Source organism: Silurus meridionalis, chromosome 11, assembly GCF_014805685.1.
Source record: "Silurus meridionalis isolate SWU-2019-XX chromosome 11, ASM1480568v1, whole genome shotgun sequence".
Classification (NCBI taxonomy): domain Eukaryota; kingdom Metazoa; phylum Chordata; class Actinopteri; order Siluriformes; family Siluridae; genus Silurus; species Silurus meridionalis.
In genome coordinates, this window is record NC_060894.1 from 15,204,437 (window position 1) to 15,272,717 (window position 68,281).

The 68,281-nt window shown below is 36.5% G+C and overlaps 2 protein-coding genes and 1 long non-coding RNA gene across 7 annotated transcripts; 1 reads left to right on the plus strand and 2 right to left on the minus strand.

Moving 5' to 3' along the window:
* Positions 1-4,190: 4,190 nt before the first annotated feature.
* Positions 4,191-8,984, minus strand: LOC124393161. Its single transcript, XR_006927290.1, has 3 exons — positions 8,850-8,984; positions 5,505-5,671; positions 4,191-4,722 (listed from the first exon to the last, which is right to left on the minus strand). It is a non-coding gene; the product is annotated as an uncharacterized LOC124393161 (long non-coding RNA).
* Positions 8,872-51,887, plus strand: erg (ETS transcription factor ERG). Of its 5 annotated transcripts, XM_046860669.1 has the most exons (11): positions 8,872-9,006; positions 24,025-24,109; positions 39,276-39,529; positions 43,472-43,620; positions 46,159-46,362; positions 46,770-46,850; positions 47,869-47,940; positions 48,303-48,365; positions 48,562-48,618; positions 48,823-48,870; positions 49,844-51,887. In XM_046860669.1, exons 2-11 carry the CDS (start codon positions 24,062-24,064, stop codon positions 50,362-50,364), a joined length of 1,497 nt encoding a protein of 498 aa, XP_046716625.1. In that variant the 5' UTR covers positions 8,872-9,006; positions 24,025-24,061; the 3' UTR covers positions 50,365-51,887. The 5 variants fall into 5 exon arrangements, with proteins under 5 accessions (XP_046716625.1, XP_046716627.1, XP_046716630.1 ...); XM_046860671.1 differs by lacking the exon at positions 46,770-46,850; XM_046860674.1 differs by lacking the exons at positions 8,872-9,006; positions 24,025-24,109 and adding an exon at positions 26,016-26,181.
* Positions 51,888-52,816: 929 nt separating this feature from the next.
* Positions 52,817-55,226, minus strand: kcnj15 (potassium inwardly rectifying channel subfamily J member 15). Its single transcript, XM_046860676.1, has 2 exons — positions 55,096-55,226; positions 52,817-54,141 (listed from the first exon to the last, which is right to left on the minus strand). Exon 2 carries the CDS (start codon positions 54,099-54,101, stop codon positions 53,085-53,087), a length of 1,017 nt encoding a protein of 338 aa, XP_046716632.1. The 5' UTR covers positions 54,102-54,141; positions 55,096-55,226; the 3' UTR covers positions 52,817-53,084.
* Between the last annotated feature and the right edge of the window lie 13,055 nt (positions 55,227-68,281).

Genomic DNA, 68,281 nt, shown 5'->3' on the forward strand with positions numbered 1-68,281 from the left:
CCCTCTGCAGAACACAGCACTTTTCATATTATGGTTTTGTTTTTCCATTACATTGACTGTTGCTTAGCAACCCATGGCCTTCTGCTGTCCAATATGTGTGAGGGAAGTTAAAAAGTGCCTTAGTTCTCTCTCTCTCTCTCTCTCTCTCTCTCTCTCTCTCTCTCTCTCTCTCTCTCTCTCTCTCTCTCTCTCTCCAGACATACAAATACACCCACACACTCTATGTAGATGAACACACACACACACACACACACACACACACACACACACACACACACAAATTGTACATGCATACTCTCTGCAACCCCACTCACACTGCACAATACACACACACACACACACACACACACACACACACACACACACACACACAAACACACACACACAAACACACATATAAAAGTGCCATAAAAGGGGCTCATCTGGAATTGTGCAACAGAGTCAAATAACCAAAACAGAACAAACACAGTGCAATAAAAATAATAATAAAAAAATCCCACTCTCCCACACACTGCCTTTAATGCACTCACAAAACCATCACAAGCCAAAACCCATACGTATCAGATATCTTGCATGGCTTTCCATGTTAGTACTCATAATGCTGCTATTGATTCTGCGGCTGATTCTGGACGAGTCTCACTGTGAAACCCAGCAGAACAGATCAGGATTCACATCAAGTTCAATGATGACTTTAAGCCACAGAGACCCACAATCAAATCCATACACTAATCTGTGGTCAAGAGCACCAAACTGCACAGCTCTTTCTGGTCTATTTGATGTAATCACATTCTTTGGGGTGGAAAAAAATAATAAAAACAAATGATACTACATAACCCATGAAGTCTTTGCTTTTAGTCCAGCAGAAAAGCTGATCTCATTTACAATGTGCCTTGTTTTTCAGGCTGCATGATCATTTTGCAATACCGAGCCACAGGTGGATATGAGACTCGCTGCAAAATTATCGCTCTTCTTTGTACATGCTTTATGCTTATGTAATAGGCACAAGCTTATATGTACCAACATTTAATTAATTTTGTAATAAATAATTATTCACTACAGATATTGAGACATAGTTTCTTCAGACCAGTTCATATTGAATCCAAAGTATTGTATTTTATTTCAAACTCTTTTCAACTGATTTACAGAGTTACATCATTTCCTTGAACTACTTTTTTTTTTCTTATTTTATAAAGAAATTAACTGACAATAAATTGATGCTACCCAATCTCCTCATGAATCTCAGAATTGTTTCTGTAAGATTTAGTTTGATTAAATACCTTTTCTTTTTTTGAACTTTTCTCTTTTTCAGTCGACATGTGTGTGTTAATCTGAAAAACACTGATCTGCTGGGAAGCAGGATGGCTGAACTGTTGTTTATTTAATAATTTTGGGGATTTTTTTTCTCTCTCTTAAATTAGTGGAAATTTTATTTTCTAGAAGTGTGGCGCCACCCGCTGGCCGACTGTATGTACGTTCTTTTTATCTTATTCGAAGCAGTAGTAATAGTAGTAGTAATAGTAGTAGTGTGCTTGTTTTTCTGAACTTATTATTATTATTATTATTATTATTATTATTATTATTATTATTATTAATTATTAATGGTAGTAGTAGTAGAATTGTTCTCGTTTTTTCTGATATAATTATTATTGTTGTTGTTGTTTAAGTTCCTAAATGAATTACAATATCAATTTTACTATATTTTACAATATATTATACAATATGTATTTAATAATAGGTTTTCATAAAGATTGTCTATAGTGGTGTAGATACTATTAGTCATTTGTGCTGATAAAATTACAAGCTCAGCTGTAAGAAAATAAAAACTTCAACACCCACAAGACAGCTTATTTGGAGAAACGTTACCCACCCTGTTTTGGGAAAAAAGTGAAAATATAATGTGGCCATTTTTCATGTGTAATTAGGCAGTGAAATGTGATCCCTCACAAGAGAGAGGCCTCTTCAAGAACACACACACATACACACACATACACACACACACACACACACACACACACACACACACACAGCAACAGCAAAGAAAGTGCAATGACTTCCAGACTTCTCCTCAATCTTTTCTGTCTAGACTCTACGTTGCACCTTTTCTCCTGATCCCTCCTCTGCGCCATAACAGACAGACACGCACACACACACACACACACACACACACACACACACACACACACACACACACACACAATATCCTCCTCCCTGAATACTCTATACACTGGATGCCAGAAACCTGAGGATTTCTAAGTAGCTGAATCTTGAAGCTTGAGACACGTGTGACAGAATTTAGCAATTTAGCAGGCCAGATGTTGGACTGTGTGTGTGTGTGTGTGTGTGTGTGTGTGTGTGTGTGTGTGTGTGTGTGTGTGTGTGTGTGTATATGTGTGTGTGTGTGTGTGTGTGTGTGTGTGTGTGTGTGTGAATAATTGCATGCTGACAGCACTCTCATAGACAGGCGCCAGCCACGAAAGAAATGAAATGTAGAAAAATGACTTGTCGTATTTTCTATGCGGTACTACATTGTGCTCTTTTGCCTTGTTCGAGTGATGACAGGGTGTGCAGTTCAAAAACATATCACTGATTTCCAATAAAAAAAGAGTTTATGATAGGCCTCATGAAGTTGTATGATAATAATCCCTTTTAGACCTAACTAATACATTTCTGAAGCCCTTTCACTAAAAGTATCATTAATTCTGGAAAACCAGGAACTAACCATTCAAAGTGTGTCAATTCAGAGTGGCTCAAAGTAGCCTAGACATTTCAATAATAATGTCTATAGAGTTACAGCATAGTATTTACAGATATTATAGTATACAAGATTTACTACAGTAAATACTGTACTACAGTTCCTACAATAACCAGGACCGTATCTAGCTTTTTTGGCACCCTAGGTGAGATTCCTATTATCACCTCCAATTCTCTCACCAGATAGGTCCACCCCCACACCATACAAATCATTTGCAACCTTTTATATATATAAAAAAAAAAGGTTAACACGTTTAATAATCATTGCCAAATTGCCTGGATTGAAGTATGTAAATATACTGCTTCAGCAGAAAAACAGGTAAATTATTTGACAGTGGGTGATGGTGGCAGTGGGCCAGCAAGGCAGGGGTGATCAATGGCGCCCCCAGCTGGTTGTGCCCTAGGTGACCGCCTAGTATTCTTATGGCCAGGAATGGTTGACAGTATTGAATCTACTATATGGTAGGCAAATGACATAAAAATAAATTGCATGGTGTAGAATGACAGTGTGTTTGTGTGTGCATATGTGTGTGTGTGTGTGTGTGTGTGTGTGTGTGTGTGTGTGTGTGTGTGTGCATGTGTGTGTAGGTGTGAATGTTGGCAGAAATATTCTTTCTCAGTTACTACTCTCTGTCATATTTTTTTTTCTTTTTTCTTTTTTTGCACAGCACAACAGTATCATGTCCTAGGCACATAGCTGCAGCACAACTACTACTGCTGTTGTCTAGGTTCTCGGTTCAAGACCGTGTTGTACTGACCTGGGGCCTGCAGTAGGAATGATAGATAGATTAGAGATCCTCTCTAATATGTGGTGCATTTCGGGCTGTTATTCAAACGCTATCTCTCACTGCCATATGTGAACAATTGCTCAACTCACAATTACATAATGATGTTATACTATGTAATACTGTATGTGATAAATGAAGACAAAGAATGACTAAGGGCAGATCTCTATCTATCTATACTGTGTGAGCAAAAGTTTGTGGACACCTGACTATAAGATTTGTATGTGCTTTTTGAACATCCCATTCCACATTTACTTACACATTCACGTACTTTACAGCACATTGAAAGCCTTTATATGCATATCCCATTGTTAGCCATGGTATGACCCCTGAATCTTGCCTTGCTCAAGGGCCCCACAGTGGCAGCTTGGCAGGATAGAACTGCCAACCTTCTGATCAGTAACCCAGAGCATTAAATGTTGAGCTATCACATCCACAACCTATCCACAATCTATTAATCTAATTTTTTTTATTTACTATGTATAAAATAGTAGAATTTTTTTTTTTTTAAGTTAGATTTTAGCACAGTAGATAGTTTGAGCAGTTTGAGTAACTGTTGATGTCCTGGAATTTTAATGCACAACAGTCTCTATAGTACACTGGTTCACTATAGTTTATTGGTGCAAAAATAAAAAATGTCTAGTTAAACGGCAGTTCTGCAAAGAAAAGTTCATTGTTGACGGAGAGGTCAGCAGAGAACTGCCAGAGAGGTTTGAGCTGACAACAGTGTCAGTACCTCAGACCTCAGATAACCACTCTATACAATTGTGGTGATAGGAAAAGCATCTCAGAATGCACAACACAAAGCCTTGAGGTCAATTAGCAGAAGACCATGTCAAGTTCGACTTCTGTAAACCAAGAACAGAAAGCTGTCAAGCTCAGCCAAATTGGACAGCTGAAGATTGAAAAAATGTAATGTATAAGGAATGTTGATTTCTGCCGATGCACACAGATTGTAATTTGAGTCAGCAGTCCAGGTTGGTGTAGGTGGTGTAATGGTGGTAATTGGGAATGTTTTCTTGGCACACTTTAGGTCTGGTAATACCAGTCAATCATCGCTTGAATGCTGCAGCCAATTTGAGTATAGTTGGTGATCATGTGCTACTCTTAGTAAACACAGTTTACCATCTTTTAATTGCTTCATGTCTCAAAACTACAATTACCAGATTGGAATCCAATTGAATACCTTTGGGATGTAAAACATAAAGTTAGTAGCAGGAAAGCAAACCTTAATAATACAATTGTCAAGAAGGACCAGAATCTCAAAGATATATTTGAACATCTGGATGCTATATGTATTTAATACTTGCTGATTATTCATTAAATATGCAGAACATAATGTCTGGTAATGAAATAAACACTGGATGTGAGGTTGGAACACATACTGTAGAGACAATTAACTTTAGAAAATTCATCCACCAGCATGATTTGGGGAAGTTGGAGAACTCAAGATCCAGAGGAAACCTACACAGACAAAAGGAAAATGTATCTATCTATCTATCTATCTATCTATTTATCTATCTATCTATCTGTCTGTCTGTCTGTCTGTCTGTCTGTCTGTCTGTCTGTCTATCTATCTATCTATCTATCTATCTATCTATCTATCTATCTATCTATCTATCTATCTATCTATCTATCATCTATCTATCTATCTATCTATCTATCTATCTATCTGGGACCCTTTAGGCTACCCACTGGCTTGTTATTTCTTTAATGACTCACAAAAAGAGCCAAATAATTTTTTAAAATCTATCTTTAAGATAAAAACATGCGTTGACAGCTTCCTTTATTCATTCATCATAGCCTGCATAACTGTCACATTCAGTGATTCAATACCATTAAATAATTATTATTGAAAGTTTGATAGAGAAAGCTCCATTCTGAGAGGAACAGTACTTAGTACTCGCTGGAGAGCGAAGCTGAGATGTGTGAGTGTGAATGTGTGTATGTACAAGTGTGTATACTTACTGCTAGCTGGTTTGGGGCATACTATGGACTTTTGCTGACATCTCTCTCTTTCTCACACACTTTCTTCTCCCCTGTGTGCTTCTTTTATATTGTATCTTTCTGTCTCTGGCAGCCCAGAGGAATGTCTGATGCAGCAGGGCCCTGCGCTGCTCTCCTGCTGCTGTGCTCTGAAACCGAAAAAAAGGAGAGAAAGAGGGAAAGTTCGAGACTAGACCACAGAAATGTAAACACGTCTGGAGCTAAAATAACTCTCATAGAAAACACCCCTCAGTGACAGCGCTGAGAGCTACACCCTCAACCTAAGCTCAACACTAAGAGTGTGTGTCCCGTCCCACAACTTCACCATATTGTTCCCCTCTAGTCAAAAAGGCTAATTTTACACCCAATAGTCAGGCACCATCTAAAAAATGATGTGGCTTGTAGAAAGGAAAAAATCTTGGATTGGCCAAAGTAATTGTATACAGGAATGACAAAAATTAAATTTTTTGAACTGTCATTTTTAAAATAGCTCATTACAGACCATGATTTTGTTTTAAACCACATACAAAATACTGTAGCCAAAATTATTTGCCTCTAGAGGTTATGGATCACTTTTACTAAATTTCCAAGAAACAAATTTTTCCCTTCAAGATTGTTATTTTTTAACATTATTATTCATGATTTCATAATTACAAATTAGTTATTTAGTAAAGGAATATACTGTATGCTATACCATATATGTAGTTAAAATATACACCACAGTCTCATTTTTTTTGTCCCTTTGTTTAATAATGTTTTACATAAAAGTACAATATATAGTAGATATTTTAATTCTAGGCATTCTTTCATTCTTATCTTAAATTGATTTTTGGGATGTACAATTTTTTTTTACCAAAATAAATACTGTTTTCTTTTTCATATTCAAGAGAAAAAACAATAGAAATGCTGTATAGTGAAATAATTAAAACAGAAACATTTTTAAAAATAAGCTGAATGTACAGATCAAGTGGAATTTGTCCAACATACGTCTGCAGGTTTTGAGTGAAAAAAGTATTTGAAGCTATCTATGATGCCTTCTATCTTGATGAGAGAACCAGTCCTATCTAAAAAGAAGCAGGCCTATGGTATGATACTTCCACCACCATGCTTCACCTTGTGTTATTTGGGTGATAAACTGTCTAGGTTGAAGACACTAGCTTTGTTCTCATAAGACTATAACACATTTCTCCACCATGTTTTTTTTTCATGTAAAAGGGCTTCCATCTGGCCACTCTGGCCCTCAGCTCAGTCATTTGGAGAATATTTGAGACTGTTGTCACTTGAAGAGAGTGACGGATATCCCTGCAGCCCCTTCAACGTTCAAAGTCTCTTTTGAGCCTCTTTGATAAGATTTCATTTAGTTATTTGATCAATTTTGGAGGGATGTCCTGTTCTTATCAATGTCACTGTGGTGTCCTTTATTCTCCCCTTGTTGATTATGGACTTCTTATGTTCCTTGGTATTTAAAATCTTGAATTGAATTGTGAATTTCATTGTAACCATCTCTTGCTTGAAATCTTTTACCAATGATGCCACCAAGAAGATGTTAAGACGATTCTAGCGGAAGAGCTGATCTTTAATTGGGTTTACGCATAATTACTTCACTGATGTCAGGTGTTTAACAATTAATTTTGAATATGCCACTACATGTGACTGGCTAATTATGAGCACAGTCATCTGTGAACACAATAAAGGTTTATTTAGATTTATTGTATTTCCCCCTTTTTTTTATTTGTTGTCACTTGAATTTTTTTGGTTTTTGTTTCACATTAAAATAAAACAAAAGCTCTGACATATTGATCTTGGTTGAATTATTTAAAAACCTGCAATATTAACAGGGTTGTAAAAACTTTCAATATCTAATGCCATAGGTACATTTCCATCTGATAGAACGTTATAGGGAAGTGTTTTTCTAAGTGTTCTGAAAACCTGCTACATCCACATGCACAAACTTTAAAATAGGTATGGTAAAATAAGTAAGGATTTTTAATTATGTTTAAGTTTTAAAGAAACATTAAAAATAAATACAGAGTACACTGTAAAAATGTGTACAAGATTGCACATAATCTTGATGATTAGTGTAAAATCATTAGATATTCTGCACATTGTATAAACCATTAGAGATATACTGTGTATTATAAACCATTAGATATACTGCACTTTTTATATAAACCATTAGATATACTACACATTGTATAAAACCAGTAGAGATATACTGCACATTGTATAAACCAGTAGAGATATACTGCACATTGTATAAACCATTAGAGATATACTGCACATTGTATAAACCATTAGAGATATACTGCACATTGTATAAACCAGTAGAGATATACTGCACATTGTATAAACCAGTAGAGATATACTGTATATTGTATAAACCATTAGAGATATACTGTGTATTATAAACCATTAGATATACTGCACATTGTATAAACCATTAGATATACTACACATTGTATAAAACTAGTAGAGATATATAACATATAGTATAAACCATTAGAGATATAGTGGGCATTGTATGATCTATTAGATACTGCACATTGTATAAACCAGGGGTACACACACTTTTTCAGCATGCAAGCTACTTATATCATAATGACCAAGTCAAAATGATCTGCCGACTATATAACAGCATAAATAAATATAAATTCTTTCAAATGCGATCTACCCACACTATTTTTGCGATCGACCTGTAGATTGCAATCGCCATATTGGCCACCCCTGGTATAAACCATTAGATAAGCTGCAGAGAGTATAAAACTTTTAGATATACTGCACATTGTATAAACATTAGATATACTTTTCACATCGTATAAAGTGTGGAATATGCAGAAGTGCAAATTGTGCACATTGTATAAACCATTACAGATATACTGCACACTGTATAAACTGTTAGAGATTTACTTATATAGCATAAACCATTAGAGATGCACTGCACATTGTATAAAACATTAGATATATTGCTAATTGAATTAAACTGGACATTGTATAACCAATAAGATATCCTGAACATTGTAGAAACCAATAGATTTACACTGATCTGTTAGATATACTGCACATTGTATAAAACCATCAGATATGCCACACATATAACTTTTTATATACTACACTTATACAGTATGGTGTAGTTTATAAATCCATTAGAGATTCACTTTCTGATGTAATTCTGATTTGTGGGGATTATGCATTGAGATTTTTACACCCTATTCCAGTTGCAGGCAAAAGAGCATCCAGAAGAGAGTAAAAGCGTAAGAGTGATGAGTGTATGAATTCTCTCTCTCTCTCTCTCTCTCTCTCTCTCTCTGAGTATTTTGGAAAACTTACTAGCGTTCAGCTTTTCAGCTCATTCTCATGCCGGGAGGCTTTTGCTTTTGTTTGTTAGTTTGCTTTTTCTTTTCTCACAAACTGCATTAATGTTCATAGACCGTCAGCGGGAGGGCACGAGGAAGCAGCTTTCTCCGGACTTTTTCCTCTGCTAACGGTAAGACCACACAATAAAAGCCGACTTCACGAGTCGGAGCTCCGCCGCTCATTGATTGCCTGCTCATTGATAAACCTCGGCTGCGTCCCAAATCACATACTTACGCACTACATAGTGTGAATGATAAATCTGCATTCTGCATTCTGCAGCCTTATGATTTTGACATTTTTAGACTGCTATGTCCTTCTTTTGTTTTTTTGTTTTTTTTTGCGTTTCCCAGCTATTTTTAAACACTATTTAAGAAGTCAGTGTGCAGTTTGGGACTTGCCCTTCGTCTTAGGTCAAGAGACAAGCTGTCAGAGCTGTCAATAGATGCTGCATGCCAAAGTCTCTCGTGTAGTCTAGACTCTAGAGTATTTAGAGAACTACAAATTCATACTGTATGTATATTTTCAAAGGTTAACTATATAAACCATATAAAGGTGCCACATGTTTTATTCTACATACATTAAAAACTTTTTTCATATAGAAACCCTTGTCCCCTTGAGCTTTTCTTATGCAACACCTGGTGGTGTTATTGTGCTGACAGGCAGCAGGCTGGAGCACAATGCTGCTGTTACCAGAAAAGAACCAAAACAACAACAACTGCTTTTCTTTTTAAGAAGAAGAGGAAAACATCTGGTATTTCCACTGGTTGTGGCCAAAACTTCATTTTCGAGCCTGAAGTTAAAAAAGTTCCTTTTAACTTTCAGGGCTGTAAAAAATGTCTAGACGACAAAGCCAACTTTTCCCGCGTGCTAATGTGGTATTGAATTTTTATTATAATTACTTTTGCTTGCTTAAAGATTTTCTTGGAAAAGACAGTAAATTAAAGCAGTTTACAAGTATACACAGTTTGATAAATTGACAAATTTTGGTACCGGTTAGTGCTCACTTTGACCATACAGACCCCACGATTTGGAATAGACAGTACATAATGCGAAGGTGATTTGAAACTATGTACACTCAATTTTCACTTTAATAGGAAACACTTCGACACATAATCTTTTATTTTAATTCCAACAGCCAATCAAATTAAAACGCCTACCTTGCATAGCATCATGCAGTTACAGGGTAATAGTTTCAGTTACAGTTTTTCAGTTTTGTTGAAGCATTTCTCAAATGATCCTAAATATTTGCAAACCACTAAGTGCATTCCCAAAACAATTTGTACAAGCATTACAATACATTGGATTTCTTGCAAAAGCCTGTATTTTTCTCCAAATCCTTAGTTCATCTCTCAAAAGTAAGTATTTGTCTCAATGAACATCTTATTGCCATCAGAATAACAAGTCCTTTTATCATTGTTTACAAACAAGATTGTCAAAATGTTTAGTCATGTTGTCAGTATGATGCTGCACAGTTTCAGTATTTCCTTATGTAAACTGCGGCTTGGATTCCAATGATAGAAAATGCCCAAGGATGAATTTCCTCTGTATGGTATAAATAAATTTCAGCAGCACAAATGTATTTATTTAATTGCATATTTGATTTACATTGATTGCAAAAGACTGAACAGGATTCACACTTTTACTGTACTGTACTAGTGTTCATTCATTTCATGGTTGTTCATTCATTTTTAATAATTGTAATTCTGTGTTTTGCTCTGCATACGCTCACCAAGTGAAGATTCACGAAATTCACCTTTGACCTATTTTAGAGAACTAGTTGATTATTGGTTGATCTGATGAAAATTTCATTTCTGATCTGAGAAATGCTCCAAAGTAACTGAGAAAATCTTTAATATTCACATCAAACATCAGAATTGGGAGAAAATATGCTTGTGACGCTGACAGTCAGGCCAATCTGAGTATTTCTGAAATTGCAGATCTCCCTGGATTTTCCCACATAACAGTTTGTAGAGTTAACACAGAGTAGTGCAAGTGGCAGCTGCGGAACCAAATTGTTAATGAGAGAGGAGAATGACCATGCTGGTCTGAGCTCCAGGAATTCAATAGTAACTAAAATATTCATTCTTTACAACCGTGGTGAGAAGAAAAGCATCTCTGAACCAACAACGCACACCTCAGAATCCTATTCGTGGCTGGCTTTTGCAGCCCATCCACTGCAAGGTTTGATGCATGCTGAGATGTTTCTTTTCCCACAAAAAGTGACTATAAGTTGTTTTACACTACAGATCTGTCATTTACTCAGTGTATTTTTTTTTTTGGCACCTTTCCATAGAATCACTAGAGATGGTTATGTGTGAAGATCACAGGAGATCAGCAGTTTCAGAAATACCAAGCCAGCCCATCTGGTACCAAAATGCATGCCACAATCAGAGTCACAGAGATCAATTTCTTTTTCTTTAATCTGATGTTTGATGTGAACATTTAATAAAGCTCTTGTCCTGTACCTGTATAATTTCGCTTTCTGATGCCACATGATTGGTTGATTAGATAAATGCATTATTGTGCAGGTGGACAGGTGGACAGGTGGACAGTATGGTGTTTAGCAGCATAATATTAAAAAGTGAAAACACACTTTCCATGTCTACCATGTTATAAATTCCATAAAATAGAAATCTATAAAAAGCAAGCTTTCAGTAGTTAAGTATTTTTTAGTAAATAAATGATGGAACATTTTAGCCTTCATGTCTCATCATTGGTACTTTTTCTCCCTTTGTAACTGCCAGTGAGGTGCAACTGACCAGGGAATCAACCTTTTTGTGCCAAGAACTAACAACTAAGTCACAAAGTAGATTTTATGATGCAGACAGTCATACAACCTTTTTTTCTCTTCAACCTCCTATTTTCTCTTACAACACTTTATAAATCTACATACCTAACAATTCACGAGTTGTGTTTTTTTACCATGGTGAAAGGTGTGAGGGCAAAGTGAGTGTTATGGGCTGGTGTCCATATACTTTTGGTCATATAGTGTAAAAGTAGTATATTACAATTGTAATATATTATAGATTTATAGGATGATATAATATTTTAAGATAACGATAAATTATATATATACTGTATATATATACTGATTATAAAAAAACTGACTCATTCTAAGACGATGCTTGAGAACTAAAACAATGCGTCATGATATCGGTTGATTCTTTTTGAATAACCCTGTATAATATCTCATTTTTTTATTATTACATATGTGTTTTAAACAATATTAAATACAAAGATATCATTAGCTAGTAGGGAAAGATGGTCCTGGATTAGCACAAAAGGCGAATTTTAATGCCAACTCAATTCTCTTGTCCTCTCACTTTTCACGACTTTTCGATTAGCTTTTGGCTGAACAGTTCTCTCAGATCTGGCTGAGCTAAAGAAGAAGGGAGGATGATGAAAGACATATTCTCTTAATTTCCCTTTCACATTTTCTCTTTGAGACATCAATAATTCTTTCACATATGGCTTTTTTCTTTATAGCCACAGATTTTCTGTATGACTTAAAAACTAGAAATGAAATTTGCATTAATAAGCTGTGTGATTTATTTTCCGTTTATTTTCTTTATTCATTTAACATTTTATTTTAAACTGAAGGTAAATTGTACTGTAGTTTATTTGTGTACGGTTCAGGAAAATACTACGTCTAATCTATAAATACCTAAAAAAGTAATACATTTGTAAAAATTAAACTAAAAGCTAGACAAATTGAAATGAAATAATGGGAGCATTTTGGGAAGATTTCAGAGGTTTAGCAATTATGATATGATGCTTTATTATGTGATTTGATTTGACTGAATGGTAATAAAAAAGTTTAGCATTTTTTATCCATACAGTCAGATGTCTTCAGTGTAGACAGTGTCATTGTTCTGTTTTTAAGTATTGTATTTATCTCTTTAAGATCTACAGAGAGATAATAATTCCTATATGCTACAAAACTAGGTAACATAAGGTGGTAATGTAGCCACTAATAATCCACATTACCCCTGAATTTTTAATGGTTTGTGAGTATTAAATAAATGTTTTTTTATCTACTGATTATAAATAAATTAAAAACACAAAGGTTTACTTAAAAACAAAATAAAACTATACTTAATCAAGTAATGATTTACAATCTGTTTAGACTCAACCATGTCTTTAATACATTGGCTACAGGACCTGGCTATTGGTTTATGTAGCTTAATTTATTTATATATTTGTATGTTATAGCAGTTTTAGAATATATATTGTAATTTTATTTTTTATTTACTTCTAAAAAAACATTACATGAATACATACACATATAAAAAGTGCTATCACATCTAAAAGCACTTATTGCAGTTGGTCAGTGGTCTGTGATTAAATCTCAGCATCACTAGCCAATCACAGTCAGTTGTAAACTCATGCATGCAGAAGTGGGCGAATAACTGTTTTTCCTATAAAGCGTGTTATACATCCCCTTTAATTAATTTTAGCCTTCATTTACTGCTTCACTTGTCTCAGAGAAGATCTTCACCCTCCCTGGTTCGCAGCTTTCACATGATAGTGCGTGAATGGAGTGTGGGAATTGGTTATGACTAAATTATTGAGAAAATCTGATTTAAGATTTTTTGTGTATGAAAATTAATTTAACAATGGAGATTTTTAGTCCCTACATAATTCTCCCCTACATACGTGTTGAATGGGTGTTTGTTCATGAGCCATGTGTCTCTTGGATAAAGTGTCAATGCTCTTATACAGAACACACCCTGCTACGCTAGAATGCTAACAGCTACTGTATAAAACACAGGAATGGCCCTCCTTTAGCGTGTCCGTAATGCCTGAACCAGAGGAAAGGAATGAAGTGGTAAACCCTATACTTGGCACAGAGTCAGAGCATTGGTCTAATTGAAACCATGTGTGTGTATGTGTGTTAATGTGTAATGGTTTGTGTAGTTGCACTTGCAAATGCAATATCAATCTTGCCTGAACGCTGAGTGTGTGTGTGTGTGTGTGTGTGTGTGTGTGTGTGTGTGTGTGTGTGTGTTGGGGGGGTGCTCAGTGAGATGTGTCCTTTTCCATACCTATAACACTATAAGTGAGCTTTATTCTTTAGCTATGTGTTTTGTTCTGCCACAGTTATTGCTCATGTAGACTGCAAAATACATTGTGCTGTAAATTCTCTATTACAGGCCGTAAAAACTAATTTTAGATTTCCTGCACGGGGACAGTGCTCCCACACTTCGAGAGGTGCCAAGACATTCAAGAGCAGCTTCTGTGGAGGTGTGTGTGTGTGTGTGTGTGTGTGTGTGTGTGTGTGAGTGAGTGTATGGGCAGTAATCTTAATTCTTGTTAGGTTACTCAAAACTTAAAGGTCAGGCTGTAGGTTGATGTCCTGTGCTTGCGTGGCTGATGAAGGTGATGACTGATTTGTTTAGATTGTTTTGATAGTTTTGGTAACTAGTTTATAGGAAGGATACAGCAAACTGAGTTTTCAACCACAACAAATTGCTCTTGATTCTGTCACAGTGGCTGGGAAATGCCAGAGCACAATCATAGGACTCTATGGTCAAGCTGACAAGGTGTACTAAAATACTGTATTTCATGTAGATCAAACATCAGCCAGAGAAAGGTGGGCAGAGCAGTACTTAAATTAGAAGAGTGCATACTTTAACCTAAGGCTGGGTGGCAATGATTAACCCAAAAGCCAGAGCAATTGTAAATTAACAGATTGCCAAACTAATTATAGGCCAGACTAAAGGAGACAAAGGGCTCAAGTGCAGGTAATCAACATTAATTTACCGTCTTTTGGTTACCTCTTGCAGCCTCCTGGTCTATAATACTACGGGCATATGAAGAAGTGGAAATCTTTTGCCTAATGTTGTCTAACTGTACCCTGAAGGCCATTGGTTGGTCTGGACAAACTTATGAAATTTGCTTCAAAATTTTATAAAATGCTTCTAAGGAATATGAGTCCCCTAAATGTTTTCATGCTTTGGTCTAGGCTACTGATTGACGTGTGAGATATAGCTCAAACTTTCTCCAAGGGGTGTAGAGGGACTGCCTGAGGAATATGTACATCTGTTGTGGTCTCAAAATGCACCATTCTGTAACAAGAAGATTTTAACATAAATAGATTCTTCAATCGGATCCACTAAAAACGTTTATTTCCATTGACCCTAGATTTATTTCAATAGACTCTGATTCCTGTGGCTTTGCTTGTGCTGTTTTAACAATTTGTGTACGGGCGGCTTGCCTGAAAAGTTCCCAGAGAAGCTGGAAATGAGATTAAATTTGACTGTTTTTCCGTTTTATGTCTTTGTAAGATTTTCTCTTACAAACACAAAAACAAACCGTAGTCATTTTTTTTAAATAAAAGGTGTCACTTGATAATAGCATGTGAATCTCCCATTAATTCTGCAAATTAGTTGAAATTGAGTTTCCTAATTGGTCTCAGAGAAACTTTGCATTTAATTGAAATGAATTTTCTTTGAAAATACTCCAGTTTAGTCAATGAAATGAATTTTCTTTTAAAATACCCGTTTAGTTAATCCAATTTAATACAGTACAAATTGTTCTTAATTATTTATTTTTTTTATCAAGCACTTGTGTTTTATAACATCAAATGTTTTATAGGAGAAGTCTATTATCAATTTATCTGTATCTCAGACAGCTTTAACCAACACTTTGCATGCTTTAAATGTGCCTATGAAGAAAAGAAAAAAAACACCAAAATGTCTGGTGATTCACTGTAGTCACATTGGTAATGTTAAACCCATATCTTGGAAAATAATATTTCATTCCGAAGTATACTTCAGTATGACTAGAATGATGACAATGCCCTCCAGTCTGCCTAATCTCTCTAAATAGCAGCAGGCCAGAATTTTTTGGTTTTCTTTGTAATGACGTGATCAGAAGTTGGAACAGATGCTTTAGCTTGGTCACTATCACAAAATCACAAACAATGCATATACCTGAGCAAATAAAAAAATAACTTCACATTGTCTGTTATGCAAATGTGGGCAGAAGAGGACCTCTTTTCGAGGTGTGATCCCATATTGGCATTGTGTGTAAGAGCATAAACAAGGTGTGTGCATTGTATAAGAAAATTACAATTTGAGGCCTAAGTTGCTATTTACATAGGCCAAGCTGAGGCAGATAAGGAGAAAGGATAATATAACTTTCCTGCAATGCTAGTGTGATTGTGAGTCTCAGAATATTTGCTTCTATGCCAGTTCAGCTACTTTATAATGGAACAAAGATCTTTAAAGATCTCCCTGAAGGTTACCAAGAGTTGAGAAACATGTTAAAGTTTAATTTGATTTATGTTAACTTTTGGGTCAGTTTATATTGGTTTTGTTTCATTTGGATTAATCAGATCTGTAGGACTTTGTATTCTCAGTGTGTCCATGTATAAATGACAGTCAGGAACGAGTGTTTCGTTCAGCAACAGTGCAGCAAAAGATGAATCCGCTTGGCCATCAAACATTTTTTCCTGGAGACTTTATTGGGCTCTGGTCACAGATCTGCTGTGAAATGTGATGACTAAACTAGCAATAAGCTTAGTTTGTGCTTGAATGTGCTTGAATTTGCTTTTGCTGTCACATGGCTTGACTGAATGCATGCACTTGGCCCACTTAAACCCCCTTCTCTCTTTTCAAGTGTTTTCACTTGAAATGAGGGAGGATTGTGGCAAACTTTTGGAAAGACTGAATAATTTGGCTCTTGAAATATCCAATGAATGTGTTTGGTGGAGTCAGATGAGCAGTAATCATGTTATTTATTGCAGCTGACCATGAAGACTAAACTCTAAGCTATTATTCTCAGAACATGTGCACTTGCAGGTGTGCAAAGTATTTAACAGCAGTCTTCATTTTATATGCAAACCTGTAAATATTAAGTTGTTAAAAGCAGTATATCTTAATATGTCAAACTTAGTTATAATTTTTTTTAAATAAATAAATAAAATGCAGTCAATAAAAAATCAGACTAGTTTTTCTGTTAAAACTGGACTAAGATACACAGCTGGTATAGCATTTTAAGCATTTACAATACAATTAATTTCATATGTATATTAATTTGAACACATATAAGACATGCAGAAAAGACCTATAGATATACATTTTAATTAGAATTAAACCCTTAGCACACAATTAGCTTCACTACAGTTTCAATGTGGCTACCCCTTTTTCCTCAAGCTGTGAGAAAGTCTTGAATATCTGCCATTTTCCTAACATTATGTTCAGTTAATCTTTAGCCAACAAACACAATGATGTCTTTTTTATTTCCAAGTATGTAATGGCACAACACGTTATTACCGACCAGGTGACTCAGATTTTCACTCTCTGATGCTCAGTAGGTCGTTTGAAGGCACTAAGCACTAAAAATGGACATGTGGTTTGACAGAAGCCTGCAGTTACAGACCTATGCCAGTTCCTTTGAATGACTGGCTCAAACCCCTCAACTGGAAAGGATACTATGACGAAGGAGATTAACAGGTGATTTAGGATTCACACGAACCAGTCATGAGATGATTAAACAATACATTTATAGATAGATTTTAGTTTTCGATGTTGCTACTAGTTAAGTTTACTTACCAGTTTTGCAATGCCAGATTATGCCACTGGATAGGAAATTCCTTTTTTAATCATTTGTATGACCAGCTCTATAAAAGAATAATTATTTTATAAGACACTGTGGATAAATCTCTAACCAAAATATTTAATCAGTGGCATTTGTATAAAAAAAACCCCTTTATTTTTCATGGAAAAAGATTTCTGTTTAATGGAAAGCCCAGGTTTGTCTTTCATTACTCACAGTGATTGTACAAGACTCTATTTCAAGCTTAGAAAAAATAATAAATGAAGTCTATGAAGTTGATGACAAACACTGTGAGAGCTGTGAAAATTCTAACAACAGACACTGACATCAACAACCTCTACAGGGAAAGGGTGAAGGTATCACAAGTAAAAGGTAATGGAAAGGCAATGATCCAAAACATCAGAGCTTATCAGTTAAGCACAATGGAGGTAGTGTTATGTATTTTGCTTTGCTTGAATTTGGCTTTGCTTGACTTTTTCTGAAACAGACTGACTAATCTTTATTGATGATATAACTCATGATATTAGCAGTATGAATGTCTACAAAAAACTTTTTATCTGCCAGTTCTTTTTAGAGAAATGCATTCAATCTAATTGAGTGAATCTTCATCATGTTGGAAGACCCAAAATGACTCCCAACACAACAAAGGACTTCTCCAGGGGGGGGGAGTGGAAGATCAATCTGCAGATCTTAACTCAATTAATCGCCATAGTGCTATTAACTTTAATATACTTTAAAACTTTAAGTATAGTTTATTTGTATGTTTGCAGCATTTTTGCTGTTTTGAAAATGTTTTGTCCCTAAAGGTGATGTACTAAGTTGTTCCACACATTTAGTTAATATGTAAATATCAGGAAAACAGCTGAAATTCTGAACACTCATCTCACACTCATCTGTGATTTAAAAACTTCAGCCGATAGCTAGAACAAAATCATTGGCCTTACTTTCACAAACCTTTGTTTAGTTTAGTTGAGTAAAGAAACAATGAAGCTTATGTCAATTGATTTTAGAGATCAATGGGGAAACTATAACAGATAATTACATTTTATCAGTCATTGTGTAAAACGTTTTGGACAACTTTTGGCACATTGACTGCATTTACTTCTGTATTTGTTTGTTAATGTTCTTTGAAGCAAGACAGCTAAGGTAAAGTAACCCAATAGATCATTATTTTAACATACTTTTGCTTAATAACCTAATTATTAGTATTTTTTTTATATTTTTCAGAAATTAGCCCCAGAAATATCCAATGGGATTTTATAGACAGCATCACAAATTCAATATAGAGTTCTGGATCTGCTAATTTGTCTGGTATCTTTTTGTGAATATAATATAAAACAACACTTATTGTTGTCTTTGCAACTTCTTTAGTTCTCTTTGTTAAGAGAGGAGACTCAAAATGAAACAATAGGGCAAGTTAATACAGACGATAAATGTTTGATTGGAAAAAAAAACCAAACTCTTGTTCAACAAACAACAATAAAAAAATAAAAAAATACTTGAATCTAAGTTGAATTTGGGATGGGGTATTTTAGAGTGGATCTGATGTTGATGTGATGAACTGTGTTTCATTATGTGTATGTCTGCACATCTCTCACTAAAGTCATACAATGATTAAAAGGAATTACATGCTTGTAAGTAAACCCTTTATGGTGTGGTCATATCTATCAGTATAGCATTAGATGATGTACCACAGGCTAACAGCACACAGAAGTACAGCATACAAAGCTGGAGAGAGCTCATACACTAAAATAGCTCAGGAGAGTAAAATCCAAACCATAGAGTTGCACACAACCGCACAACCATGTGTACCTAATTTGCTAAGTGGGTTAATACTTTAAGGACTATTAAAGCAGTCTGATAAGACCACACACTTGAAAACACACACAAAAAAAAGACACACAGAGAGGCACACACACACACACACACACACACACACACACACACACACACACACACACACATAAAAACATGCCACGTTACAACTAAAGCTTGCTTAGTGAAATAATTAGTATTAATTTTTAAGCTGGAAAAAATGCTTATGCGGTGATTAGGTACCACATGGGAAATTCAATCTAGTATAGTATTAGTATTTGGTATCTAGTATTTTTTAAAATTTTAATTATTTATTTTTTTATTTTTTTATTTTTTTATTTATTTATTTATTTATTTTTATGTTTTTATTTTTTATTTTATTTTTGGTCTAATAGGTCTTTTGGTTGATTTTTACATTTATGTGGGTGGGTTATTTCATAAAAATGTCTTTAAATTGGTACTAAATGATACAAAATGGGGTTTGGTGCTCAGTTAGTCTCATGGAATTTAAATGCTGTTCCAGCATTTTGTCTGAGTAATATAAGAATAAAAATATAAATAAAAAAAAAACTCTTATTTGATTTGTTTTCTGCTGCTGATGTCCTGTAGAAAATAAACATTAACATTTCTTTTTTAAAACAATTGTAGAACTGTTTTAAAAATTATTTTGCCTATTAGCCCTCACAAGGAGTTTAATAACACCCTAACAACTCTAATGTTCTCATTATCAACAATAAAAACACACACCATATGAGTACCAAGCTTATAAACATTTATACTAATTTAGCTTATTTTCTAATTTCAGGATTTTACTATGTTTCACATCAATTCACCAAATGCACCCACACACTGTGATCTGTGATATCCTGATGCACCTGAAACATAAATAATTAGATAATAACTTACATGGTTCTAACCATCAAGCTGCTTATTACTTATTAACCTATTTTATAAAGGTTAGGTTTTTTCTTCTTCTTGTATGTCACATTTATGTGACCAGGCATTATATAACACTTGACCATTCACCAAATGTAACTACAAATACTCTACTGTGCTACATTAACTTTAGAGTAGGTTCTGTCAATCTAAATTCATAGTCTGCAACTTAAAAATCAAATGTTATGTCAGTGTATATGTGGGGAAATGTAGGTTTATGCATAGATGGCTTATATGCATCTGCTTAAGTCGATTTTATGTGCACCTCATTTAGATTATGCAAATAGGTTCACACCTCCATGGTTACCAGATTTTTCAGAATAAGAAATAGCTTTAATATAAGTATGCTTACCCAAACAAGGAATTTGACTTGGAGTCAGGAGCTTCCAGTGCAGGAGAAGTACAGACATAATGTAACAGAATAGTGAACCAGACAGTTAAATAATGCAATATATACAGAGTAAAAATGTTGTTAACCATGGACCATTTGAAATCTATGTACAAATGTGTCAGTTATGATGGACAATATGTAGTTATAATTATTTTAATTGTTCATGCTAAATATAACTGCGGGAAAAAACTGTTTTTTTGCCTGGCTGTTCTGGTGGACGAAGCTCTGTAGCGCCGACCAGAAGGCAACAGTTTGAAGAGAGAGTGGGCTGGGTGTGTGGGGTCCAAAGTGATTTTCTTAGCCCTTTTCTCCTCTCTGGATGAGTAAAGATCTTGAAGATTGGGCAGTGGGGCACCAATAATCCTCTCAGCAGTCCTTATCATCCGCTGTAGCCTCTTGATGCCTGATTTGGTAGCTGAACCAAACCAGACAATTATAGATCTACACAGGACAGACTCAATGATGGCCGAGTGGTAGAATTGTTTGAGCAGCTCCTGTGGCAGGTTGAATTTCTTCATTTGGTGAAGGAAGTACAACCTCTGCTGGGCCTTTTTAGCAATGGAGTCAATGTTATTGTCCCACTTCAGGTTCTGAGAGATGGTGGTACCCAGAAACTTGACTGACTCCACTGAGTGTTACAGTGCTGTTCATGATGAGGAGTGGGTGAAGTGCTGGGGAATTTCTCCTAAAGTCCACAATCATCTCCACTGTTTTAAATGTGTTGAGCTCCAGGTTGTTTTTGTAAAACACCTGAGGTCTGCTGTTTTTCATTAACATATAGCCCACTGACTTTTAAAACAAGCCATACAAATCAGGATGGACAATGCAGACTAAAGAAGACGAGTGCTTTTATTCTTCTCTGTAATGTGATGTAATAAAAAAGCAGGAAACAATTTAACAATAAAAAAGACTTGATGACATATATAGTTGTTGCTATCATCAAATGAACCACTGCAAATTTGATTTCATTGATCATTATGGCTTTCACATTCATTATTCAGCAGCTTAGAAATTAATTAGATCCAGTAGGTCCTATTTTATTGCATTTCATACAACTTAGTGAAGCTACAAAGGAGATATTAAATATTGCTGTTGAACTAATAAAATGCTTTAGGTTAGGAAAGCATGTCAAATAAAGATGACGATGTCTGTGGGTAAAATCTCACATTGTACAAATTAATGCTTAATACTATTAAGTAATTATTTGTATTTATAATTTTATTTTTTGTGGATGTATATTTATTGCCAAAACAATCGGAGTGTTGTATCATGGTAAGAAAATTTTAGGGTTCAACCTTTGTCATGACAGAATTTGTAAAGCTTTGAATAGGACTGAAGTCTGTATATACTGTAGGTCTAATATATACAGTATGCATACTAATGTGCATAATTTTGGTATTAAGTCCTCACTATGTTGCTTTGCATAAATCTGAAAAGGTCATAAAAAGTTGCAGCATTCCCCCAGGACCAAGGTGCTATATAAGACAAAATAGATTAAAAAGTAACATGAAAGACAGAACTACACAAAACTAACTGGGACAAAACCATTTTTTCAAAACAGATGTGCGAGACATTTAGTGTAAAGAACAACATAGAACAGTACAGAAGATTTTTATTAGTGCAAAAGAATCGTAAATATAATAATAAATACTGTACATGTAAACACTAAATTATTTTAACAACACTGAATTGTTTTAGCAAACCAAAAAAAAATACAAACTACTGTTGCATTATTGTATCCCTTTTTAATTAACTTTTTTTTAGACCACTGTAGCTCCTATCTGACATTTTTACTAAGCTTGTCATTCATGAACAGCCACAATGAAAATAAAGATGTTATGCCAGATTAGGGTTTGTCGACAGTGTAGATCCCACTTAGCTTTTGTGGATATAAATGGGCATGACAGAATTGCCTGGGCAAACCATTGTAGTTTACACATGACATGATTGTCAAATGCGACAACCAGCAACAAATATTTTTGATGTCTAGAAGTGAAACCACAATTTGTTAAGCATTTATAAGGGGAAGAATATTCACTCAAGTCCAAACATGTATTTTCCTTTATAGTACATAGTGAACATGCCTTATCCTTTATAGTACATAGTGAATATGGGAATGGATTTGTATAACAAGATTCAGGGACTTTTCTGTCTGTGAATTTTTTTTTGCACTGCATCCTCCAGTGGTTGTGTCCCGTGGGTGTTCTGGAACGTTCCTTGAGTTTTGTGAGCCTTCTGGAATTCTCTCTATGTTATTTTTAAGCTCTGTGCGCTTTATTGTGATAACCTCAACAGAGAGAAACGAGACAGATAGAAGACTAAAATGATGGCAAGCCAGTGAAAGGAGACACCACAGAACGTCCACTGAGGAAGCAGCGCTGGCTGTAGTGCTGTCTGACATCATCTGGCTGATGCTACAGCACTGCCTACATTAATGCTTCTACCATTTATTAGAAAGGGATCAATGATTTGACAGTTTTAAACCAGCCTCATGTCTCTGTCCCACCTCATTCTGCATGAACCTCATCCTCCACCTCTAACATACCCAATCACTCACAAGCTAAGGCTCATTTCCACTCTAGATTTGTGCCAGGTGAAGATGCTGATCGAGCATTCCCTCTCCTCAACATCCTGGCACTGCTCCTAATATAAATAACAAACAAAAGTAAGCACAGTTTGGGCACCAACTGCTAAAAATAAACACAGGTTTGGCTTCCAGACTCAGACGCTTTGCCCCAGACTGTCTGATGTACAGTGTATTGTGCACTTAGCTGGCCACAACTATTAGAATGTTGCCAAACGGAGTTATTACATGCTCATTTACTATCCACACATCGAGTTCTGTGCAATTTTTTTTTTAAATAAATCTAATGGAGAAGCAAACTTTGTAACAACAGTTACAACAATGAGCTTTTCAGATCTAACCAACACAGCATTTTTAATCTCAGCTGAACCAGAATGAATCATGCTATTTCCAAATTGCACACAGGCCTATTTCTGTTGTAGCACCATTTTCAGTGTCACACAAAAACTATGGTCCAGTGAAACACTTCCAGACTCCTTTACAATATAAACAATATGAACTAATTAGTTCATATATGACCCTGAACATCCTTGTTGAATGAATGTTTTTATTGCCGCATGGAATTGTGCAACTATTACAAATGGACATTTGGTGCAACCCAGATGAGGATGGGTTCCCTCTTGAGTCTGGTTCCTCTCAAGGTTTCTTCATTATGCCATCTTGGGGAGTTTTAGGTTGCCACAGTAAAGCTGCTTTGAGACAATGTTCATTGTTAAAAGCGCTATACAAATAAAAATGAATTGAATTGAATTGAATTAATACGTAAATATTAAGTTTTTTGTATGCGTGTGTGTGTGTGTGTGTGTGTGTGTGTGTGTGTGTGTGTGTGTGTGTGTGTGTGTGTGTGTGTGATGTCTCAGGTAGAGGTTGTGAGATCTTCGATGTTTTCCAGGGGACATGGTCCAGACTGGAACAGAGGAAGAGCCACATACCGCCAATCATAAGGTATTATTACAGTTACACATCCATATATATATATATATATATATATATATATATATATATATATATATATATATATATATATATATATAAATATGTTTAATTTTATATATATAATTAAACATTCATTCATTCGTTTATTTATCACCCACTGGAATAGGAGCACCTGAACATTGCACTCGCACTTGCTGTATATATATTTATGCAGATAATAGCCAAGAAATGTTCACATCAAAAATGAGAATAAAGGAAAAAGCGTGATCTCTGTGACTTTAACTGCAGAACGGTTGCAGACAGGCTGGTTTAAAATAAAATGATGAAAACTCCAGATTTCTCTTACTAACTTACATTATCTCACACTACACTGCGAAACGGCAGAGGAGTACAACAGATGTGGAAAAGAGTACAATTCAGCATGTGCGTGCTGTGTCAGGTGTGACTGCGTGCTTGTATGCGATCGAATGTTATATTAATTAACCTTTATCCAAGCTGTTGGGCTCATGAAGTATACTTCCTTTACTGCAACAGAAGTCTGAGTCATGACTATGGTCCACAGCTGAAGAAGTGCTTTTATAATTCCCAGTCTATTTCAAAAATCAGCTATCTCTAGATCATCTTCATCTCCAGTATTAAATCTATTTTCCTGATCTACGTGTGGTTTGGGGTTACAGTAAAGACTGGCTTGTGCTTTCTGAAAAGTTTGTCAAGCACTGACAGACATGGGAAACTCTAAACCTAAACCTGGCCCAGTTTTTATTGTGATCTCTAAGAAAAACGGATGATATCGTACTACAAGTACTCCTGGCCAGAGGCCACTAAACACCTGATATAGTTTGTCCACTTTTCTTGACGTAGGTTTCATGATCTTAAAGACTGCAATCTGATATGTTTTATGTATGCACCTCAATGAACTACTGTACAAGGGAAAAATGAATTTGACAAAGCGAGAATTCCATTTTTAGGGTGTTTAATTTGAAGATATGCTCATGTTTGTCTGCAGGCTATAGACGATTTATTTGAGGTGAAATAACTGTTTGTTCTGTGAAGAAGTTAGTTCGAAAAAGAAAAGTCATACTAACCAACCAACAATAAATATATATCTTGGTTAATTCAAAATATATATTGCAAAGGCTAGTGTATAGGTTATAGTTATGCCCCTTTGCAAGGCAGTATGCACACACACTTATAGGCAGCCCCAAACACCAGACCACAGAACCCATGGGAAACGCACATGAACACTAGGGAAAACATGTAAAACCTCACACACTCAGAAACTCAAGCTTGAATCAGGGAACATGAAAAATGCTGCACCACCGTGAACCCCAATAACTTGTAATGGCATGCTAATAACTAATACTAATTACTAATAGATTTTTCTAACTGTTATTAAATAGCCACTAATCAGTTCATCTCATTAATTATCCCTGCATACCCATGCATCTCTACTGGCCAGCTGCCATAGAAATGGTTCATATGTATGGATGCTTTTGAAACTAAATTAAAATTTTTTTTTACACATTGGTAGATGTGGTGTGTTGTGTGTGGTCTTCTCCAAGGTGTTGAATCTGAGGTGTTCATGCTCGGAGTTGGAAAAGAGGAGAAAAGACGTTTAAGTATATGAAGAAAATTCACAGGAACTCATACAAATACATATAAACATATAAACACACCCAGCAGCTAAATCTTATCCCTGTCTTCGCTCCAGCTAAAGGAGCATGCCAGAAGTTCTGTGCACCGATCCAAGAAATCTGGCATTCAGGAATGCTATTTGTGCTGGGATCAGACTGTGGCTTTCTTCTTTCTGGTCTTTTTTCTTTCTCCTTATTTGTGTGTGCGTGTGCTTGTGTGTCAAGGGGACAGACTTGTGGTCTGGTCACATTCATTGTGAACAGCATGTGCAGAAAACCTGCCGAACTCCCAGACATTTGTTATCCAGGAGTCCTCCAGTAGGGCCTCTGCCAAGCTGTGACAGAGACGCTGGCTCACACACGCACACACGCTTGCATGTGCAGAGTGGCGGCAAGCAGGCCAGCACAGATGAGCTCGCCGTGGCAAGAGGGTAGACGTTCTCTGAGGTAATGATTCTTCTCCTGTCTTAATTTCCCTCCTTTCCACTCACCTTCGTTCCTTTCCTCTTTTCTGTCCTCTCTTATTCTTTTCGTTCCTCTTCATTCTTCTTCTTTCTGTTCCTCTCATCCCCTACTCCTTCCTTTTAATTTCTCCCCTTTCATCTCTTCTCCTCTACTTTGCTTTTCTCTCCTCTCCTCTTCATTCCTGTCCTTGCCTCTTCCTCTCTTCTCTTCTCCTCTCCTCGCCTGTCTCATGTGATCTTGCTCTCATGTATGGCATTAATTAATGTATTTCTGTGAATTGTTTGTTTTGGGGAAAAGATTTACCTTAAACATTAATAGGTAAAGCATGAATGTATTTAAGTATTCTTTAAAACTTAACCCTCACACCATGGTGCACTCTCTAGAGTGATTGTTTCCAGTGTGATGATGATGTGTTGCATCCAACACACAGATACACATACAAGCACACAAGCAATGCGTGTAGTGTCTGAAAGTTTGCAGCAAGAATATTAAGTTTCCGAACCTGGCTATTGATACTGTGTTGTGGATGTATTTTCCGGCTCATGTGTGTGAATGAATGCAATGTTGATCAGTGTGAAATCTAGTGATATTTAGTACTTTAAAAGCTTAAAATTTTTTGTAGCATACTTTTAAACCTAGGGGAGAATTGTTCTTGAACTTTTAAGCTTGGCGAATGAGGGATTTGCTCATGCTTGATGTAGTCAGATGGGGACAAGAAACCTCTGCAAATGTGTTATTTTTTGGGCATATTTAATATTTTTGCAGACGTTAGATGTCATAAAATCAATTGGACATTAATTGACAATGAATTAAAATGACTGAACTAAGCTTTAGTCTTATATTGAAGCTCCTCTTGGCAATGTTCAATACAATAAATCATTCATTTGTATGTATTTTTACATTAGAAGCAGAAATAACATTGTTTCAACTGTGTTTAAACTGAACTGGAAATACAAATGTGTATACTTAGTGGTCAAGTGATTACAATCACAAGGCAAATAGAAAATATAGACTACTGAGCTCTGAAGCTAGCTAAAGACTGCAACTATTTAGACCAGTAAACACCTAGCCATGCAATCTTTTAAACAAACAATGTAAAAACATTGTCAGGAAAAAAAGACAAAGCTTACAGGAACATCATAATTGCACTGTATTTACATTTAGCTTTAGCTGCTAATTTTGAGTTGACCAAAAAAGTGCACTTCTGATGTAGTGGAAATACCAGAAGTGTGAGTTGCATTTATGAAATTTCCTCGTAAATATTATGCACACATGCCTGCATTTGAGCGTAACAAATGTGGTGAATCGCTACTGTTTAAGATATACACATGGGTGGATTTTATATCTGCAGCTCTGCTGTACATCTCATATGAAACCCCTCACCCAAACGCTCTCCTCCGTTTAACGTGAGAATACAGGAATTCTCTCCTCTCCTCAGGGCATCTGGCACAGCATACCTTCAGCCATGATTTCCTGTAGCAACAAAGAACCGTTTATGTGAATGTCCATGTGTGTGTTTCAATGATTGAGTGTGTGCTTTTGTGTGTTTTTAAGTCGTGTGGCCCAGTAACCTCACATTCTGCTGATAGAAAGAGCCCAGTGGTGAGGGTGCCAGAGGGTTTCCCCAAGGTTTACTAGATTGACTTGCAGAAAAGGAGCCAGGCACACTCACCCTCATGCAACTTACTGTAGGCAAGACCACTTCCTGCCTTTCACACAAATCAAGAAATTCTTTTATCATCATTCATCAGTCCGCAATGCTGTGGTAACAGAGTGACCATGAGTGTGTCTACAGTATATGGACGAGTATATGTGCAAGTGTGTGTTTACTTGCTCTGTATTCACTGCAAGTAAACTTGGTTCAGGGAAATGCTAGTAGCAGAAGTGCTATAATAACTATTGCACAAGAAGTGTCATTTGCTTAGAAACACAATACATTATTAAAAGCACATTTTTTCCAGTATTTATCACAACCTGTTGTTTGATTACAGTATTGTGTGGTTACCAGAAAGCCTTTAGAAACAGGGTACTAAAGTCTAAAGCGACATCTGCAAAGTATAGTCTATATTATAGTGTGGTTTATATAATCATGCTTGTTGCAGGTATCATAGTACTAATTAGATATTGTTAACACATTCTGGCTGAATAACTATCCAATTAGTTTTTTTTTCCTGTATTGTCTATGGGGCTCCAGTAAAACTAGCTCATCCACAGAGTGTGACTTCAGGAGCTAGACAAAAGGATCCATGAATCCAATTATCCACTGTTAGAAGGTTAGAGTGAAATCCCAATAACAACACACACTGGAAATCAGAATATAATTGCTTGCAGTTTGATTTGGTAATCAAAATATTATTGCTTACATTTTCAGTGGATTTTGTTATTCTCTATGGAAAATTCTATTTAAAGGCCAGGATATGCCATTGTCTATGAGCACAAATGTTATTTTACAGGATATTTTTCATTCAGCCAGCCATGACATTAACATGGGAGCACTGAATGAAATGAACAAAAAAAACCCTTTGTGCTAAAATGGCAAATAATCCCTTTAATTTTCCTTGAACTGTTTGAAACTTTATGCATTGAAATTGGTTAATTATTAAATAGCCTTTTAAGCCTGTTAATTTGACATTCAACAGCAAGAATTAGTCACTTGGCTGAGGATGGCTTGGGATGGATTGGATTTCCAATGTTGAAAACCAGGCAGCCCATTTTATGTTTAGGTGGATAAGCAATAAAGCTATGTAATTGCCAACATACACTTGATGTATGTACAGATGTAATCCATTTTACATGCTGCTCTTAAAACAGCCCTAAACCTAAAATGCAGGTTTTTCACTGGTCTTCGCAGAGTACATCTAAAATTGTTAAATGAAGCCAACATCTTTATTTCTCTACGAATGTTCTAAATAAGAGAAGTATATCGTCAACTTTGGCACAGATTTGGTTTAGAGCTCGTAAAATCCGCTTCACTACTGCAGTAAGTTTCGCTATAAAAGGCTGTGGAAAGAGATGATAATAACCTGATACCTTCGAGACCTTATGGACCACAATCAGGGCACACAGAGCTGCACATACACACACCATAATTGCCTATCTTCTTGCTTTTTCAATGCTCACTTGACCCTGTTGCAGTAACTGTGTGAGTCTGTAGGAGGTGCTGTGAGCAGGGAGTTTGTGATCACCTTTTTTGCTTTTGATGCTCTTTGGCTTGTTCAACATTAGAACACCAAATTTATGCAAATGAGTGCTTTTACACACTTTCTTCGCATACATACTGAGGCGAACAAACTGAAGGAAATGTTAAATAGAAAGCGTTAAGTAGACACACTAAAATGTGTATTTATAGAGGCGATAAAGGTATGTGTATGTGTGTGTGTGTGTGTGTGTGTGTGTGTGTGTGTGTTGTACAGGACATTCTTGTGGAAGTGCCCTTCCCTGTTTCCCACCCCCCCAACCCCCCAATGAACAGCATTACCACTACAACGCACATACGCAAATACAGACTCGGCCATGCGGCTCACTTAGGGAAAGAGCATAGGTGACTTCCTACAGACATCCTGCAGGATGCCATAAAAATCAAACATCACTCCAGAAAGTGAGAGAGAAAAAGAGAAACAGACAAAATAGAGACAGTGATAGCGAGAGAATTACGTCCCTTTCATAATACACCGTATATAATCTTTTACACCCCACCTTTCTGACAAAAACATATTTATTTTAACAATGCATTTTTTTTTAACCATTTCGTTATGTTCCAAAAAAAACATAATAAACAAAGATTTGGTTTTCTCAACATAAAACTTTTACTAAAATCTGTAAAGGTTAATCGATGTAAAATTCCTTGTTTGCAGCTCAACTAAAATGACTAAAGTGCGACAACAGCTACCTTTTAATGCTTTTTTAAAACTATGATTACTCCATGGCTATAAATAAGACAAAACATAACAAGTGTTTTGCATTGTTTTGACTAGAGTCAAGGACTCTGAACAGATGAGACATCTGTTCTGGAACTGGGAGCAGAGGATAAGCACATACTTCTCTTCCCAATATCCTTAAACATTCTGTTTTTAACATGAACTTTTTCTTTTTATTCTTTTTCTTCTTTTTTAACTAGCCATGTTATTTCTTCTCTAATTAGACCAGAGTGGGCAACTGAAAATATGGAGGTCTGTGGGAAATTTTTCTATTTTTTTTGGGCTGTACATAGCTAAAATGGCCACCACTAAATGAGATCTGCTACAGAAGCCACGATTCTACAGTTGATGGCCCCTGCTGTAAAGTGCAAGATACTGTAGAACTTTTTCCTTTAAAGAAAATGTATAATCGCTACACTGAATTGAATCAAATTTTACAGACGTATAACACATTGCTCTTAGCAAGCTGGAAAAGAATTAGAATTTACATTAACACGAAAATAAATATAATAACCAGTGGTGGATGAAATACATTATTCTTTTTAGTTAAAGTATATAAGTATAGTGCAACCTTAATGCTTGTGGGGGTTACATTCTATTATCCCTTGCGAGTATCAAAAATTGCAAGGTTTTGACTCTCCTTTTGATGATTCCTTTCTCAAGGGGAATTGTACATGTACTGTACTGTAAACTCAACAAAATTGTGAATTATTTGTCATAAATGTTTTGTTTACTACTTTAAATGAATAATACAATAATAAAATAGTTTTAAACTTTTTATGTAATTTATTAGTACAAACTCTGTTTTGAAATGTTACTCTTCACTTTCGAGCCATTTGCGGCTTTTCACAAACTATCAGATTTTTCGCGAATTACTCTTAGTCCGCTTCCAAATGAAAAGTCGCGAACTATAGAGGTCGCGAGTGTCAAGGTTGTGAGTATCGAGGTTCCACTGTACTCGCTTTTTATTGTACTTTTTAATTAAAAGCGCTGACCTATAATAACTATATTATAATAATTTAAGCAATTCAGTGTTCCATTTCCCTGCATATTATGCATTTTTAGAGAGATTTCTATTGTTACAGGCACACAAAGAGAGAACACTCACTCCATGCAAACTCTTACGAGAACCTGGAGGTTACGACTGTACTCTTACAACAGATTATTTTTAAGCTTTTTCTCTTCATGTCAATGTTGCATGATATGTGTTACAAAAGTAAAACTTTCCCAAAATGAAAATACTCCGATGAAATATAGATGCTTGCCAAATGTGAAAACAATGTAAAAAATGCTTTAATACAATCATAAAAATAGCTATAAATTGTATTGTAATTTAAATTGTAATTAAATTTATAAAATGAAACAATGCCTCCTGAATTTCCAGTAATAGCTATATCAACAATTCTTAAAATAATAATAAAATAATCATGTTGTAACAATAGGTATGTGCACTGCCCTCATAGTGTTGCAGAATTAACACTCTTGCAATATTTATTGCTCTGTTCCCAACTATCAAATGTGTTGAAATCCTTTTTATGTAATCTCTTCAGAACATTAGAGGGGGGGTTTTCGAAAGTTTCAGCTGAGGCATTAAAATACAGTCATTCATGATGATTACAGTATAATTAATAATAATTCTGTCATTAGGTTTATATTTGTCTTTCTGGAAGTAGAGAGGCAGTTTGAAGCAAATAAAGTGTTTTTGTCACTAACTGTTAACAAACCTCTCGTAACTTCATGACTTCCTCAAAGCAACCGCCATTACGCAATGCCATCTGCAGCCCAGAAACGCACCACTGCTCACACGAGCATCAAGACATGGCTGAGCAAACACACACACACACACACACACACACACACACACACACACACACACACACACCATATGTATACTCACACAAATATTCACAACGTAATTTGTGATTGTGTGTGTTGCTATCTAATTGCAGCTATATTACACAGAGTATGGTAAGCAGCTGGGTGCTTGGACAGGTTATTTGGGTTCAGTACAATGTCTGACTTCAGAATCAGAACTGTTTTTATCTGTCAAGTAGAAACTGTATTACTTCATTGTTTCCCGAACTCTCTGCCTGCAACCCTGACAAAAACTGCATCCTGCCTGTAACTGGTGTTTCTGTCTGTCTTTTATAATGCATTAAAGCCTGGTACATCGCATAGTACATAGTACAATGTGATACAGTCTAATATACACTATACCATATGACACTTAACTAAACTTTGCAGTGCTATAATTATGATTATTTTATGCTTACTATGGTTGATTTTATCATAATTGTGCTGGTGTACTTTATTATATAGTAATTGTTTTTGCTCACTTAGCTTTCCTAGGGTCGTCCCTTATTCCTTTTATTTGCAACAAATTTACATCATCTTCTTCAGTTTTACAAAATTATATTAAATCAAAATAGCTACCCATGATATTTTTATTATACTCCTGTATCCCAATACAAATATTTTTCTATTGTGTTTTCTATATTAATATATTGTAGTAACTCTTTGCATAAATATGGAGGAAACTGTAGTTAAAGCTGTAACATTAAATAGACAGTCATATTGTTCAGGATGCCTTTTTCCTTAAGGACTCCCCACTGTAGGTGAAGTGAACATAGGTTTTTCTCTGTCTCTTAAAGTAACCACACTCATGGTATACAGGATACCAACATTGTTTCAGGCCTCCTTATCTCTCCTCTCCCAAATATCCTGTTTCTTCGAGCTGCGTCGGCCAGAACCAATAGAAAGCTCTTCCTGCTATTGGTTGACTTCACTTCCAGCGTTAGCACAATCTCATCCGCTCCAAACACTGCTCAGTGGAACCTCAACTTAACACACTCATCGCCAGAAATAAAAACCTCACACATAGACATTCCAACTGAAATAAAAAAGAAAAAAAAAACAGGACTATATAGTCCTGTGCTACAATGGCGAGCACGATTAAGGTAAGTTTTAAAGTTACATGACTTGAAAAATGTTAGTATTTAAAATCGCTTTCATTGTTCAAAGAACAGATTTGAGCAGGAGGGGGTAACACCCTTTTTGCCATGCCACTGCAACAAGATTTCCTTTTCGCTGCTTTGTAAATTTCCTTTTTCCTATTCTGACCGTACGCACAGTTTAGAAAAACCATCGGCATAATGACAAAAGATGAACAACCACGATGTATACTGAAAACTAATCTTCATACCGGTCAAAACGTAAAAAAAAAAAAAAAAAAATTGTTTTCTATAACATTTTGTAATTAAGTATTTTTCATTCTAGAGGCAGAATTTTAAGTATATGAATAAAGGACAAAATATACTCAAGCTTAAAGATAAGTTGGCAGAAACTTCAAACAATTACTACTGCATATTGTTATTTGACCTGAAGTATTTTATAATTTTACAATTAGTATAGATCCAAGATGTTTCTATGAAATCCATTAAAAAGTGAGTTTTGATTTTGTCATTAGAGAATTGTTCTTTAACCCACAACTTTAAACAGCATGCAGCAATCTGTATTACCTAATTCTAATACTTACACATTACTGCACATGCACATTCATTTAAAATACCATTAAATGTAGTTCTTGTGTTTACTGTGCTGAAATCAAACCTTTAAGAGAGTTTTCGATATTCCTGATCTAAATGCATTTCTGTCATACAAGGTTCATTTAAATGCTGACTGACTTCAAGTTTGGATGCAATTCCATGGAATATATTAAATAAATATATTCCATGTAATTAATATTTTGCAAAAGTTCACCAAAAATGTTTTTAAAAGAGATTTGCTGCCTTCATTATCCTCCTTATTTACAAATAAAAGTTCATTATGCTTGATTTCAAAGCATTTTATTACTCTGACATTGATATGTATATACAGATTGTTACCTACATTATATCTATACGCTTACATTTAAGCACTCACTATAAATATATCAATTATATCTGTGTAATACAACAGCAATAGCATTTCATTAAGTTTTATTAATAAATTTAGGAATTTGATGTAACTTGGAAAAAATTTGGGAATTTGATGTAACTTCTTTGTAGTTCCCAAACTCAAAGTACTCGGCCATTACTGAATATTTACCAGGAAGCCACATCCATAACTAATAACATATTAAACTTTGTTGTGTGTTCAAGACTGCACAGCAGCTTTAGTTGTATCCAATGTATCCACTTTTATCATTCACAGTAGTAATGTGGCATGGCTTTTGTACTGTTGAGACAAATATGCATCTTATCTTTGGTCATTAGATATTATAAAATATGCAGAATTTATAGATGTTTTTCTGTTATAGATGTAACAATTCATTATACTCTACACTTATGAATACATTGAAGTAGGTCCTAAAATTAATTTAGTACAAAACACACCGCACCTGGTAAATGTCTCTACACTAGATAGTCTGGGTTTAATCACAGGTTATCATGAGTATATCATCAATACAATATCATAATACATTTGATGATGCAACATGTTTAGCGTGTGTTCAAGACAGTATGGTAATACTTTGACATAGATTAGTTGAAAACATTATTACTGTTTTTCGTCAGGGAACGAGAGCAAGATCATATTTATACAGTAATTTACTAGGAACTGTTCGGGATTTTGAAAGCTCTTAGAAATGAATGCACTTGGAATATATAATGTAAACATGAGAGTAACAATTTTCTTCTCCTACTATAAATAAATCTGAAATTTTCTGTTGCCATATCGTTTGCTTTGTTTGTTAATTTTAAAAAATTTGGTGATGCCATACATTATATTCAACTATTGGTTATTGTTTATTGCTTATGGTCTAAGTGCACAGTGTAAACTAACCCTACTAACTTTTGTCAACAACTGACACCAGATATTTAATTATTTTTAGTTGCTGTTACTAAAAGCAAACTGAATTCTAAATTACTTCAACAGTGGTTTGTGTGGAATTTCAATCGTTTTTGATGATTGTGGATTGCAAACAATTCCTGGCAGAGCAGAAATAGATTTTAAAACCCCCCTGGATGAGTGCTGTTGAGTTTCGCTAATCCTGTAATGATAGTTACTGTTTAAGTATTTTTAGGAGTAGATGACAAAGCAAAGAAAAAATATTACATTTATTTATGTACAATGTTTGGTTTGGTGATGATGGTCATGCTGCATGATGATGAATATGACATACCAGCTTAAACCTTTTAGCACATAACATACATAATACATTACATTACTTTTTTCATGGGTTTCTTTAGTCAGGGAGTCAGTGTGGGAAAGAAAGGAGTAAGATAAATGAGAAAATGAGGATTATAAGGGGAGTAAGAGTTTAAGCAAGTTAAGTGTGGGGGAAAATAGATTTAAAGTGTGAGCTGCTGATGGGAAAAGAAGTAAAATCAAATCAGAGAGAGAAAGTGAGTGAATTACATTGTGCAAGAGTTTATTTAGTGAGTTAGGTAATGAAAATGAAAAGTATGTGAATTGATGTGCAAGTAAATAAAAACAAAAAAAAGGGTGGGTGAGTAAAATATTATGTGAAAGAACAAAGTGAGTGAGTGAGTGAGTGAGTGAGTGAGTGAGTGAGTGAGAAAGAAAAATGAAGAAAGTTAAAGTATGTATTAAAAAAAAATCGTGGGAGTGACTAATTAAGAAAGAGTGTAAAAGTAGGATAAGAGCAATTGAGTGAGTAAATAAGTGAGTAAGAGAAAATGATGTGTGAGAGAGGTAAGTGAGTGAAAGAGTAAATAAATGAGAGAGGGACTGAGAAAGAAGTGAGTGGATGAGTACAAGACCGAGGGAGAGGCTATGAAAACAACAGTGCCTGTGAGTTGCTGATTTGGGGAAATGTAAGGGCACAGGCGCTGTGTTGACCTTTTTAGAGGTTAATGGCCTTCTAAGCTTATGGTGTTAATGACAGTGCGTCATCCACCTCCACCCAAATCTCTCTCTCTCTCTCTCTCTCTCTCTCTCTCTCTCTCTCTCTCTCTCTCTCTCTCTCTCTCTCTCTCTCTCTCTCTCTCACTCACTCACTCACTCTGTCTGTCCATGGCCATATCACAATTAGAATGTGGATGGATAGGCCTTTCCTCTTTTCCATTATCCTCACTATCTGGAGTTCTGATGCAGGAAGTACCAGCAGAATACTTCCTGACTGCTGCTGCTTTCAGCACGAATGAGCTTCCAGTTTTACTGCAATTAGAAAGCAAACCTGTCACCCAAAATCACCACTTTATGATTGCCCTAGCGAACACAATTAATGAGCACATATGAGCAATAGCGTTATCAGAGCTGCCATGTATGGTTTAAATATACAGGACTAAACTCTGAAACTAAATGCTTTAGCTTCATAGTAGGTTAGTCATTCTTTGGAAAAAAACACACAGCAACTATGAGTCCTCAGATTTTATTCAGCTTTACTCGTTTTTTTATTCTCTTACTGAAAGATGAGCTATGTTATTTCCTGTTGATTAGGTGATTACACCAAAGGTGTCATGCTGTTTCCATCTAATAAAATTTCACAATGTTGATTTAAGCAAAATCATATGTAGATTTGATAGGATGGATGGAAACTGAACACTGCTTTGTTTTTTGTGCTTCAACTGACATTAAAGGACTAACAGACTCTGAAAATGGCTGACAGTAGAACAGTTGGAAAAAACAACAAACTCTAAGTATTTCATAGTTGCTGATTATATAACACTAAAAATGGATGATTTGGAATCACAATTTGCACAAACATGAACACAAAAGCTGTTTTCATTTGGGTCTGGCAAAATGTTTGCAGTTTTCCGTAGCCCTTCTGAGCAGATTAAAGTTCTCTGTGCCCAAAACCGTCCTACTACTTCAGGACAGGCTTTATGCTGGCTTCCAGTAATGGCTGTCCCGATGAGTTGTTCCATAAGATAAAAAAACAGAGGAAGTGTGAGGCTGGAATTCGGGCATTGAGTGAGTGTATGTGCGTGTGTGTATCTGTTACAGTAACAAAGTCAGTGGGAAATGGGTGGGTGTGGTTTCTGCGAGTGCATGCTGACGCCTCTTTTTGCTCCAGCCCAACACTTAAGTAATGACCTTTGCATCTGAGTCGTGATTCTAGAACTGTTAGGGTGCTTTTTTAATCTGGTTCCTAACATGGTGTCCTCTTTTTCTCACTGAGCAAAGACCTGCTTGATTTATAGCACAGACAAGGGGCCAGGGCTTGAGAAGCTTTCATTTTGGGGAATTCATATTGTAGTATATATGTAATGTGACTAAATCAATAGAGTAACACATTGGACATTCTTTATTACATTTACTTAAATAAATCATTAAGAGTAACTAAAAAAGGATTATTCAGTAATGCCAATGACTGCATATATGAGTAGATATAGTCATAGGAGGAAGGTAATTTAAATGTGAGGGAGATTCCAATATCTTCATACCCCATATCTATACCCTATGTCTTTTCTTACAATTAATATGTTTTGTAGGACTTATTTGCTTATAAATTAAAATACAGGGTTTATGAGATAATTGACAGATTTTGACATGACAATCAAGCCTCATGAACCCAAATGAACCTGAAACTCATGACAGTATCCATTCTTGACATAAGTCGATTTCCTGTTCTGCTGCAACTTGTTCCAACAGACCCTCTGCATGTTCTCCACTATGTCGCTCAGTGATAACATAAAGAAAGGTACCTTACACTAGCTTAATTTTATCATCATTTATTGACTGCCATACCTTAGTGAACATGTGAAATAGCTTATATAAGGTTAGACAGACATTTCTTTTTAAGCAAACTCCACTGGCTGCACAACCAGAGCACTTCCCTAGTCAAATGGGTAACTTACTGCACATGTCAGAGCTCGATGAAAATTATCTAACATCTATCTAAAATTTTTTATTAAAATTAAATTACTTCAATTAAAATGGTGAAAAATGTCAGCTTGCTTGCCAATAGCAAATCAGTCTCTCCTGGCTTACATCTTTTCTCGATAATAGTAAAATCAGTATCCTTGCAGAAATGATATGACTGCATTTTAACATTTTACATTGCCCTGACATACATACAGCATTAATTAATAATGTACTTCACAATATTACTTAACATGGAATTTTATGTAGCACTTTAGAAAATGAATCGAGCACTTGCAATTATATGTCAGCTTTGTTTATGGCACAGTCTTTGACTCCAATTTTGGCTCCAATTTTGATCTATTTAATAGGATAAATTTTATGAGTTCATTTATTAGTTGCTTTGGGTCTTAAATGCCTGCCACACCTTCACAGTAGGACACACATTTCACTAACATGCTGACAGGAGTGTGGTCCTTTGCTGTTGTAAGATCATCCAACTCAAGTTTTGACATGTTGTGCATCCAGAGAAGCTTTTCTGTTCAACACTGTAATAAAGAGTGGTCAGCAGAATAAAGCTTAATATCTTGAATCCAGGCTGGTAATTATCCTCGATTTCCCTCCAGAATTGAAATCCTGTATCCGAAGATTGAGCATATTGTTTTGAAAATGCTCAACTCAGCCTGTAAGGCACCTTCATCCATGCTATTGTTAAAGTGACTGAGATCTTGAATATTGAATTTTTTTTAAGTGACTGGCAAATGTGTATATTATTTTGATTAAAAGTAGCAATTACAGTAAAAGAAAAAAAAAGTTTTTTTAACAGTTCTAACATTTAAAGGGGTTTTACTTGGTATTTTTTTTTCCTTTTTAGAACCTTTAGAAGACAAAGTGAAGAACCATTTACGATGCTAAATGAGATTTTGAATGCTTTTTAAGAGTGTAGTCTCCATTTTTTAAGTATTTTTAACCTAATTGGTTACTGGGATAATTGTTTTACTGGCAGCACTTACACAACCTCTACTTGAGTATAGTTTCTGTCTACTTCAGCTACCTCTTGGATGAAGTAATTTTTCATATATACTATATTCTCTCTACTTTCCCTGGTGGTCTAGTGGTTAGGATGTGGCGCTCTCACTGCTGCAGCCCGGGTTCGATCCCCGGTCAGGGAACCAACCCCAGCCACTCTTAGTGCCGGTCCCCGGATAAATGGGGAGGGTTGCGTTAGGAAGGGCATCCAGTGTAAAAACATGTGCCAGATCAAACATGCGGATGATCCGCTGTGCCGACCCCTAATAGGAGAAGCCGAAAGAAAGTTTTACTATATTCTCTCTACTTCCTCTGTGTCTGTAGGAGGCGCTGTCGGTGGTGAGTGAGGACCAATCTCTGTTTGAGTGTGTCTACAGCGTGGCCCAGCAGGCCAAGCCAGACATGACAGCATCAGCAGTGAGTGAGTATGGCCAGAGTAAGCTGAGTCCCAGAGCAACACAGCAGGACTGGCTCACCCCTCCACCTGGCCGTGTCACCATCAAGATGGAGTGCAGCAATGGAGGAGGAGGAAGTATAGGAGGAGGAGGCGGAAGAGTGGGTCAGGTGAACGGCTCAAGGTGAGCACTATAATTGGCTTGTGTTGTGCTTACTCTCGTTTAACCTATGCTAAAACATTATATAGGCTAAATAGGCACTAAATATGAGTTAACCCAGCTGTTGCTTTAAAACTAGTGTACAATGTTAACATTTCCACTCTTTCGGTGGCAGCTGTATTACATTTCTGGTCCATGGGCAAAACAGTTTGGGCTGTTAGAGATGGAGCTTGTAGGTGTGTGTGAGTGAGTGAGTGAGTGAGTGAGTGAGTGAGTGAGTGAGTAAATGAGTGAGAGTGAGGGTGAGTGAGTGAGTAAATTAGTGAGAGTGAGTGAGTGAGTGAGAGAGAGAGTCAAGTCAAGTCAAGTTTATTTCTATAGCGCTTTTCACAACAGACATTGTCTCAAAGCAGCTTTACAGAAATAAAATAAAAATAGTGAGTGAGTGAGTGAGTGAGTGAGTGAGTGAATAATTGAGTGAGAGTGAGTGAGTTTGTGAGTGAGTGAGTGAGTGAGTGAGTGTGAGTGAGTGTGGTGAGTGAGTGGTGAGTGAGTGAGTGAGTGAGTGAGAGTGTGAGTGTGTGAGTGAGTGAGTGAGTGAGTGAGTGAGTGAGTTTGTGAGTGAGTGAGTGAGTGTGGTGAGTGGTGGTGAGTGAGTGAGTGAGTGAGTGTGTGGTGGTGAGTGAGTGAGTGAGTGAGTTTGTGAGTGAGTGGTGAGTGAGTGAGTGAGTGAGAGTGTGAGTGAGTGTGTGGTGAGTGAGTGAGTGGTGAGTGAGTGAGTGAGGTGTGAGTGAGTGAGTGAGTGGTGAGTGAGTGAGTAAGTAAGTGAGTGAGTGAAAGTGAGTAAGTGACTGAGTGACTGTGAGTGAGTGAGAGAGAGAGTGAGTAAATGAGTGAGTGAGTGTGGTGGTGAGTGATTGAGTGAGAGAGTGAGTGAGTAAGTGAGAGTGAGTGAGTGAGTGAGTGAGTGGTGAGTGAGTGAGTGTGAGTGGTGAGTGAGTGAGTGAGAGTGTGAGTGAGTGTGTAAGTGAGTGTGTGAGTGAGTGAGTGAGTGAGTGAGTGAGTGAGTGAGTAAGTGAGTGAGTGAGTGAGTGAGTGAATGAGTGAGTAAGCGAGAGTAAGTGAGTCAGCATGTCAGTGAGTCACTGAGTCAGTATGTTTGGTTTGTTTGGTTAATAGCAATACGAGTGAGTTTGCCTGCCTTGCTTAAAACTGATACTTGAGATGTCTGCTACCAGTGCAGAAAAGAAGGGCGGTGTGGGATAGAGAAATGGCTGTTTGGGTTTTGTGGGCTGAAATATATCCATCAGGATCCATTAGAAGCACAGCAGCCAAATTCACACAGGGCTCAGAATCTACCAGCGTGCACATAGAAAGACACACAGACTCAGACACACTCAGATAGTGACACGTTGAACTGCAGCAGAATCCAAAACTTGAAACAGCTGTTTTATGAAGCCCTTACTTTACCTTATGAACTGTTGCATTTAAATATTTATTCATTAAACCTCATTATAGATAAGATAGATGCAGAGGGAAAAGATTTTTGACTTACTGAGCAATAAAGACAGGTTATAACGAGGGAGGTCGGTAGAATATAGGCTTTTAGGAGGCAATGTGAAGCACAAAGAACTATAAGAACTAAAACTTCATACATTTTTTCTTCATACAAGTTTCATACATGATCAGAAAATTTTTGTCATAATTAACATGAACCATTTCTACATTGTGTAAATATATGTTAACTTTTGTATTAAATAAATCTTTTGCAGTGTATCTTTGTGGTTAATCTATTATAACTTTTATACATTGACATTGTAAATAGTGATGCACAATTCATGTGCCTGGGAGCTCTATACATTTAGCAATGTGATTACTTGGTTATGTTTCTTAATATAATGGAACACAGGGAAGTGTAAATACACTGCAACATTACTTGATATCCTATTTATAAACACACATTTGAGGGAAATTATGGTATTCCTTAATTCCTGTCTTGTTTTCATGGTTAGTTTACATTGATATTGTGATAAAACGTTTAATGACTAGCTGCAAGCTAACTAGATTGTCAGTCATTAGCTAGTCAGTGCTTGATGTTAATATTTACAAGTTGTTTAGCAACTGTGTAATTATGGCTATGCCAATTACTTCTCATAGAGTTGAAGTAAACCAGGTCAAGTCAAGGTAAGTCAAGGTCAAGGCGTTGACCTCATATGTTTTTATCCATTTTTCTAAATTAACTTGAGGATCAGCTAAAGAATAACTTTGTTTTTGTGTGTGGCTGCATGTCTGTGTGTATATCTGTGTTTGAAGTGTTCTGCACTTAACAATTAGCAGCTGTTCACCTTTAATCTTTCACAAAAAGTTTCAATTGAATGCACCAGTATATACTAGAAAGAATGCTCATATTTTCATTTATGTCCAATTATTTCTGTTTATTTGATCAAATCTCCTCTTCAGCTCTTTATAAAAAAAATAAATAAAAAAAAAAAAACACAACCACCACATGGTTTTATGGCCACTGTTCACAGCCTGAGAGAAATTCTTGGACGAGTGACACCATGTGATCTTCTGCCCAACCTGCTCAACTCTAAAATGTGGGAACTGATCCTAGGACATAAAATACAATATGGTTACCATCCTGCTGTCCAAGTGAGAGACAATTTGGAGCTTTCTTGTTAAATGGCCTGGGACACAGATTTGAAACAAAGTATTTTTTAATGAATGGTTATGCTCAGATAGTTAAACAGTTCAGATATAAATAGGAACAATGTTCTTAAAAAGACCTTAGTGGCACATGATGGAGTCTGCAGTTACAGGTGTGTACAGGTGTGTTTATAGGCTTTAGTGAGCAATGCTATTTAATGTGAGTTGCTGTTCCAAAGAAGACCAATAGGTGGCTAACAGATGATTGGGATAGTTTAAAAAGCTGTAGGCTGTTCGTGTCCTTGGCAAGCTGTTCTGTGTCTGATGGGAAATTCCAGCAGTGATCCTGCACATCTGCTGCCTCAGGCTCAGGCCAGACTGAACCTTAAAGATACACCAATTTATGAATACAAATGTCCACTCTGAGACAGTGAAACTGCTAAGTGACGGTCTTATCCTCACTTTTCTCACTTGTATTTAGAATGAACTGGTATATCAAGAGTTAATGTCATTAATGCCAAATGTGTTCCCATATATATATATATATATATATATATATATATATATATATATATATATATATATATATATATATAAAAGGAACAAATTATACTATTAAAAGTAGAAAGATAACATTCAATTCTTTTTACATTTTTTGCTCATAAGTTCAGGCTTTATAAAATCCAGTTGGATATCAGGAACTCCAGAAAACAATTATATATCTGACAGCAGTTGAAGTCTCAACTATTATGCTATTAATAAGTGTGATGCCAGTAAAAATGTGTTTAGCTTTTTTTGGGATAACTTTCATTCCCAGAATATGACACATCCTTTTGTAATAATCATGTAAAATGTTTGTTATTTGCAGACTAATGTTTATACATACGAAACTCTAAGCAGCCACATCTCATGTAAACTTAATAAAATTGAAGCGAATGTGGCCACAATTCGGTTGCAAGTGCCACAAGTCCGCTGACCAAACAGGAAGTGGTGGTCATGCAGGCGCAAAACATTCACTCACAAGATGTTTAGCTCATAATGAAAAGCAGCGGTGGATCTTGGATCCAGAAAGACCATAAATTTAATATGTGTAGCTCCTTCAGTCTTCATTTTCTGGCTTTCAGAGCTGTAATGCGCAGCAAAGATCAGTAATGATTTACTTTACTTTTATAGACTTCTGTGTATCTGCCTGATATTCCTTCTATCTGCCTGTTGTACAAAAGATAATTATTTAAACAAAGGCTTGGATTATGCTTGTACTTCAAAATATTTTCATTTCTGTTTGTGTGTGTGTGTGTGTGTGTGTGTGTGTGTATACAGGACCTCTCCAGATGACTGCAGTGTGGGTAAAGGAAAGATGGCAAGTGGAGGCGATGCTGCTCCTATGACCTGCATCAGCTACATGGAGGACAAACATGCTGCCCCGCCCAATATGACAACCAACGAGCGCAGAGTCATTGTACCTGCAGGTCTCTCTTTCTCTCTCTCTCTCTCTCTCTCTCTCTCTCTCTCTCTCTCTCTCTCACACTTCATCTCTTTGATGCATGAGCCATTCATTAAACTGGAGCTCTAACTATTTTCATTTGTCTTCATTTAGTTAGATTTGCTTAAGCTATTTTTTGTTTGTGTGTGTGTGTGTGTGTGTGTGTGTGTGTGTGTGTGTGTGTGTGTGTGTGTGTGTGTGTGTTTGTGTGTTAGGCTTGTCTGGACTTCTTCCTTGGGTCAGAACCCTGAGTGGGTGTAGTCCATTGAACTTTGCTAAAAGAAAGAGGTTTTCCTAACAAAGCTTAGAGATTCCCCAGCAAGCAGACACACACACACACACACACACACACACACACACACACACACACACACACACACACAAACTGGCTCAGAATTAACAGATCGATCTGACTACCTGACTATTTATGATATATCATAGTATATATTTATATATAATGAATAATTTTCATAGTATAATTTTCACAATTGTCTGTTACCTGACAACACATATTTTTAGAAGTACTACCAATTCTATCTTTCTCTGTATGTCTGTGTGTGTGTGTGTGTGTGTGTGTGTGTGTGTGTGTGTGTGTGTGTGTGTGTGTGTGTAAATGTGAGCTGTAAATGTGTCTGAGTATTTGCGTTGGTGTGTTTCAATGCATCAGATGCCAGGTTCTCTCGGGTTGAGCAACACACTCTGTCCCCAAAAGCCCAAATGCAACTTCCTCCTCAGCTAAAGCTGACAGGCACAGCAAAGCAGCATGTTTAGTGCATCCTGTTTTCACTCTGCAGAGGGACAATGGACACAGGGGACACAGGAATGCAGCGGCAGGAAGCACATCCCTAAATGCACAGGGCTGAACAGATTTGTGAGCTTTCCCTCATAAAAGGAGGGTCAGCAGAGCCCAGTGAGACTACGAAAGGTTAAGAAGGTTTAGTAAAGATTAAAACAACATCATGGCCATGCATCGGAAGTGTTACACTCTCAGACCATAACTCTATGTGCTTTTTAAGTGATTGGCCAGATTTTATGCACGACAAGTAATACCGTCCTGTCCAATCAGAACAGAATCAGAATGAACTTATTTTAGCAAGTCTAAAGGAAGAAGTGAGTGTCCTGCACTCCACTCCACTGTATTCCACTGTTCCCTCTACTGTTTATATTGAGAAACGCACAGAAGTGTTTTGTATCTCTGTTCAAAGTACTATTTAACACTAGTACAAAAAGGATAACAATAATAATTATATAATTATAAATATTTCTTTGTTTGTACTATATGTTAGAATAATAATAATAATAATAAATACATGAAAAAAAAATATGGAATTATGTAGTGACCTAAAGGTGTCCTACAAAAATTTCAGAAAAAGTTCCTATAGACTTTAGCATCATAATCAATCATATTTATTGCCTGGTGATTTAAAATTCTTGATGAACTGACATTTTAATAATCAATATAATAACGAATATGCACTTTAGTGTACAAGGCAGAAATACATCCTGCATTGGACTCCTGTCCATCACACATAATGTGGCAAGTTTTAGAGAGGTGAGAGAAAACCAGAAAAACACTATAACCAACCAGGTTACATCGAGAAGAAAACTGTATACACACTGTAACCTGAGCTCAGGATTAAACTGGGAACGCTGTTAGATCTTAATCTGTAAGGAGGCAATTATATAAATAATGGAAGAAACTCCTGACTCTAACTTGCCACAATATATGTAGTGGTGGAAAATGATAATTCTCATGATAATTTAAATAGATATCAATCAGTGTTTGACCAATTAATATAATTATATTAATAGATTGATGTCCGAATAGTAACTTTAAAGTGTAAGTTGATTAAGCAAGAGTCTTGTGACAAACATGATTATAGGACATTATAGCCATAATAAATCATAGTACTTTCTGTACTTAAGTACATTTGAAAGCAAATACTATTGTCATTTTGCTCAAGTAAAAGTTTCGAGGGAACACTTTTACTGTAACTGGAGTAATATTTTACTTAGTGTATCTCTGCTTTAACTCCTTTGTCCAACACTGGTTACTGTCTGTTTTGTATAGAACATATACATTTTATATTCCTCCAGTGCACCAATTAATTCTCTTTGGGTTCTTTGATTTAGATGCTGTTAAATGGATTAGCTATGCAAAATTTTCCCATGTGTGAGTTATTGTGTATGTGAGGCAGGTGGGTGTAGGCATATTGAGTATGTGTAGGCAGGTGGGTGTCTGTATGTGTGTGTTTGTGTGTGTGTGTGTGTGTGTGTGTGTGTGTGTGTGTGTGTGTGTGTGTCCCATCTAAAATGTATTCCTGCCCAGTGTTTCTAGGACTGCATACAGATCTATCCTGACAGTGACCAATATAATGTGGTTATTAAATGAATGAACTGAAATGAGCTGTTATAACTGTTTATAGTTAATTGTTCATATGTGAGTGCAACAATATGCATACGAATACACCTGCACATCAACAAAATGCATAACATATAACTGTTTGCTTGTGTGTGGTTGTAGACCCGACACTATGGACACCAGATCACGTGCGTCAGTGGCTGGAGTGGGCTGTAAGGGAGTATGGCTTGCTGGAGGTGGACGTCTCGCTCTTCCACAACATTGATGGCAAGGAGCTCTGCAAGATGAGCAAAGAGAACTTTCAGCGACTCACGCCCAGTTACAATGCTGACATCCTACTGTCTCATCTGCACTACCTACGGGAGAGTGAGTGACTCACTCTCACACACACACACACACACACACACACACACACACACACACACACACACACACACACACACGCACACACACACGGTAAAAACATTTTTCATGAAAAGTGGAACACTGCATGCTATTAACTTTAAAGATTGACTGAATGTTTCATTTGGCATTTTGCAGCATGTGCCGTACTTACACCAGGAGCTCTTTATTTATGTTCCCCTCCCATTTTCTGCTACTTTCCCTCTCACTCATTTCTTCCTGTCCCTCTTTCTTTCTGTCTCTACCTCCTTTTTTTTTCTCTCTATCTCATTAGCACACCACATGTTTTTTTTTTTAGCTGGGTTTTTTTTTTATTTATATGTTTTGTATTTTGCCACTCCCCTCTTTCAAAAGAATGTTTTCTTCCTCAGCTCCACTTCCCCATTTGACTTCAGACGATGTTGACAAAGCCTTGCAAAACTCGCCACGGTTAATGCATGCACGTAACACAGGTAAGAAGGCTCATGCATCACTCGCCAACTGGACAGGTGCTCCGTATGTGCATCACAGCCTACATACCTAGTGGCTTTACTGAGGAGCAGGAGCCAAAATGCTGTGCAGAAGAAGTTTTGGCCAGCAGGTGGCACCAGTCAGCTTTGGTAGCACAGATAATTAATTTTCTGATCTGGCATTGTCTATTGGCCAAAATATTCACTGCACAGCTTTAATACATTGATCTGAAACATTTTTTAGATTTATCAAGCACTCTGCTTACAGCCTGTTTGTTTTGGGCCTTCAGATGCATGCTGTGCTGAAGTTAGCTACGTTTATTTAATTTTCTTGCACTTGAAAATGCTTGCCGGTTTGGGTGATACCACTCAGGTGTCACAAGTTAACAGATACATACAGCTGCCTAGTGTACACCCAGTTCAGAAGCATCTTTCTTTCTGTATATAATAAACATTTACATTAACTAAGGACTAATTCATGCTTCAGTCAGGGTTAAAGTGTATGTCACCTAACTATGAGTGAGCCTAAATTGTTGACACAAATTCAACAATTATTTAATTTCCTTAAGAAGAATATCATACGTTTGATCCATTCGAAGTTAAATTTGAAGTGATGGTAAACAAGTTATTCTAGAGCTCATTAACGGTTTTATGCGTTTTAGGGAATCAACCTCAACAAACCTCTTAACATCTGACTTTTATAAAAAATACTGTCACTTCAGCCTTCTTCCAACATTTTTTATTAAATGTCTCCTTACAGAAAGTTATTTTTTAATGTAGAATTTAAACGTGAAAACAGAAAATACAGAAAGAATTGCAGAACTCTCCTAGGCCATGCTGTTTCACAAAATGATTCAGCACATTTTGACCAATCAGAGTTAATAATGCCATTTTTGGCCCCTATGAAATAAATGCTGCCATTTTCACCTCAAAATGTTTGAGGATGCAAATCTACACTCAGCTGTATACTGTGGGGATGTGTTATACATGATCTGGTTGTAATCAGAACTATCTTGTGCAGGAGGTGCAAGCTTCATCTTCCCCAATGCTCCTGTCTACCCACCTGACACTCCGAGAGCCCCTGCAAGACCAGGTCAGTTCTGTCTCTGCTTCGCTATTTATATCTGATAACTATAAGAACATTACATGGTCTAATCAGGAGACTAATTGCAGTTCAGAATGCATCATGTTCAAGTATGCATATTCAATCATGGTGCTGTTTTTTTCCCCTTTGTCGTGAAATGTGGCACACCGCTTTTTCTTACTTCACTCACTGAGGTCAGCCACAGAAACTAAACCAACCTCTTAGCTTGTTCCCTCTCTCTCTCTCTCTCTCTCTCTCTCTCTCTCTCTGATACTGACAGACTGATATGGTGCACACAAAAATACGCCCTCCTGTGGGGTTAAATGCAATTGCATATAGTATATAGTGCAGTCATTTCCATTCTGTTTCAGATTTGTCTTATGAAGCTGCAAGACGATCTGCATGGCCACCCCAATCAGCATCAACTAATAAAGGTAAATACAAACAATTCAAGACTGTTATTTTTACTTTGCCGATCAAAAAACTTCAAAAGAATGACCAGAATTCTCAGGCATGATTATGTTTTTGCTCGACTGACACTGGCTTTTGCCTGAAATAGTAACAAATTATGGCAATTAGTTGTACAGTATCAGAAACATTGTGATATTTCGATGCATCTGTCTGTGTTAGTTGCACAGTCCTCACCCGCCATTGTCACCAAAACAGAGGAGCAGAGGCCACAGCTTGGTGAGAATTTTTTTTATTGCGTCAATTTAATGTATCAGAGCTGGGAAATAATACAAGCAATGCTCATCATGGCAATGCAATGACACATTACTTAGTATATTGCAGTAAAGTAGTATTCATGCAAATACATTTGCAATAATGAATCAACTGTTAAAAATTTGACATTACATTATATGCACTAACCGAACATTTTGCATATGTCAGATCCATATCAGGTTTTGGGTCCAACAAGCAGCAGACTGGCAAACCCAGGTATTGACTAAATTATAATATCAGTAAAGTTTGCATCCTTAGCCTAGATGTGAATTGTCATAATTAGGACTCCCAAGTGGCACAACAGAAAATCATTCGTCCTATTGTCAGAAAATCTAAAAGTTGAATCTGGAAAGTTGCACAGTTGCCCATAATTAGGAGACATGGGGGCAAAATTGGCCATTTCTGAGTGGAAGAGGCTAGAGGCTTTTTTTTTTACACAAAATGTGTTATGCTACCCTGTGATGCAGCACCAGCAGCACTTCATCTGTCAAAGAGAAAGCATGTGTAAGCCTTCACCCTTTTGTGCTGGTAGCTGTTGAATCTCCTAGGAGAGCTGTCTGGAAGGTGGGGATTGGCTGATAAAAAAATACCAAAATTGATTTACAGTGTTTCCTTGCAGTGGATCTGGCTGGCTTTTATATATCAGGTTTCTGATCCAGAAATTAGCCCCACCACCTCAGCTAAAACAGACCATCCAAACAGTGTATATGTAGTTTTGCCACTTTGTTTACTTGGGTAAGGGGGAGTCTGATTGTTGTGAAATATTATGATGATACAGTTTATACTATATACAGTAGGCCTGTAGGCCTGAGGCTCACCTGCCCAAAGACCATTCTTAACTGACATTTAAAACTGTGGGAGTTGGGGTACCCAGCTAATGAATTATGCAAGTTGTATTTTTTTAACCGTTTGAAGAATTTATCAATCTGCAGAGTTCAATTTGTCGAATTTTCTCTGGGGTTTAAGAATGTTTTTTCTATTTTATTTATGGTTTATTTATTATGGGGAGATCTATCTATCTATCTATCTATCTATCTATCTATCTATCTATCTATCTATCTATCTATCTATCTATCTATCTATCTATCTATCTATCTATCTATCTATCTAACAATATTCTGTTGTATTCATATTTGGCATCATGTGAGTGTGAATGTAACAATGTGTATTTGTGTAATTTTTCCCATAGGCTCGGGCCAAATCCAGCTGTGGCAGTTCCTGCTGGAGCTGCTCTCAGACAGTGCGAACTCGAGCTGCATCACATGGGAGGGCACTAATGGTGAGTTCAAGATGACAGACCCGGACGAGGTGGCTCGCCGCTGGGGAGAGCGTAAGAGCAAGCCCAACATGAACTATGACAAGCTGAGCCGTGCTCTGCGCTACTACTATGACAAAAACATCATGACCAAAGTGCATGGCAAACGTTATGCCTACAAGTTTGACTTCCACGGCATTGCCCAGGCCTTACAGCCTCATCCTCCTGAGTCAGCCATGTACAAATACCCTTCTGATCTGCCCTATATGAGCTCCTACCACCCCCATACCCAGAAAATGAACTTTGTCTCACCTCACCCTCAAGCACTGCCCGTCACATCTTCCGGCTTCTTTGGTGCGCCAAACCCTTACTGGAACTCACCAGGAGCCGGCCTCTACCCCAGTCCACGCCATCCAGCCACCCACATGCCCCCTCATCTCGGCACCTATTACTAGGTGTGGGCAGAAAAATCACAGCATCTCTCCTGAGTTGAACTGGAGCTCCCCCAAGAGGCTGAAAATAGCAGCTTCGTGCTGAGCCAGGGAACTGGATACAGAGGTGTAATTTTCTACACAGGAGGAGGAAGTAAGACACGGAGGAGGCACACAACAACAAAAACCTAAAGAAACCAAAATTTGATAAGATGTTGTAACCAATAATTTTTTTTGTTATAGGAGGTTCTCAATTACATTTACAACGGTGAGTCTAAATTGCCTCAGATTATGCAAAGAATGCAAACTAACAATGCAAACAAAAGGTCTCGCACAAATTAAATATAATACAAGAAATATTTGAAGGTCAGGTAGCTTGTAAATGCTCCCTGGAAGGCTGGCAAAGATGGCCTCTTCACACAATGCCAGCATATTCAAGACTGTAAGGTCAGAAGCAGTGAAAGAGGACAAGTGAAAGAGGATAAGTTGCATTCATGTAAAAAGGGCTTTTAATTTACCAAAGACAAAAAAATGTAGGTGCATGAAATGTATTAATCTATATGTTTTAAGTATTAAACTACCTTAAGTTGAACAAACATATCAGAGAAAGTTAGTAAGTTGTAAATGAATTAAGTTGTAAATGAATTAAAACAGGTGGGTAAGCTGTGAAAGTAAGAGAAAAGTATAGAGAGAAAACAAGAAAAATGTTAAGTATTAGTTAAGTATTGGAGGGAATGTAAAGTAAAGTATTAAGTATTAATGCTTTGAATATAAACTGCCATATTTATCAGTTTTATACTACACAGTAGTTCATATGGCATTACAGAGAGAAAGAGAAGGAATATTTACTTTATTGGTCATTTTCCATAAAGGGAAGGACCATGAAAATGAGCTTGTAAAAAAAAAAAATTATACTGGAAATGGAAAGATTCTTTAAATGATTTAAATGACCTCAGACATTTTTAGACAGAGGTGGATTATTGAAATCAGCGCCTTATTGAAGAAGCTCTTCACACATTGGTGGAGGTTTTACCAAAGTACCAGTTTATGTGTTGTTATTATTTTCTGAGTCGCGAACGCTGTGCGTTTGTTAGATTGAACTATACATTTCAGTGTTATATTTCATTTTATATGACAAATATATAACTTATGCATTTAAACACTACGAGTTGATCTCAGCCAGCTAAATACAGACATTTATATGATAGTTTTAAAACATGAAAAAAAAACATGGACCAAATTTAGCAAAAGTAAGTGAACAGCTGTGGCCTTTAAACTTTAAGCTCTATATATGATTGTTTACAAATATAAGCCATGTGCACAAATGTCAAATGAATTGTTTGTGAAAGCTGGTCTGGTTTGGCATTCAGGCCTGTCTCAGTGTTAGCAGCATTTACAGAATTGAGTGAAAATAGATCTGTAAAATCTCTAACACCTGAACAACTGGACTGATGCTCTGAGATTGCTGACAAATGAAGGAAAGCATGCTTTCATAAATTATATGATTTTCTACTGAGTAAAATTTAATAAACTATTTTAAAACCAAACTCGATTTTTATGTGACATTGTGTTATTATAATAAATAACAGATAACTGAACATCTGTATTTTTATTAAATACCTTTATTTGCTTCGAATGCTGAAATGGTATAAATTCTTTTTTTTGTAAGTTTTTATAGTGGAAGAAGTTTTAATAGTGAATGGCTTAAAGATTATTCATTATTAAAAATTGTCTACATAGAATTTATATTTGTACTGAAAATGAAGATGCAAGATGAAGATGCATTTCTTATTACAAACTACTGTACTTTTAAATAACAACTACAAATCAGTACCATATTTCTAATTATAACCAATAAGAAATATGTATAAAATCATAACTGATGCCAAAAGAAACTGTGTGTGTGTGTGTGTGTGTGTGTGTGTGTGTGTGTGTGTGTGTGTGTGTGTGTGTGTAAATAGAAGCACAGACTCTCCTAAGAATTTTTTGCATGTCCATTCAGTATGTTGCCAAAACAAATCTAGAAACATGAGACTGTTCGAAACATTCTTCGGAGTAAAAAATATCATCCAATGTCATAATCCAAAAATGAGAGCACTGTAGTATAAGCTGTAACTGAAATTCAGTTTAGTTAAATTTTTTAAATGATTCATTTTGTTCTTCTATGTTGCTATAATTTAACTGCACAGCAAATAACATTTTGTTAAGCAACTGCATATAAAATCCATACACTAGCTCAGTATAGAAATAGTATATTTTCTGTCATGTCATGGTTATCTGTTACTATTATGTAGGTGCTTTTATCCTTATTGTAAGCTGTGCTTATTCATTTCATTTTAATAACCCTCACCTCCTTCATTGCTACTGTATGTGTTACAAAACTTTACCTGAAAATCTGCAGGCTGTGACCACACTCTATTCACTATCTAGTGTACTATTCAGTAAATCCATGTAATCTGATGAATACATAATTATCTGTGAACTTTGAAGCCACTTTGATCTGTACAACAAAGAGGGTGTATCGCTAAACATATTGCCAAGCCATTGACCTCTAAGATGGGGTTTATGTTGGAGAAATTTTTATACTATTCCTAAAATGATTAACAAACAAGGAAAGGACTTTCTTTTGTGTCTCTATTAATAATCATCTTAATTAATAGTCTGAGTAGGGTAATATTTTGAACAGCACAATCACTTATAACTGTTGTCCTCTGCCCTTATTCATCAGTGTTCTGTTCTTCTGTTCAGTCTTTATGGTACTCATGCTCAAGAAGGAGCTTCTCATTTATTGGGTCCTGTAGAAGCGAGAAGTCGTTGCTGAGCTGAATCTCATCAAAATAGTGAAAGTCTGCAACGTACTTGCCCTTGTGTGTGCCAAATAGCAGAGGCTTAAACTCATAGCCCCAGCGAAACTCTTGTGGAACATAGGAAGTACGGCTTTGGCAGGTGGAAGCTGTGGACTCCATAGTGCCGTTCAGGGTGACCACCAGTTCAAAGTTTCTTACCTTCAGATTTTCAGCAGTGAGGCTGGCCAGAGGACTGTTTTCATCCAGCACATGGTAGAAAATAAGAGGCAGAACAAGGAAAGGGCACTGCTCACTGGAGTCGAACTGGAAGTTGACAGACTCCTGGTGGAGCTGGATCTTCTCACCCTCCTCAGTGACATTAGGAAAAAGCAGCTTGCCTGAGAGTTGACACTGAACCAGTGGGCTCTTGCGCATGTTGGCCACACGCACCATCACACACACCTGGCCCTTGTACTTGGAAATCAATGCCAACTGACTAAACTTGACCGTCTCAGCCCGCTTTTTTGGCCGTGCCAGCTTGGCCAGAAAAGCTCCAGTTACAAAGATCTCAGCCAGGCCTGTGAGCACCAGTTGCAACACCAGTGTAACGATGGCATGGGGGCACTCCTCAGAGATGTGTCGGAAACCATAACCGATGGTAGTCTGTGACTCTAAGGAGAATAGGTATGCACCAGTTAAGGTGGCCACATTTATCACACAAGGTGTGTGGTTTAATGCCTGTTCAGTGTTAAGGTCGTTATTTGTCATTGCGATGAGGTAGAAAATCAGGCCAAAGAAAAACCAGGTTGTGAGGAAGGTAGACACAAAGAGGGAGAGTTTGTAGCGCCACTTCATGTCCACCACTGTTGTCCAGATATCATGCAGGTAGAGCTTCACCATGCCATCCACATTGTCAATACGGATGTTGTTGTGGCCATCTTTAGACACCACACGCCTCTGAATGCTTCCATTCATCCTGCACAGCTGATACTCAGATCAAATTCAGATAATGTTGCTACAATGAAAGAAAGTTAATAAAAGATTTATATTGGGCTGTCAATCGTTTACGAGTTAACACGTGATTATTCGCAACTTAATCACACATATTTATTTGTTCTTAATGTACTTTAAATTTATACTTTTCAAGTTTTTAATACTCTAATCAACATGGACAAATATGGATGCTTTATGCAAATATATGTTTATTATTAGTGAAACCAAACTCAACGTAGGGCATGAAGACAAAATATTCTTGTATATGTTTTATAAGTAATTATGGTGTTTTGAATGAAGTAAATCATAAGCACTCCAAACTGAACTTTTCCTATGTTTAAACCCCCACTGTTTTAATTGCCAGATGTGTGTATAATGGCGGATTTTGTTGCTTGTTTTGAGACTTGGCGCATCAGTAAAACAAATGTTTTGTGTTACCCCAAATGTTTTATGTTACCCTAAATGTTACCCCCCAAAAAATTTGGGGTAACAAGTTATTAGCATGTCAATATTGACAGCTCTAATTTATAGTATCACTTTTACACTGGCACAGGTAACTCCAATCTGCCAGGCATAAAATCAGCCACATTAGTTTTGCTATTTTTTTTCCCTTTTACCCCCAAAAAATACATCATAATGTGTTAATAAGCAAATATTATAAATAGCCGTGGCAATACACAAACAAACACTGTGCGATTGCTCTATTGTTCTTGATTTAAAAGCCTTTGCTATGGTATCATTTCAAAATTGTGATACCTCTCAATATATATAATTGCAGCAAATATATTTCAAGCTACTTAAAACTCTAAAAATATCAAGTTTCATTCCTTTTTTGTGCTTCTGCAGTTTGTAATCAATTAATGAAAAGTTAGTCATTAATAAAAGCCTCAAATGTGGCTAAAAACAATTCTTTAACTTTATTGGAAACATAATAAAACATTAAAATCATATTTCAGTGATCAGAATATGTACTTACTCTCAAGGTTCTTCAATCCTGTCTGCAGAGTGGTTTTGATTTTTCCTGCACTAGCAGTGACTTGTAATGTGAAACCAGGAGGCTTTCACCTCCCTGGATGAATTTCACAATGTCCTTGATTCATTATTGTCCTTACTTGAAACTAAAGCAAAACAGGGTTACCTGTGCGGCAGGTTTTTTTCAATAATTCTTCTTGCTTCCATGCTGATTGTATCAGCAGGTGACATTGGATTAAAAATGTTTATAACATGCTTAAAACATACACATAAACATTTCCACAAATATGCACATCTTTATAAATGTATTTGTGTCTTTGTGTGGACCTTCCACTGACATATTTATTCATGCAGCCTTTTAGATGAGATTTAGATCTGATCAGAAGAGATCTTTGAGGAGACTGTTGTCCCTTTACCACACACACACTCACACACACACACACACACACCCACACACAGTGTAAACGAGGTTGGACTTGGCACCTTAGCATTTAATGCCAGTCTGTGAAAATGGATAAAGCTCAAGTATCTGTTTTCTAATTAAACAGATCTGTCAGAGATCACACCTCAGCCTCATAATAGAATATTGTGTTGATACACTATAAGCATCATGAATCTATAACCCCATAGTTATAAATATAAAGCCACGTAATATAGGTTCAAAATTAAAAACACACCACAGCAGGTTGAGACATGCTCCCGAACACAAATCATACTACATCATTATTGGATCACTCAATTTTCTTCTACTGTTTTTGCTTTAAAATACAAATCAAATTTTTGTCCAAAATTTTACCCCTATTTTAAAACCCTGGCATATTCAGTTCCATTGGTAGCGTTTTATTGCTCAATGGGGCTGTTCCAAAGCTGTGACCTTCTTCTGTATGCAGAGGTCAGGAGATTATTAGACTTTGTAATTTGTTTCATGCTGCCACAGCGCTGCTCTGCAGGTTAGCATGCTAGTTTGTTATTAAATTAGAACCCCATGAAGATACAAGTAGTATTGTGGAACAATGCTACAAATCTGGCTCTTATTTCTATATCAAAGGGATATTTTGGTCTAACCTGCTTTCTTTCTTCAATTAAAAGCATTCACGTGAATTTATTTATTGTCCTTTGACACTTTTTACCTGAGACCTGGAGTTCAGTAGCATAGAGCAAACACCTGATGTTACACTCGATGAGGAAAGCTAGACATTTGCACCTTTAGTTAATGAATAAACAAGCAATTATTTTACACACACACACACACACACACACACACACACACACACACACACACACACACACACACCAAATTGCAAAATTGAAAAAATACTTATAATGATGAATTCCGATATTCACTTTTATGTAGTTTTAATGGTGCAGCATCTGAAAGGTAAACATGACTTTATACATGTAATCAAGAAGGAATTTTGTAATAATGCGACTGACAATAAAAACAAATGTACACAATAAAAACACCCACGACTGTCTACATGATGTTAAAGAAACCAAAATTTATTGACCAGGCCAGCTTCTATTGCTCCATGCCCCAGTTATGATATTGACATGACCATTGTAGGTGTTTTTAGTGGTGAACTGGGATTTGTATAGCACTCTGGACCAGACTGCACTGTGTTTGCTGCCACCTTTCTATCACAGCCAGCGTAAACTTTTATAGCAATTTGTGTTATAAATGCTTTTCAATGCTATCAGGCCAGACACTTCACAAGACCTGCCATGTTTTGATTCAGTCCTATCCCAATTTGTCCCTTGTCAAAGTTGCTCTGATCCTTAAAGACTTTCAGATTTTTTGTGCTTCTGACACATTATGAATCGATGAACCGATGGTTCATAATATATCCCACCCTTTGACAGGTGCCACTCTAAGAAAACAATCAATGTTATTCACTCCTGTCAGTGGTTTTAATGCTATTGCACTCATCACAACCATTTACAGCAAGGTTTTTGTTTAGTACTGTGCTTGCAACAGAGGTATCATGACTTGTTATTGCTCGTCGATTTTGCCAGTTTTTGCAGATTCTTTTTGATTCTCTCTAACAATACTTGACCTTATGTATTGTCTGCTGTTTTGGGATCGCTTTGCAATCTGCTCATTCTTTTAATAAAATCTTTTCCCACAGCTGTCTCTCTATCTCCCACCTAACAATTGGCACATGCAGTCCAGCTTAAGAAATAGCAAACTGCCACTTCAAGTTGCCCTTATGTCCGCTGGTAATTATTTTTCTCTGACTTTGAAAATGTACAGTTACTATACTCGCACCTAATCATTAGAAGCAACTCAAGTTACCAGAATGACATTGGCAATGATAGTTTAAGACCTTCCCTGTGCATAATGAACTTTAGCCTTAGATTACAGTCTTTGATTTGAAAACAATCAATACATGTTTCAAGTAGGTGACACTGTCTCTGGAGGGGGATAGTAGAGAAGCCAATCATGTGCCAGGTGTACAATGCATTTAATCACTGTCTGAACCTGGACTGCTGAGGTTTGGAAAAAGACCAGATGTGGTTTTTGTACTAATCTTCAAATGAGCCCAAGAGAGCCTCAGATTCTAGTTTTGCAGTTCATTGCCCAATGAAGTATCCTGCTGTTGTAGCCCATCCACCTCAAGGTCAATGGTTTGTGCTTGTTGAGATGCCTTTCTGCTTATGATGGTTGTACGTGTAAATACTAGATTTACTGTATCCTTCCTGGATCTACCAAGGAGTTTCCACTCACAGGATTGTCGCTCAGTGTGCATGATTTTATACTGTGCCTCCACTGATATTTGCAAAACGTTGTGCACTTTCACAAAGCAATAATTAAGGAGTTTGAGTCACCCGAGAATTGTATTAGCCCGAAAGACTACATGGTTTTGTGCTGACTATGAGTAAACAACCTTTGTCTTTCATACTCCCATAATTCTATAAAGATATCAAAATTTAATTTTAAACTGATACTGAAGAAGTGCACACTGTTCCATTATTTTTTTTTAAAGAAAATTACACCTTTTCCGGTACTTTTAGAAGACAAAAGTATTAATCAAGCTAACCTAGACCTAATACAGGTTGTATCACAGCTATAAATCGAATCTTTTTTGTGGTTATTAAAAACCTTCCTAAAGCTGTGAGTGAGCGTGTTAATTAAATCACCGTGAAGTCAACCAAGCCCAGAGTGATAAACCCATCTGGCTGCCTGACAGGCTTTGTGTGGTTATAAAGCCAAAGCCAAGTCAGGATTTATAAAAGAAAAGTAAAAGTGGTTATTAGTGTAGTGATAAATCATTACTCGTCAGTGTATAGTTTTGCGTGCACATTTGTGTACGTGTCTATGCATGGCCTTATTTCCCAAATTAAACTGTGTAATGCACAACATTGTAAAACAGCTTTGCCCTTCTGAGACACACACAGTACTTCCCATAACAAAGACTCAATCCATGTGATTGTGTACATGTTCACGTGTGTATGTGAGACATCAGGGCTGACTCTAACTGCAGACAATGCCATTGAAGTTTATAGCCATGCCGGGGCGTGTTTATTCAATAAAGGGCAATTGCGCTGCAGTGTGGCGTCAGCTGCCTGAAGGTAATTCGATTATTTGATATAGGGACATGTCGTCCTGCTAAAATGCCTTTGAATTTGCCCTTAATACAGCCTCAGAGCTTTAGCTGTCTCCCTCTACTTAGGAGACCTGGAATTTGAGTTAACAAAGCATACAGACTTCATCTAAACCTCAGCACTGGCTTTTATACATTGATAAGTTACTGGCTTATGGCTCCACGACGTCTTTCCAACCTTTCCATTTAAACTTAATCTGATTGTAGTACGAGTCACAAATGCTTTAATGCTACTTAACTGCAAAAAGTTAATCTTCAATGATGTCATTTGCAATGGCTGTTATGCACTGCAACTATCTGTATATTTATCTACTTGGCCCAAGATCCAAACATCCATATTAATATTTGAACTTAAACCCAAACTAACACGCCTTGCAATTACTAAGAATGCTGTAAATACCATGAACATGGGTAGTTCATTAACACTCGGGCACATGTCATACCTACAACCGCTACCTTCTTAAAGGGGCTGCTCCGGTCCGTAACTCATAATACATTACCGCTAAATTGAAACCCCCAAGCTAGCAAAAGGAACAAAAAACACAGTAGATTCACGTTTTTATTATATTTAAGAAATACTTATTTAGTTTTTATGCCGGTCGTGTAATTTTATTTTGTTGTATTTATCTGCCACACCTTAAAGTCCAGTCTGTGAAAATATTGTCTGGCATTAAACCGGTCCGTGGCGCAAAAAAGGTTAAGGACCACTGCATTACCATGATCATGGTCTTTGACCTGCAAGCTTACGGTAATTTCTCACTGCTACTACCAGACTACATGATCAGAGTAAACATCAGAGGAATTAGAGGAACTAACATTGTGCTTTCTGTATACAAATTTATTTTTTCAACTATTTAGAATGCATTATCTATTCATTCTCAAAAGATGTATACATTAATTGGCTTAATAACCTACACTTAAATTACAGTGTAATTCTGAATCAATTTCCTGTGCTTTTAATAAAAAAATATTGTATTTTCCTCAGTCTCCTTAAAAAATATTTTACCAGCAGTCAATCAATTTTAGTTAAGATCAAATGTTAAATAGGAAAATATATGTTAGAATTTTTTTTTTCAACTTAGGCTACATCTACACTAATTCAGATAAATTTGAAAACAGTGTTTTCGTCTAAAAACGCTTATGTTCTGTACTATGCATGTGCAAATCATAAAATGCTTCGACCTGCGTCATTTTAGCCTGGTGTTTATTTGCTTTTCTGCTCTTTACAATTTTCTAAATGTATCCACTTTGGAATTTTTTTTAACTGAAAAAACACATCTCAGTGTGGACAGAATGCCAAAACGGAGAGAAAAATATGCGTTTTCAAACTAAAATGTACTAATGTTTACATGCCCTTAAACAGCTTGTTTAAGAATGGTGTTTCTTGTTTTGAGCTCTTGGTGTTCTTGGTGTTCACCTGTGAAGACAGCATTTGTTGTTAAAAATTGACATGAAGTCCAGAGAGCTGTCTATGGGATAAAAGCAAGGCATTGTGTAGCTGAGTAAAAGAGGAATGATCGGTCAGAGCCAAATCATTTAGGAATGTCCCAAAAAGAACAAAAGGATCTGCTAATCATCCAAAACATATGAGCTCTAGGCCCAGTGGAGGTAGTGTCATGGCTTGGGCTTGCATGGCTGCTTCTAAAACAAACTAACAAATTATTTATTGATGCTGTAACTCATGATGATAGCAGTAGAATGAATTTCAAAGTCTACAGAAGAATTCTGTCTGCCAATTTACAGAGAAATGCAATCTATCTAATTCTGAGGAACTTCATCATGCAGCAAAGCAATAACACAAAGCACATGTCAACATAACAAAGGACTTCATCAAGTAAAAAAGGAGGAAGGTTTAAGACTGGCTAACTCAATTACTAGACTTTACCCAGGTGAGCAGCATTTCATCTCCTGAAGAGTAGACTGAAGGGAAACCTCCCAGAAACTAAACAAATAAAAGAAGGTGCAGTATAAGTATGAAAAATCATCATACATGAAGAATGTGACATTTTAGTGCCGTCTATGGTTGTTTGCTTCATGCAAATTAATTCAAGCAATTTTAAAGAGCCTCATTATTCAATAGATATATGCTTATGTTGATTTGCTTGCACCACTATCAAAAAGCATTCACCGCCCCTCTTAGTTTCCAAAGAGCTATTATTGCATCTAGTGATAAGTAATGGGAATTGCAGCAAAAGGCTAGTAGAGGTCCATTGTGCTACAGACATTCTTCACCCCTTGATAGCTTTTCAGTGGAGGAAATGCAATTAATTACAGGATTGCCAGGCATGTTTAACAATACCAAGCAGATGCCTAGATCCTACTTTATAGCTAACACCTGTTGCTGAACCTGTCAAATCTGGTATATAATATTACCTTAAACACAGTTTTTATGCCTAAAACCACACAATGAGCTAGCAAACGGAATGCTGGATGAATGTTTAGTAGCCTTTAGCATATGTCAGACAATTTAGTTTTGTTTGAGGCTATGTTGTTATTAATTTGGTCCTGCCCCATTGAATTACTTATACATTTCTAATATGGTTACAACTTAGACTCCCCTTAGAAGTACACGTGGCTTCCAATTCACAATTGAAACTTTCATACTTTACATTTGTTTAAGGCGTACTGTTTGGTGCAATACATCTGGTAAAGTTTCCATTCAAACTTTTCACTAAAGATTATAGTATTGGCACCCTGGTTTTACACTGCCATTACCATACCTGGTACACTGCCATTAAAACAACTTTGTTGTGGCTCTAGTGCAGTACTGTAAGAAAAACACATAGCAATCCCAATGGTTTAATTTTTATATCTTTTAAATAGTTTTGCAATACTTGTAGCACCTACTATCCCCCAGAGCTATTATGACTATTATGACTATTATTACTATTATGACTAATAGCATGAAAAAAACTGACTTATGCACTTGACATAAATATATTTTTATCTGGATTTGGATTTACTACTGAACTGTGCTCATTGCATTTGCTAGAAAAGTGGCATAACTGTATTCATATACTGTATAATGATCCAGTAGAGGGCACCAAATCATTAGTACATGTAAGAAACGTTTTTAAAAGTGCGTGCGTGCGTGTGTGTGTGTGTGTGTGTGCGTGTGTGCGTGCGTGCGTGTGTGTGAAATATGTGCAGAGCGTATGTGTAAAATGTGTGGAGTTGTAATCACAGGTACATATGAAGTGTGTCCCAATGAGGGTTATGAGGAATGTACAGTCTCAGTATGTGGTACGTGAGGTGTCTGATTGGCAGATGGTTTTTCTCTACTGTGCTTCTCTTCTAGCTCTTCTACTCAGTGACGTTTTTTCCATTACACTCCTGATACTCTTCTGCTGCCTAGCCATGTGCAGATGCATGTGTGTGTGTGTGTGTGTGTGTGTGTGTGTGTGCATGGAAGTGAGAATGAGAATTTATCTCTAAGGAGGAACTATCACCAGGTTTTAAGGTAATATGTGTTTTCTGCTAACATGCCTCCAGTTTTCCATAATCAATAGTGTACTTTAACACAGTCTTAAACCAGTGTTTTAGTTTAGTTTGAAATTAAATCTTTGAATAATGATGCTGAATAAAAATGCAAATACCCATAAATCACCTCTACTTAACTGCAGGCATATTACAGGACTTTTATAAAGCTTGTACTTCAGCACTTTTGTTGCAAAATCTGATTCAATTCAGCAATTGTGTAATTTTAATTTTTAAAATTTTTAATATACTGTATGAATGTGTAGATTTTAATCTTCTTAATTACATAAAATGTATTACATTTATTATATCAATATATAACAGTGACAGGCCGTGCATTTGGTACCTGGGACTTCAGTGGGGACTTACTCGACTTAATCCACCTCTTAATACCACCACTATCACGTCGCAATTATAGAAATCATCAATACTATACAAAAACGCAATATAACTATGTGTGGCATTACAGAGAGAGAGGCATTTAGCATATGGAGGGTGAATACCATTTTACTAAGGCAAGCTGCAAACCTCTATACTACAACCACAACTGTGCCACCAACATCATCTGGAGCAGTTCAGAACAATATTTGTCTAATAACATGACAAAAACATAAATGCTCCTCAGAGCTCATAGGCACCGGTATGGAAGTGGTGAACAAACCCTTTAAGGGTAAGACAAGCTAGCTAGCTTCTCATGATGTCTAGCTTTACTTGAAAATGGATTTTTAAGAATTTCCGAGAACAAATCAATTTCTCTTCCTCTGTCAGCCATTGTGGGCAATAGAAAATCTTAGATGTATTAATGTGCAGAGTGCTACAGATGTGTTTTTCCAGTGAAACTTGTAACAGTTTCTCTCTGGCCAACGAATCAGAGGACGGAAAGAATGCTATACTGGGTCAGCTAGCTAAAAAAATCTGATTGGTTAAAGAAACAGACCCCTTGCTAATTAGTCTAAGGTACATGGGCCAGCACTACTGATTCTGAAGGCCCTGGGCAGATTAGATTGCCATGGCAGCACATAGAGGCTGAAATCTGATTGGACAAAAAATCTAACATCCACATCCACGTACTGGAAGCAATGCAACCAAGAGAAATGCTACGAAATAAAGAGAATAAAATTAATACATTAATAAAATTTCATGAAAGAAATAATAAAATTTAGGTTGTAAATGTAGGTCAGTGCTTCTGATAGTGTTTAGGCAGGCAGAGAAGGCCTTGTGTATATGTGTGTGTGTGTATATATATATATATATATATATATATATATATATATATATATATATATATATATATATATATATGTGTGTGTGTGTGTGTGTGTGTGTGTGTGTGTGTTTGTGTGTTTGTGTGTGTGTTTGTGCGCATGGGTTATGGGTTGCTTACCAATGCAGGCACTTTTACTAAGATTGAAAAGAATTACACATTTAGCGCCTTCCATGCTGTAGTGCAAATAATATAAAATATACAAAAGTATGAGAATTCACAGGGGATGAAAAAACTACAATTACTGTCGAGCTAAACTAGAAAAAAAGATAAAATAACCTCTGTGGAAATATCCCATAATATGTAGGAATTAATTGATTTGATTCCATATCCAACCTAATTTATAATTTCTCTTCAGTTTCTACTTCTTGTTCTCTTGGTCTCTCCCTGTTTACTCATTATTAATGGATGAAATGTGGTTGAAGTGTGCACCAGACTCCATCTGTGTGCGAGAACATGTGGTGACTGAACACAACTCATCTGTTTTTAACCTGTTCATCCAGCAGATTACATCCATAATTATGTAAAAGTTGTTTGCCATGTTTGTTTTAAAGACACATAACAATCTGTCATTTATTTCCTAACAATAATTTCAGTTCACTGCTGTTTTGATTAGAATGGTTTGGAATAATATTACCCACTTAGTGTAATAACATGGATGATTGACAGTCATGTGCATTAAGAGTCACTCTTGTTATCGTATTGTACTCTTATGGGAGATGCCAGGCCTGCGACTGAACCTTTGTCTCACCATCCTTTGAGGGAAAACCAATACCAAAACATTCAATTAAGGCCATTAAGTGCAACATATTCCAGAGGAAAAGGTTTATTTTTCTTGTGGAGTGTGGTCCTCTTTAACTGTAAAAATTATTGCAATAATTAAATCTACTATTCAAATATTAGGCTTAATGTATAATATATAAATATATAATAAAAACCATTAATGCAACACACATTTATTCAATATGATCATATTTAATCATTAAATATTTGTTTTACTGATGCACACATCCGGCAAGTAAAAACGTCTGTGTGGAAACATAGCAAAGGTTCCATTTGTTGTCCTGATGATTTATGTTATTTAAAACACCATAATTAATTTAAATCATTTACATGTATATTTTGTCTTCATGCTCTATGTTGAGTATGGTTTCACTAATAATAAACATGCATTTGCATAAAGCATTCATATTTGTCCATGCTCATGTTAATTAGAGTATTAAAAACAGATAAAATGTTAGATTAAGTTGCGATTAAATATGATATATGTATATATGTATATTATGTATTAAAGGATTGTGCTTTTGAATGTATCTGGTCAGAAGTTTGTGAATTCAAATCCTAGCACCACTAAGCTGCCACTGCTGGGCCCTTAAACAAGGCCCTGAACCCTCAATTGCTGAGATAAGATGCTGAGATGAGATAATTTTAAGTCACACTGGATAAGGACATCCTCCTAATTTTGCAACCAATGTCTATGCCACAGCTCTTCTTTAAACAACCTCTCACTTTATCTTTAGTCCAGAGTGTCAGCACAAACTCATTTTAATTGTTAAGAATGCTGTGCATATCCATGATGCTACTAAATGACCACATTCTCTGCTTGAGAGAACACACACATTAACACATGTCAGTTTGTTATTACATTCGCCTTTATTTTTTTGTAGCGGCTTCTTTTTGGTAAAGTACACATCCCAGTGACATATGTTTGGCGTGGCTTGTTCTCCTGCTATATAAATCTGACTTAACACTTTGGTTTATTTCTCAGTGTTTGTAGATCTGTTTGTGTGCTTACTTTGTTTGCCTTACAGTTTTGTAGCTTTTTGGTTAGTGTGGCTATAATGAATATGTACTGTAAGTGTCTTAGTGAGAATGTGTGTGTGTGTGTGTGTGTGTGTGTGTGTGTGTGTGTGTGTGTGTGTGTGTGTGTCCGTTTGTGTATGTGTGACTTTGGCTTACTGGCATGGTTAAAAAATTGTGCATAAGGCCACCTGGAGTTCATGCTCTGTTCCTCAGAGACAGACCATACAGTACACTCACCATGGCAACCCACAGGACAATGGCTCTATTATGGGCTTTCCATCTACCTGCTTTTATGCAAATTTTGAATGTGGGCATCATAAAACATGAATGGAGAAGAAAGAAATTCAAACAATGCCCCATATGGCCAGTTTTCGATTTGGATGAAGTGGAAAACTTACCATGAATTTTGAAATAATAGGTGATAAGAAAAGTCTATTTTCTGTAGTGGTCATGCCTTGACAATACTTTGTGGCTATGATTATTATTAATAAAAGTGCTATGCAAATAAAATGTAACTGACATGTACCTACAATAACATTTATGTAGGCAAAAATTCTAACGAGCTGTCAGTAGTTGGATCCGCTTTTATTAATGAATGTGTAGGCTTCATGTAGTTGTCATAAAGCGCTTATAAAAGTGTTATACAGCCCTATGAACCTGCCACTTAATTCAAGTGATGCCAGTATTTGAATCATGACTGATCAACACCCATATGCCCCTGTGCAGTAATGCAATTATCCAATCAAGTAGCAGCAGCACAAGGCATAACATCATGAAGACACAAAATACTCCAGCTAACATTCATATAAAAACTGATCTCAGTACCCTGGACTGCATGCTTCATAGGGCTATATTACACTTGACAGTCTTCACAAATGTCATAAAGACCTATGAAACCTGCGAAGTCACTTGATGCCCAACATTATTTTGTTTGACACATCTTGCTGTTAGTGAGGTCGAACGAGAATGGTCAGACTAGGTCAAGCTGACAGGAATATTATGGTGCTCAGTTAAATCCACATTGCGACCAAATCCTATCAGCCAAGAACAGGAGTCTGAGACTACATTGTACAATGTATTCTTCAACTTTTTTCTTCAACAGTCCAGTTTTGGTTAACCTGTTATTTTATCAATTTAATAATCAACAGGTTTACAGGTGATCCATTTTTTGTGGCCAGTGTATGTATCTCCAGACTTTATGATTACATAATATGGGAGCGATTGAGCACCCTTACACATACAAACTTTCTTTCGGCTTCACCTGTTAGGGGTCGCCACAGCGACGTTTTGATTTGGCACATGTTTTACGCTGGATGCCCTTCCTAACGCAACCCTTTCCCAATTTATCCGGGCTTGGGACCGGCACTGAGAGTGGCTGGGGATGGTTCTCTGACCGGGGATCGAACCCGGGTCGCAGCGGTGAGAGCGCTGCATCTTAAACACTAGACCACCAGGGGACCTTACACATACAAAGATGTGCCTGTCAATGTTAATGCATTTAAACCAGTCAATTAAAACAGCTGAGTGCTTTTAAAAATTAAATTGTATTTCAGTCATCTATTTAAATTTGATTGCAGCTACATCAATACCATGTCTATGCCGTGTACAGTCCTTTATGAGCAACTGATTCTTTTCCATCTCACCAGGACTTGCAACAATCAAACAGTTCATGTGTAGAGATATACAGAGCGAAAGAGAGCGCTGCAGATTTTTCACAGCAAGTAACATGTTGCTGTGTGTCCTGCATAGCTGGCTTAGATAGACCTCTTTGTCTGTGCATGTATGTGAGCAAGTATCTGTGTGTGTGTGTGCCGATGTTTTGCTAATGCTATGTAGCAGCAGTAGTGACCATGCACAGCATAGGTGAGCTTGACTAGTCACTGGGGTTTTGTTTATTGTGTTTACACCCTACTGCTCCAGGTGCTTCATCTGTGCCCTAGGCCTTGCTGTCTGTGGAGAACATGACAGCACTTCAGTGCAGTTAACATCAACATGAATCCCACCCCCACACATATACTTCTACATTACTCATTTGTCAGACACTTTAACCCAAAGTGTCTGAGGTAAAATCTTACTCAGCTTCTGAAATGAGTGGTGACCAGTGCACCTACAACCCTGAAATAATAGTGTTGAAGCTCTGCCTTAACACAACCACAACTCCACCTTGATAAGGCCACATCACAGATATGATATGTATCACTTGGTCAGCTTTCAGTCTGAAACCAAGATTTTCTTTATAGTGAGCTGCATTTTAGCCATCCTGCCCCAGATTTTAAATGCTGTCAACAGTATCAGTACAGCAGCTTACACTTTTGACCCAGAATACCAATGCTCTTCTTATAAATTTAACCATGTTTTGGCCTCAAAAATGTCATTTGATATTGGGGAATACATGCACAAGACTGAACATTTTGGAGTACGGAGCTCTGTGGCAGTTCTGGGACTTTACAATCCCAATTTTTAATATTTTGCAATTCACAGTGGGACCCTGACTGCACACAAACACACACATATACACACACAGTATCTCTTTAGCTACATCTCTTAACCTTTCCCCAGAGCCTTTGCCTAGAACCTCGATATGCTGACTGCAGTCTAGTCTTTCTGACTGCAGTCTAGTTAATACATTAAAATTAATGGAACAGCTTTTACAATGCTGACCTGAAGATGTTCCTTTTTCAGGTAAACATTGCATTACACCACTGTTTAATCCCTGTCATTGTCTCTGAACATACATGCTTGTCCAAATATCTGTGAGCCTGTGCCCACTGTAGCTTCCTGTTCCTGGCAGGCAGGAGTGGAACTCAGTATGGCCTTCTGCTGTTGTAACCCATCCAGCTAATAGATCTATATGTTTGGTGTTCTGACATGCTTTTCTGTTCATTTGAAGATTTTGGTTTATTTTTTATTATTTTATTAATTTTAAGAGTTTGGTGTACTGTAGCCTGTCACCTAGAACCAGTCTGACCATTCTCCTTTGACCCTTTTTACTGCTACTCACTGGATTTTTTTGTTTTTCACATCATTATGCATTGACTCTAAAA

Coding starts and splice junctions, on each gene's coding strand:
- erg (XM_046860669.1), top strand. CDS start 24,062: ATGGTCCAGACTGGAACAGAGGAAGAGCCACATACCGCCAATCATAAG. Junction 43,621..46,158: donor CAGAGTCATTGTACCTGCAG/GTCTCTCTTTCT, acceptor GTGTGGTTGTAG/ACCCGACACTATGGACACCA. Junction 48,871..49,843: donor CAGCAGACTGGCAAACCCAG/GTATTGACTAAA, acceptor TTTTTCCCATAG/GCTCGGGCCAAATCCAGCTG.
- kcnj15 (XM_046860676.1), bottom strand. CDS start 54,101: ATGAATGGAAGCATTCAGAGGCGTGTGGTGTCTAAAGATGGCCACAAC.